We start from the raw sequence: 72,089 nt of genomic DNA, 5'->3' as shown, positions 1-72,089 counted from the left end.
CAAATTGAACAGGACTCTTTCGAGATTGTTGAGCTGTAATATCCCAGCTATTAATATGGAATGAGACCTCAGATAGTTTAAGCCAGTCTCTATGATAATTTGTTATAGACTGAACTAAGACATGACCACATACAACTACTCTGACCTTCATTCCTTTTCTGTAATGTAAGCAGCTTACAGGAAACAATCTAGATCTTTCCACTTAAAACAGAACTCTTTTTTTTTAACACTATGAGGGTTAGCTGATCTCGTAGGAAACAGCTCCCTTCTTTCTTCTATCTATATTTGGATCAGGATGCCCCACTTGGATCAGAACCAAAGAATAGATCAGACAAGTATATGGTGTCAATCAAGGAGAGCTTTCCTTAGAATTTTTGAAACACAGAGTTTTCATCCCCATTTTCTGTTTAAATTTAGTTTTTTATTCTGTAGACTGTTGGTGTCAAATACTTAATGTGTGAGTTGTTTCTGTGCTCCCTGCATTACTGCCTTCACACACACATTGACTTGTTCAGTAATGAGAATTAGCTTAGTAGCCCCAGATGAAAAGTCCCAAGAGTCTGAGTCTTCAAGGTCTAGAAGGGAAGTGCCACTTGCAGTCTCATCTCCTTTATATCCTCTTCTGGGTGAAGTGCCTGACATTTGGTTGGCATAGTCCCAGTACTGAATAGATAGATGTTCACGACTTCCCTTTTTAAGAATGACGGCTCTATCTTTAGATGCTGAACTTTCATTCTATAGGAATAGCTTGGCTATTGCACTTCAGCAATCTTGGAAGGAAGTGGTTCACTTTGTCTTTAGTTTTCTGTTATTATTATTCACCCCTGGCCCCATGCCTACTCTCCACCATGCCCATCCATTTCTTCCTTCTCATTTTGGTATTTGCGCTGATTTTCTTTTCTGCTGTGGATTTGATGATAGGATAACAAAGACCCGAGTGTGGACACACGGGCTCTTTCTTTGATATGGAAAAGCTAATCCTGATATTACCAACTCACCCTGAGTGTGAGCTAAGGAACACTTAAGACTCTGGAGCAAGTCCTTTACCTTTAGCAGGCAGGGAGTCAAAGTCAGCTACAAATAGAATAGTTTATCTAGAAAGGTACTAGATATTTTTTTCTAAGTCGAGTCTCACAACAGTGGCTGGATTTCACTACCCTATGATGGCTTGGCCCCGACCTGCCAGACACTCATGCATTCTGAAGCGTTTACTTCTGCAACCCAACCTTCTCATCTCAGTTCAAACTCCCTCTTTCATCAAAAGAAGACCTATACGAACTCATCATTACCATGACAGCTCTCCACCTTGGTATTGACCAGAGTAGTGTAGGTCATCATTAAAAAAATTCATGACTTGTCCATAGGACAGGCACAGGGAGAATGAGCATCCAGGGAAAAAATTAGAAACTGTCTGACTGGGTTTTCCAGACTCTACTTTAACTTTTCTTCACTATGTGGCAGCCCAAGCTCTCCCTGTGATATTCTGCACTGTGCCAAGCTCCGTTGGGAGCCTTTGGGAGCTCAGTGTGCAGAGGAGATAAACCAGAGACATGGTGCTTGCTTAACGGCTCTCTCTGGAGTGTCCTTTAGCCTCAGTTCTTCTTTTCTGCCTATTTCCTCAACCTTTTATCTTAAATTCTCATTGTTGTATCTGTACCACTCTTGGCAGGATGGCTTACCATATTCCTTAGCTAGATTTTATAACAGAGAGAACAGGGGCAGGGGAGTCTCTGTCTAGTCCCATCTGCTATTAAAATGAATTGTTTTTTTTTTATATTTTTATATAAAATATAAAATTTTAGTTATAAGACTGTGTTGCTTACAAGCAACAAAAATTTATTGTTGGCAGTACTGGAGGATAAGAAATCCAAGTTGAAGGTGCTGGAAACTTTGGTGTCTGGTAAGGATTCACTTTCTGATTACTCAATGACATGTTTTCTTGCATCCTCCCAGGGTGGAAAGAAAAACAACTCCATTGACCTTTAGGACAGTAATCCTGTTGGGGAAGCACTGTCCAATGGTTACTGTTTAGGACTACTGCAGTTGGACTAAGTTTCAACCCATGAACATTCAGACCATAGCATCAGGGTACCAGTTACTAGCTTTGCTAGTGTTCAGACACGAACATTTACAGGACAGCCGTGCTTTAGAGACTTTCTGTGCCACCCTTCCCCAGGAAGCCGTTCCATCCTCCTGGGTTCTCATCCGTCACCTTATAGAAATCTGTGGCTACTCTGGTGTCAACAAAACCAAACTGCCTTTTCTGAACCCCTGTGAGAAATCTGGAAACCCATTACACGGGGGAGGTTCAAGGGAAGGCAATTTGATTCTCTCTAAGGGCATCTTAAGCTAGAATCCTTGGGTTTCAAGACCTCTTTTATCTATTCCACTTGACTTTTTTTCTTATTTCATACAGTAAATTTAATGGGTAGTGTACTTGTAATAAAAACTGTTGAAAGAGTAAATAAAGCAGTTTCCAGGAATCTGGTTCAAGGGAGTTTATCTAGCATGTTCAAGGCTCTAGGTATAAACCCTATCACCACAGAAGGAAGAAAGGGTGTGAAAAGGAAGGAGGGAAGCAAAGAAGAAAGGAAGAATGGAAGGAAAAAAAAGAAGTTGGAACAAAGGGAAACAAGCTGCAGAGAAGCCATGTGTCTTCTGTTATTGCTCACCCGGTCCTCTGGGGCTGGATTTTCAGCAATCTCTTACCCACACCAAGGGTGTCTTGTCTTTGTACTCCACACAGGGCAACAAATTATTGCAGAATGCACACAGGAGGGCACATGCCCTTGGACTCTGACATAGATTCAAGGATAAGTTTGGCTGTACTAGGCATGTGAATATTTACCCCAAGCCCGAGCATCTGATGCCTCACTAAACTTATCCAGGATTATTGCCTTGTGGACAGTACTGGCATCCGTGCTGATTGGTACTAGGGTATTTGCTTGAGCTAGAAGCCAGGGATGAAGGAAATCAGCATGCTAGCGGGTAATCTGAACAGAGGGTGGTGAGGAGAATGTGTAGCAAACTCATCCTATGGTCCCCTTCTCAGAAGGGAAGCTGCTCAATTTTTAATTTTCTGCCTTGGGCATAAAGCATGCTTTGTCTTATCTTTAGCTTCTGCTGGAGGAGGTGGAGGTTTTCTCAACTTACCATTTTCAATCTTGAGGTCTGTTCACTCTTCACGTCTCATATGTGAATTAACCTTTTTATTTTTTGCTTCTGATCATGGTTTTTTGTTTTTGTTTTTGTTTTGTTTTGTTTTTGTTTTTGTTTTTTGTTTTTTGTTTTTTTGTACTTACAACTAATAACTATTATGCAGACACCCTGAGGATTGACCAGGCAGGGAGGAGCCGGAGACTTCTGTTGGAAGCCCATTTCTCATTTCCCAGATTCTCAGAGGAGTTGGAAAAGCAAGGGAGTTCCTAACACATGGGGTGTGAACTGTGTGCCTAAGCAACTGGAAACCCCCGGCAACCTTCCATCCAGTGCTTCCTGGGAATCAGCTGGGTTTTCTGGCATAGCAATGAACAAATGGCATTAATGAGGTAGGCATGGCTAATGCCAAAGGGGCTTGCACATTTGGTGGGAGCAGGGCCTAGCGACAATCAAGGAGGGGGGGTGTCTTTCATCCCCTTTCCTCCCTTTTTTATAGTAGCAACTTTTTGGCTGATTAAAGTACTTTTCTTGGTTCCAGGAGGGAAGTGTCTTTTGTAGTACACACTAGAATGTCAATTCTCATTATCAAACCCTGGCTGTTCAAACGCTATCTGAATCTCCCTGAGGCCTCCTTGGGGAGGCTGTAGGCAGAAATTTCAAGGAGCTTATGCCAATTATTTTTTTTTCTATCTACATATTGATGGCTGACCCACAGTGATCATGTGAGTCAGGAACTCAGAACACAGTTTCTTTATTTCATTCATGGCTTTTGAGACACATAAGATTTTCTTCTTGATGCTCTCTCTCCCCGACCCCCTTGTCTCTGAAAATGTAATTTTGATCTTCTACTCGAGAATCACACCGCAGTCCAGATGCGGAAGTTGTCTAGGTTTCTTTGGGGAGGGGGGGCAATTATTTGGGCATCATTCACACTAATCCCACAGTTCATTAGGGGCGAGCAACATAAACATATTCTGAAGCTTCTGTGACAGGAGCAGGTGTCAAGCTCTGGTCTTCCTTCTCTAAGTAGTCTATAATTTAGGGCCTTTTTATTGTAAGTTACAGATGTGGATGTATGAGTTCATAAGGGGCAAAGGAGAGAGCCAGTGGAAAGATGTGTGGTCATCAGTTATGAAAAGCCAGTGATAAAAGCCACGTGTCGTGGAGGTTGCTGAGAAGCAGTGGGCAGCATCTTACGGAAGTGCCCATACTTCCACTGCTTGCTGCCCCGATGGAACTGCCCACGAGGATTCAGTTGTACCATTCTGTGCCTCATCCCAACCTCTGGTTGGATGGAAAGGAAGAGCCTTGCCTACGGGTTCTGGTGGCTGCACAACATTCAAAGCGATTGGGTTCTAGACAAACCAGCCAGCAGGCATGTTTGGAGCTGGAAGGTGCCCAGTTACCCCAGGAAAGGATGGATGTCCTGTGCCACCAATCTCTTGTTCAGTGTTTCAGTCTTCTGCTGTTTGTTGTCACAATTTAAGAGGGACAAGAGAACCCCTTCTCCTTTGCTCAGTGAGGGGTAGAACTCCTCCTTTGGAAGGATGGTGAACTGTAGTCATCCTGTTGGGCAGCATCATCAGGATGAGCAAGTAGGTTTCAAGGGGTTGCGCAGGAGCTGAAGGAAGAGGTCAGGCCAGAGCAGAGGCTCTTACGCAGGTGTTCAAGACTTCCCTGACTGACTGGGAATGTGGAAAGGGGAGATGCTTTCTCTCCAAATCTTCCTTCTCAGGGCCCACTATCACATTTATTCTCTTCAGGCAGGCTTCTGTCAAGTTCCAGGGGCCCTTGTGTTTACTATTTATTTGATTTTTAAAACTGTGTCACTTACATCTGAGGATGAGCAAAATTAAGCATATGTTAATATGTCTGAAAGACTGAAAGCTACTATAATGATGCATGGAGGCAAGCACAGAAGCTAAGAAACCCTCATAATGTACCATTATAGAAGCATCTCAATTTAAAGAAATTACTGAAAACCAAATGTTGGCTGGCTGTGGTAATGTACACCATTGGATGGACTGGGGTAGAGGCAAGAGATCAGGGGTTCAAAAACAGCCTCAGTTACATATTGAGTGCATTGCCAACTTGGTCTCTATTGTATCCTGTCTAGAAAGAAAGAAAGAAAGAAAAGAAAAAAAGAAAGCGAAACAAAACCAAAGCCAAGCCTCATTGGAGATGTCCCAACTAGGATGTCAGCCGTTGCATACAGAGTGATTCTCACGATTTTGGAAAATAGCTCAGCGGAGGCACATCAGCCAAAATCTGGAGGAGGGAGAGTAGAGGAAGGAAGAGAGATTGGAAAGAAGAGGAGGAGGGGGGAGGGGGAAGGCAGAGCACCCACTTAAACTCACAAACATTAAAGGTGACTTTAAGCCCTGGGCATTCATTCTATAGCTGGAAGTTAAGGCAATCTTCTTCGAAGAGGTATTAAATAAGATACTTATACAGAGTGCTAAGTTGTATGAAGGAAATACATAGCATGAAGGGTAATTACTGGATGGCTACTCAAGGCCGAGCGGTGTAGGGACTTCTTTTGGGCAAGAAGACATTTGAGTCCAGTAAAAATTTGAAAAGGTGAGGAGGAACAGACAGAAGAGGAAAGAATGAGTGCTAAGGCCAGGAAGTGAGGTGCAATCTTAGACAGGTTGTCTTTACTTGGGCAATTTTGGGGAGAGGCACAGGAAATGATCCAGTTGGATGGGAAAGGGCGGGGATGGTGGTAACCAACACTGAGTAAGAAGTTGCCACATAGCCTCCTGCAGGGCTGATCGTAGGTGGGTAACTCCATCCAATAGGTGTTCTGAGCTAAAAGTAACAAAAAGACACGATTAGTTGACAACCGATGATCTAATTAGTGTGTATGTGCACAGATTTGCGTTCCCATGTGTTCAAAGTACCCAGAGAAAGATAACAGATATTCTGTTCTATCGTTCTCTGCCATATCCATTAGAAACAGGGTCATACTCCTGACCTGAGGGAGTGAGGTGACCAAGGAGCCACTGAAATGGCTCAAAAGATCCTTTGTGCTCTGTAAGGCAAATGTACGATCTATAAGCAAGCACCAGATAATCTGAAACTGAACCAGGAGATTACTGGTTTGTTGTTGTTGTTGTTTGTTTGTTTTAATTGTTTGTATCTAGCTAGACTGGCTGTCAGCAAGCCCTAGAAATCACCCTGCCCCTGTTAGCACCCCTTCCGTCAACACCAGTGCTGTGGTTACAGGTGCTAGCAGCCACATCTGGCTTTTTTTATGTGGGTACAGGGGACACAAACTTGGGTCCAGTTTACCCAGAAAGTGCTTTTTTCCCCACCGAGTCATCTTCCCAACACGAAAGTAATTTTTAAATCTGCAAGCTAGTCATTCCAGATGAGGGAACCCCTCCATGACACCCAGTTGCCAGAGCTTTTCTTCCACCTTTGTGTCCTTAGTAGGTCTAAGGTGAGTGTATTCTGTGCTTTTGAGGCACACTCTACAGCTTTAAACTCGATCCTCACTCAGTAGCAGACCTAGTGGGAGAGGGGACACAACCCAGAGGACAGCCTTGCAGAGTCCTCTATTTTACTCTCAGAGCAGAGTCTCTCAAAATCTCTGGGAACATCCTCTTACATTTTCCAAAGCATACATCACCCTGGACTAGAAGGGACTTGGGGTTTAGGGATGCCCTCCACCCTGAGTCCAGCAAGGGCAGCAGCCCATTTTGAAAGCCCCGGTCCTCTTGGAGAGGAAACAGGGAAGATGTCTCAGAAGGGTGGTATGTCGGCAAGTTCAAGTAAGGAGAAAGTACCAGGGTGGATTCAGCTAGGGTTCACAGAGGTGGCAAGAGGAAAGACTGCTGAAGGCCGTGCAGGTCATAATCTACCAAGTCATCCTACCACTTGAGATGAGAAAATATGGGAAAGTATCATTTGAAGGTACTTTAAAGCTAGGCCCAGAGTCCATGCCAGGTACGTGCTCTGGAGAGACTGATAACTCAGATCCCAGCTGACCCCTTAGGAACCAGGCCCTGCCCTGTACCCCAGGATCTATGACATGAGGCCATCGGCAGTATCTGTATCCATAGGTCATAGACAAGAAGGCACATCACAAATTCAAAAGCACATGGGGCAGTCATGGCTATGGCAACTAATCAATAAAGGCTGGTTATGATTTTATTGTTCTTCTGTATTATTTCCCAGGTCAGATTATCTGGTGTTTGCTTATAGATCTTACATTTGCTTCACAGAGCACAAAGAATCTTTTGGGCCATTTCCCTAGCTCCTTGTTCATCCCACTCTCTCAATAATAGCTGTGACCATGGGTATGAAAAAGATTTTATTGGGGTGGCTCACCCAAGAGGGAGGAGCTAGTGATCATGCCTTTAGAACATTTTTTTTTTGAGTCTGATACTTTAGAAGCAGCGGTTTCTTTGATACTGTGGGGTCCAGAGCGTTCCTGACGTTGCATGGGTTATTTCTCACTATTCCTGAGGGATTGGGGGGGTGGGTTGTGAAAGGCAGATTGCTAGAGAAGGACAGACTCAGATTCCAATTCTGCTCTGAGTTGAGAAGCACATTTTGATTTCTCTCTTATTGATGGGCCGGCCTTTGGTTCCTCTGGAGCCTGAGAGTCTATGGGAGAACTGAAAACTATTTTCCCCTTGTTTTTCTTTCTCTCTCCCTTTTTTTTCTTTTCCCATCAACACTTGTCAGGGATTCAAGGGGCATGGGGGAAGGGATGGAGCCTGGCAAAAGCCTGGGCTGCTTCTGTACCACGGCTTGCAAAAAAAAAAAAAAAAAAAAAAAAAAAAAAAAAAAAAAGCGAGTCTAAACAAGGATCAGAGCGAGGCATTGTTCCAACACCACCGAGTGAGGAAAGTAGGTCACTGAAGAAACTGCAGGTTTGACAGAACTGGGGATTGAACTTATCACCCCACAGCCCATTGGTGTAGAAAGCGAGCAGCCACGGAGGGGTCCTGGAGTAGCAGCAGTCTGCTGCATGAGCAGGGTAGACTCACACTGTGAATGGTGGCCTGCATGATGGTCACTGTCCCTGCTGTGTTTTCTCCCTCCCTTGCTCCCATCACACCTGCCCTGGGAGAGAGCAGCTGAGATGCCTTTGGAGAACAGAGCAGGCCAGGTGGTAGCATCCCAGCTGCCAGATGCAAATGCAGAGCTGGCATTGGAAGCACCCACCCCCTCCTAGAAAGGCCGGTCTAATTATAACCAACACCAACCTTGTCCCATGAATGAACGCCTAGCAGCAGGGAAATGCTTTCTCTTCATCAGCCATAGGCAGGGATGCTAGACTGACCCTCCTCGGTAAGCCTGCTCTCTTTTAGGGGCTCTGATGGTTTCAGAGGAAGGCTATTTTTTTGTTTTCTCCCCAGGGGAAGGGGATTTTATTCCTTGGGACAATATATATATATATATATATTTGCCTCATATGGACTTGTTTTGGGTCTCAGTTCCTTCAGTGACAACAACAAAATAAGTGAAGGGACCACTTCAGACCTGAGTGTCACACCGTTAATACCAGCAAGTGCAGCAACATAGGTTGTTCCTTTATCTAATATTTTCAACTCTAACCCAAGAAAATCTGGTAGTCAAAGATCAAGTCAGATGTAACTGTGAACTTGGTAGCCAGTGGCTGATTTTCTCTCTGTGACATTAGCATTAAGAACAATGCTTAATATAAAATTCCAATTCTGCCAGCTATTTGTCTTGTAACTCTTGGCCGTACACTTCAATTTGTCACCTGCAGGTTCCCCAGTTGCACAAGCAGGGCAATACTATTTATAGCGGAGTTAGAGCTTCAATTTCAAATTCAAAAGTGCTTTTCTCAGACCTGGCACCTCTAGGAAGCTCCATCCAGGGTTGGCTTCTTGGCACCTCTAGGAAGCTCCATCCAGGTTTGGCTTCTTCCTTCCTCGTATTTGAGAATGCTGAAGGAATTTCTGAATGAGGTGTTTGGAGATAGACACTCCTAAGGATGCTTCATAAAGTAATGATGTAGAAGATGCTGCCTCTGCCTTGCTGTCTCCTCTGGCGCTGTTCACTACCCAATGCTTCTTTTCAATGTAAGCCTTTTAAAATTGAGAAAGACTAAAATGCCACAAGTCAGCTGTCCAGAGGCCACATATGGCTAGTGGCTATCACTCTGGGCAACACATCTGTAGGACATTCCACCATTGTACAAAATTCTCTTGGACAATAACTGCAACATTCTTCTAGAAGTTAGCTTGTCCATGCTGACGAGAGCATCTTTAATGTCCAACCCAGATTCCCTTTTGCCTCAGCTCCTGTTATCTCCAAGGATGCCATCTGAATGGATACAGTATTTTTTTCTTTTTAGGACTGAGGACTGATCTTGGTAGGTAAGTATCTTAGTCCATTGCTGTGAAGAGACATCGTGACCATGGGGCTGGCTTACAGTTTCAGAGGTTTAGTGCATTACCGTCATAGCAGGAAGCATGGCAGTGTGCAGGCAGATGTGGTGCTAGAGAAGGAGCTGAGAGTTCTACATCCAGATTGGCAAGAAGCAGAAAGTGACAGTGACATACTGGCCAGGTTGAGCTTCTGAGACCTCAAAACCTGCCTCCAGGTGACACACCCCCTCCAACAAAGCCACACTTACTCCAGCAACGCCACACCTCCTAATAGTGCCACTCCCTATGGGCTATGGGGGCCATTTTTATTTAAACTACCACTGAACTGGATCCCCCAGCCCCTTTCATACTTTTTATTTTGAGGCAGACTCTTACTAAGTTGCTTAGGCTGGCCTTGAATCCACTGTGTAATTCAGACAGAACTTAAGCAAGCAATCCTTCTGCATCAGCCGCCAAAGTAGCCCAGAACACAGGCAAGTACCACCATGCCTGGCGGTTCTATTTATCTCAGCATAACCAAGAAAACCACTGCATGTGCATGGGCTTGCTTATTTTTTCCTCTGAGCTGGCCAAGCACATTGGTCTCCCTATTTGTTTCTTCCTTCCCTGTAACGTGGTCAAGGGAAGGGCTTTGAGAACATCTCCTAGACAAACGGGCTTTTATATGTCAGAGGCCTTGTGACTCGCCCCACCCCTACACACAAACCATGTGGCTTTGTGCCTAGCATATGATACTGCCACACTCTACCTGTGAGAGGTGAGCTGACTTTAAGAAGGCAACTCCACCTCCCTTTCAACGTTGTATACCTGACGAGGGCTCTTATTTTCCTGGTGGGGTTGCTGGGTTTTGGCAGAATTATGAGGAAGCTGGGGCGGGAGTTGTGTCAAGAAAAATGGGTGATACAAAAATAGAAACAGAGAGGCTCCCTACATCCTGAATTGCTTTATCTTCTGGCTGTCAGTACTAGCTGAATGATAGTTGGTGGTCATCTTTCATGGGTGTGGGTGGTGCCCCAAGCACCCAGCACTGTAGGCTTTCTCATGACACCCCTTTCGGTAGGGAAACTCGTACATACCAGAATTGCTCTCATGTTCTGTGATCCAAATAGAGCAGAAGACGTTTCCAGATGGGATTAAAATGCATGCTTGGATGATTTCAGCCAACTCCAGTTGGAGAGAGGCAAAGTTGGCGTGATGGGGGCGGGGAAGCATGAAATAAGTCAAGGTTAATTCGGCATGTGAGGGAAGTTGAATTATTCATCTTCTGACTGTGTACCTTGGACTTTTTTACTGCCTTCTCAGCTTTGGAGCGTAGTAGTCAAACAGGCTCCTCAGCCACCTTCAAAACACAGATTGCCCTTTCGTTTTAAACAATGAGATTGTTTACTGGGGGACTAGGGTGCCAGTTGAAGGATGAGATGTGCCTTTTAGAAGTGACCAAATGTAGCACAGCTGAGAGGAGGGAGGGAGAGAGCAGGAGGGGGGAGGGAGGGGAGTTCCCTTTAGCACTTCATTTCCGTTAGGCCTAAGTGATTGGGAGGAGAGAGAGTGGAGGAGAGAGAGTAAGGGAGGCAAGAGGTGAGAAAAGCCTGAGGCTTCAGAGGAGGGAGTTCAGGCTGTGGGATTTAGTCTCCTGGAGTCACTGGCCCTATTGTTTATCTTTCAATGACATTTCTAACTGGAAATTCATTTGAATGAGAACAAAAAACAAGGGGAAAGCTTACTGTCTCAGGGAAGCACATAGAATCAAGGAGGGAGGAATGTGAAGGAGGAATGGCCTGGCTGGCTGTTTCTAGGAGCTGGGGGCTCTGTCTCACATCTCCTCATGCTGCAGTGAAGATGAAACTGTCTGGAAGTGTTGTGTTTAGCTCTGGATAGTCTTGGCCGCTCTTCCTGTGGTGGATATCCACACAGGGCCTAATTGCTGCAATTAAAGCCTGTTTATTCCCAGGGCTGCTTCCTGGTCAGCTGCTGTTTCTAACTGGATTGAAACATCCAAACAGGTATATTCTGGAGCTTCATCAGGGAAGGACACTGACTCAGAGTCAGGGCTGTGTCTACAGGAGGGTTCCTATGCAAGATCCGATGGATGAAAGAAAGCAGGAATTAGGAGAGAGCAGGGATTAGGAAGAATCTATGGAAGAAAACAGGCTTGGAAGTTTCAGAGTTCACCTGATACTTCTGATTGAACCAAACTCAGAAGCTACTTCAGGTAGTAGTCTAAGATGGCATGGTGGTGCGTGCCAAGAATCACAGTATTGAAAGTCTGGGGCAGAAGGATTTTGCGTTTAAGGCCAGCCTGTACTACATATTTAGTTCCAGGCCAACCTGAGCATAACGGCAAGCTCCTGTCCCAGTAAGTAAGGAAGTAAAAGAAATAATTAATTAATGAAGTAGAGATCAGAAACTCAAATGGCATGCGGAGGTCCGAATACATGTAAATGAGCAGAGTTGGGCGGGGGGCCTTTGGTAACAGGAAGAGTGAAACTTGGGACAACATGGAGGACACACAGCTACTCCAGCATCCTGGGGTCAGGCAGGCGTGCCAACCCAGCATTAACACACCGCAGGCTTTGCAAGATGATCTAAAAATCTGTTTTGAATTTTAAAGATATTGCTTCGATTTTGTTTGTTTGTTTGTTTGTTTTCAATACTGGGCCAAAGCAAAGGCTCTGGCCAAACAGAAAGCACCCTTGGAATCAGATTCAACCAGGGGTACCAGTGTGCAAGCTGCAATTTAGAAATATCTGTGACAGGGCTGGCTCAAGTGCAGCAATTTGCAGTGAATCCAGTTTGTGACTCTCACTGTCCTGAAACCCTCTCCTCACTCTCAGAGGCGGCAGCATGAAACCAGGCCAAAGGGCAAGACTCCATGCATGATCCGCTCCTGGGCAGTCATTTTGCTAAGTGTTTCTTACCAACCTACAGCTGTAGAGTTCCCCACCCAGTTCCAGGCATGGCCTGGTCCTTCTTGGGGATTGGAAATTGTACTCTCACTTCTCTCCCGGCTAATTGCGTTAATGCATCCTGAATGTATCTAGGCTACCGCCCCCTAACCACTGGGTCATCATTTATTCACAGGCCTGAAGTCCCTTAAGCAGCCTCCTGCTGGCCCTCACGCTGTAGGGGATTAATGTAGTCTGGTTGGTGAGTCAAAAAGAAAGATGACATCATTTTCATGTCAGGCTCGGGATATGTGCTTGTGTCTGCAGGGGTGACAGAGTGCAAAGAGAGGAAAACCCAAGATCCTTCCCTTCCAAGGTGGCATGAAGGCCCCTCCCCCGTCCTCCTCTTTCAATCCAATCTGGCTTCTCCTGAGGGAGTTATTAATGTGGGACACAGCCTGGCTCCTTCCCTTCTGTCTCCTCATATAAATCCAACTAATTAATTTACTTTAACAAGAAGAACCATTTTCTCTCTTTCGATCTTTGTTGTCGTTGTTAGAGCTTGGTTTTCCCTTACTGCAAAGCCAAACCACGTCTGCTTTCATACTTTCTCTTCCAAGTTCATCTGTGCCAGGCCCGGCACATGAAGATCTCTTATTCTGCAGAGGGAGATCCACCACGCTAAACTGGGAGAAAGGCCCCTTTGTGTTAGGATTAAATGAGAATGAGTCCTAGAAGAAGAGGTGAAGGTGAGATTTTACTTTCTCCTAGGTTTATCTGGCAAAAGGCAAAAGGAAAGGGTACTTCACATGGTGGAAGTCAGGCATTATGAGGAGATTTACATAAGTTTTCAAAATCTCCAGTACACACAAGTTGGCCTGAGACCAAATAACATCGAGATAAGTTTAAAGATCTTAATTGCCTTTTCTTGGTGACTCCATAATCAAAACACCTCTTTCTGTATGACAGAGAGTGTTCTAGCCAAGCAAACAGAAAGGCAGAAGTGGAGAACAAAGTGGGGGGATTGGTCATTTCTTTTTTCTGATTTATTTTAGGAGGTCAGATAAGTAACCTAGTTCTGTCTTGGTTGAGCGACGACATTTGGTTTGGGCTATTGGATGTGGTGCAGTAAGGAACTCAGTAGAAACCAATGGCTTCCTTCTTTGTTTTTGTTTTTGTTTTTGTTTAAAAAAGAAAACAAGTTCACAGAATAGCACACAGCAGTAGCATACTATTGCCTATTTTTTGTTAAATCTTCTATGTCCTTTCGATGTTTGAATAGAAAACCCTGCCAGAAACATGTCATTTATTGCCAAATAACTGTCTCTTTGTCTTCCCCCACACCTGGGGAGAGCAAGACTGTATGGGCTCGGATGGCTGATCCAGACAATGGTGTGAGCATGCAGAAGTTGAAGGTTGCTTTTACAAAGGGAACCAGGAGGAAATGGAACTGGGAGGAAACCAAAGTTCCTTGGATGTCTGTCAGTCCGCTCTCATCCACGGCAGGAAGGTTTGGGAACAAACATTCTGTCTGTCTGTCTGTCTGAAGAAGATCTTGCAGAACTTCCAGATCATTCTTTGGAATAACTTTAATTCTAGTTTAGTGCTGACAGAGATTTTCTTCCTTCCTTCCTTCTTTCCTTCCTCCCTTCCTTCTTTTCTCTCTCTCTCTGTCTTTCTTCCTTCCTTCCTTTCTTTCTTCCTTCCTTCCTTCCTTCCTTCCTTCCTTCCTTCCTTCTTTCTTCCTTCTTTCCTTTCTTCCTTCCTTTCGTCCTTGCTTCTTCTCTTTCTCCTCCTCCTCCTCCTCTTCTTTCCATGGAAGTGTCAATCCTTTAAAAGCCCCCCTCCCCCAACAAGAGTAAAAGGAGGATCTGGAGAAGCAAGTGCCAGCCTGCTGGTTCACACTCATCTGGGGAGAGGGGTTGGGAACTGCTAATGGATGTGCCAGCTGCTATGGAAACTCTGCCAGGCTCCGGCATGGGGCTTTCATGTCGCCACTGAAACCCTCACGCTTGGCCTCAGCTAGAGCATAACTAAAGACACCAGGGAGGTGATCCTGAAACACTGGATAAAAATGAACCCCATTCTTGGGGCAAGGCAGCTCTATGTCAGTTTACTTTTTGACTTAGTCTGAAAAATAATCTCAAAATACAGGCAAAATCTCTCTCCCTCTTAGAACCTGAGACCTTTGAAATTCAGCCTTTGGGGGCAGGGTTAAGGATTAGAAACCTCCTTCTTCCCTGCTCTTTCCTCGATGTGAAAAAAAAAATACCCAACCAAAGCATTGTATGGAGGAAAGGGTTTATCTTGGCTCCCAGCTGTGAGCTCAGTCCAGCATGGCAAGAATGCTCTAGCTGTGGCAGCGGGAGGGTGAAGCAGCTGGCCACAGGGTAACTGTGGACAGGAAGCAGACGGCAATGAACGCTGGCACTCTGCACGCTTCCTCCCTCACTTCCTCCTTTTTATTCAGCTCAGCACTCCAGTCCATAAAATAGTACTGACCAAGTTCAGGCTAGATCATCTCCTCCCCTCTTCAGTTAAAACATCATGGAAACGACGCCCTCATGCACATGCTCAGAGAGGGGGCTCCTAAGTGAATCTAAGTAATTGACAATGAAGATGAACTATCTCCTACCCCTTCCCTTCTCCCTTCTTTCCTCTGTATTGTCACAAACTGCATGTCTACATATTTAAAACTGATATTAAATAAATTTAGAAATGACTACAATCTAGACTATATTTGGTATATTTCTTTCTGGGGTTTTGGTTGCCTGTGGTCAACCATAATTTAAAAAAAATATAAAATAGAAAAAAAATCAGAAATAAAATATTTCCATTTTTAATTATGTGATGTTTTGAGTAACATGGTGGACTGCCACACCATCCTAGAATATGAATCATCTTCCTTGGTCCATCATATCTATGATTTATTGAATATGTAGGGGAAAAATGTATGTTCTACCCAATCTACAGCATCCACTAAGGGCTTAGAAAACACCCGTTGTGGGTAAGGGGATAGGCAATATATGTAAAAATTAGCAAAATGAAATGAGCAATATTCCCTTTCTTGACTTCTTATGCATTGCACATCCCTGATGACACCAGCTACTGTTTATTGAGAACTTAGCATACACCAAGTGGTACATTAAGACCTTCGCATCTAGCATCTCATTTAGCCCAATAACCAAAACAGCACAGAGATGAAATAGCTCCTTTCTTCATCTATTAATAGGTTCTTTCCAGGATGGAATCATGCTACTATATCCAGCCTAAGCCAAAATGGTTACTATTACCGAAGTAATGTTGCTATGAGGTGTAGGTAATTCTCATTTTAGAAGAACAAGGAGAACATCATCCAATGAACTACCCTTTGGGGGAAGTTTGTTCTTGAGCGACATGGATATCTCAAAGTGAAGCAAGTAAGTAGTTCTGGCAGCCTACTCAACCCCCTTTGCTCTGAAATATTTTGAGGACATATATGGGTTCAGAGCAGCACATGGCATAACGTATATCACCAGTGAATGCTAGCAATTTTGGTGCTTGTCATTATTAAATCATAACACTCTAAAGAGTCTATTACTACACCACCTTACAGATGGAGAAACTGAGGCAAAGGGCATCAGAAACTTCTCTGAGGCCACATGGCCAAGCCAAAAAATTGATGATCCAAACAATAGGTCGTTCTTTTATTTAGTTTACAACTAAAATAATTTGTTAACTTTCACTGAAGAAAGTAATATAAGATCATGGATCTCTCTCCCTCTCTTCCTCCTTCCCTCTACACACACACACACACACATACACACACATACACACACACACACACACGCATGCACTCATGCATGCAACACATAGGGAATCCATACTTAAAGCAAACATAACACGTACTGAAAGCCGGACATGTGTCACACTAGAAGCATTTCAATCCCTTTGGTAGTGATGGAGTCCTTAATTACCATGTGCCACTGCTGTTAACCTCTGCAAAAAAGTCTAATTATCACAGATTAATGAACAGAGCTTAGGCACATGTGAGGGAGCTTTGCTGGGGGGGCTTCATTTCTGCATTTCATTATCTCCATCAATACCGCTGTTCCTCATGGACTTGTTACAGAACTATCATCATCATCATCATCATCATTATTATTATTATTATTATTATTATTATTATTATTATTATTATTATTATTACTTTTAGCTATGCTCTGTGAAACATCAAAAAAAGAGCCCTTAAAAGAGTTCAGGACAGGGATTTCTTTCCAGGAAATCTTTAGGAAGCCTGTAAATTGGGTGGCTGCTGCTGGCTGTTCACTGATGAATCATGCCACGTCGGTTCATAGGGAATAAAGCTTAGACGGTTGTCAAGGAAACGGGGTGATATTTTGGAAGTATCTGAAACCACAGAGAAATTTCTAGGAAAAAAAAAATCAATGTCTTAGTCAAGAGTCGGGTCAACCTTATCTTCTTCAGGGTGAGTAACTATGCAAACACAGGCCCAATTCTTCATTCCTGTCTGCAGCAAAACCTAAAACCACACATGTTGGGCTGGGATGCACAGAGAATGTTCAGAAGAAACGACATTTGCTGTGTGGATCCTGAAAACTGGCCAGTAGGCTGGTCCTTGGAGCAAGGCTGTACCTGGCGGCCATCTTTGAATATAGTCATAAGCTCTAACAGATTTGGCGCTCTCCTGAGAATCTCAAAAATTCCAATGTCACATTCTGTCAAGACAACAAGCTTGTAGCTAGCAAACGGCTGTGGCCACATAGAGCCTGGGACCTCAGGAGGATCTTGGGTACAATCCACCAGACAGGTTTCATTAATAAATGATTAGATTTGCAAATCTTGTCAGTAGAGATTGCTATCACAGAATTAATGGAATAAATAAGGAAACATTTCCAGTGTTGCTGGCTGGGTTTCAGAGCAGAGTGGATCTCTGCTTTTGTTGCAATTTATGGCTGCCTCTTTGATCAACTCCTGGGGAGTTCAAGGAATGATTTTTTCTGCTTCTAACACCTGCCTTCAGCTTTTAGATTTGCTTTAAAAAAAAAAAAAAAAAAAGCCCTTGACTTTTCATATCATTTTGTGCTTTCAACACAAAGGTTCCCCAGGATAATTTCAGCTAAAGATAAATACAGATAAAGTGAATAATCTGTACTAAAGAAATCTGAATTGTGTTTTCAGACATGACCCATTTGACTCCAGGTTAGGAAAGGGATGGGGGTTGGGGGATTTGCTCACAATGAACACACAAAAGTGTCCACAGTGTTATTCCGGCATCTACACTATGTAGCCCAAAGTCAAAGACATCTCCTGACTCAAAAGCAAACTGAGATGCCACCCAGTGTGACTCACCCAGCAGGGGGATGAAACCTATGCTCAGGATATTAGTGATGCAGGGGTACTCATTTTCCTTCGTAAAAAAATAACAAAGGAAAAAAAAGTCTGAGAACATTAACCATCTTTATTTCTTTTTAAGTAATGAATGCAGGAAAATATGATTATGAAGATGTAACTACATGTACAACATGCATTGAAGGGAAATTGTCATTTTCCCTTGGCAAAGGTGAAGGATCAAGTTGCATCTGAGCATCCACTCACCCTCTGTGACTTGATGATGATCAGTGGATACTGCTCAGTGAGTAGAGCATTACTCACATCATGGCTACTTACTTTGTTGTGTTCCTGAACTCAGAGGAAGTCACATGCAGCAGAGAAGAAGAATAGATCCACATTAGAAGATTAATATGTAAATCTCAAGAGAGAAGATGAATGACTTGGTCTGGGGAGGAAAATTAAAGTCTACCCAAGGACCAAACAGGAAAACAGTAATAGCTAAAAGACAGGGTTTCTTACTAGGTAATCAGAAGGAAAAATGTCCTTCTGGGTTAATTCAGCTGGGCAGATCAAACACTGTTGTCTTTTGGAGATGCAGAAAAGTTGAGCAGTCTTTGGGTGGATACGAGGTCTTCCCTTGACTATCTGAACTTACTGTAGGGGAGATGAAAATAAATAAAATATTAAGGATAGTCACATGAACTTCTTTTATAGGAATACTATAGGAGAGAAATTTGTACTGCTGCCCAGCTCCAAGGCTAGTGAAGGGTTTGGAATTAATTCCTTTTCTTTCTTTCTTTCTTTCTTTCTTTCTTTTGTTTTTTTTTTTTTTTTTTCGAGACAGGGTTTCTCTGTGTAGCCCTGGCTGTCCTGGAACTCACTCTTTAGACCAGGCTGGCCTTGAACTCAGAAATCCCCCTGCCTCTGCCTCCCAAGGGCTGGGATTAAAGGCATGTGCCACCACTGCCCAGTTTGGAATTATTTTCAAGGTATCTGTTTTGGTGGTAAAGGAAGATTTTGTGAGGGCTAAGGACTAAACCATATTCACTGTCATTCCTCTGAATCATTGCTCTTCTATGATGGATAAGAAAATAAGGTAATGAGAAACATTGTGGCAGACACACCTGATATTTCTCACTATCCACTGAGTGTCATGAAGCTCCCTTTAGTTCCCCCACTAGGGATTTATACATATTAAATGCACAACTTCTTTGCTTTTCCTTTTATTGAAAGTAGATTTTTTTTCTCATATAATGGATCCTGATTATAGTTCCCGTCCCTCTACTCCTCTATTTCCAGCTCCTTTGCCCTCCCATCTGGATCGCCCCCTTTCTGTCTCTCACTAGAAAACAAACAGGTTTTTTGAGGGGTAATAACAGAATAAGACATAATAAGATAAAAACTAAAACTAACACACTGGAATAGTACAAAACAAGCAAGCATAAGTAAAAGAGCCCAAGAGAAGGCACAAGAATCAGAGACCCACTTGTTTTCATGCTCAGGCATCGCACAGAAGCACTAAACTGAAAGCCATAATATATACCCAAAGAACTTGTAGAGTACAAAGAGGAAAAAATACAGATAAAATTTTAAAAAAGTAAAAATAAGATTAAATTAAAAAGCTCTGACAACGTTTTGGGACAAGGAACCCCCAAAGATCCTATGACGTTGACCATCTACTGTGGGCGGGGCATGTAGCCTAACCTTAAGAGTAATTTGGTTCCCCAGTGCAGTTCCCTTGAAGAGAACTAAATTTCCATTTGCAAGTGGTTCTCAATAGCTTCTGGTTAGGGCTGGGGGCATATGTCTGCTTCTTTCAGCTGTAGGACCCCGACTGGTGCAGACCCATGTAAGCCCAGTGCTGCTGGCCTCAGTCTCGATGAGTTCATGTGTGCATCAGTCCTGTTGGTTTAGAGGGCCTTGTTTTCTTGGTGTCCTCCATTCCTCTGGCTCTTACACTCTTTCTGTCTCTTCTTCCACGGGTTCTCTGAGCCCTGAAATGAGGGATATGATGGAGACATCCCATTTCGCGCTGAGTGTTCCAACGTCTCTTACTCTCTATTGTCTGGCTTGTGGGTCTCTGTATTTATTTCCATCTACTGCAGGAGGAAGCTTCTCTGAAGATGGCTGGGCAAGGCACTAATTTACTGGTGTAGCAGAATGTCATTAGGAGCCATTTTATGGGAATGTGCTGTTAGTAGAATTATAGTATTTGATATTCCCCTGGATCACTATCTACTCTCAGGTTCTTCAGGTTCAACCAGTTTTGGCTATGGGTTACATCTCTTGAAACCTTAAGTCAAATCAAATATTGGTTGGCTACTTTCACAAGCCTTATGTTGTCATTGACCCAGTGTATTTTGCAGGCGGGACACTATTGTAGATCAAAGATTTTGTGGCTCAGTTGGTGTTTACGTTTCTCCTTTGGTAATAAGAAGAGAACCTTTCTGTAATGAAGACACTAGCAAGCAGGGCACAGACTCCATGTAGGCACCAGCTCAACTTCTCTATGTTCAGTGAGCTGTAGAGGTGTTGTCTACAGCAACGGGGCCTTGCTGTCAGCTTGTGGAGAGCAGCCTATAGTTTTGGCAACAGTCTGGGTTGTTTGTGGGTTCCCATCAGTCCCCTTTGGCTAATAACCCAATTAGATACAGTTCCATTCCTGGAACTGGAATCTTTGTTTGGTGACAAAAGATGTCCAGTTGGGGCTCTGTCTCCCTCATTATTTGGCCATTTTATTTGCATCACCCTTATGTATAGATTATATTTCAGGAAGCTTCTATTGTCTTAGGTTTTCATACTACCCCTCAAATACCTCTTTATTTGGTTATCTTTCTCTGTATTCCCTCATTCTATCCGCCTCTTCTCATTCCCATTTGATCCATTGCTGCCCCCATCCATTCATAACTATCCATTTTCCTTTCCTAGGGAGATCTATCTGTCCCCCACTAGTCCATTACTCTGTGGTTCTACAGAGACTTGGTTGTCATGGACTTAACAGCTCATATCCACATTTAAGCAAATACATACTACATTTGTATTTCTGGGTCTGGGTTACCTCACTTAGGATTTTTTTCCTAGTTCTGTCCATTTGGCTGAAAATTTCATGATTTCATTTTTTTTAAAATGTCCAAGTAATACTCTATTGTGCAAATGTACCACATTTTCTTTATCCACTCTTCATTGAGAGACATCATATAAGTTGTTTCCAATTTCCAGTTATTATGAATAGAGAGGCAATAAACATGGTTGAGCTAATGTCTCTGTGGTAGAATGAAGTGTCCTTTGAGTATACGCTGAAGAGTCTTATAGCTGGAACTGGAGGTAGATTGATTCCCATCTTCCTAAGGAACAGCCACACTAATTTCCACAGTGGCTATACAAGTTTGCATACCTACCAGGAATAGATGAATGTTCCCCTTACTTCACATCCTCATCAACATGAGCTGAAATTTGTTTTATTGATCTTAGCCACTCCGATAGGTGTAAGATAAAATTTCAAAGTAGTTTTGATTTGCATTTCCTGATGACTAAGGCTGTTGAACATTTCTTCGACAGTTTCTCGGTCACTTGAGTTTTTACCATTGAGGATTCTGTTTACATCTGTACCCCCAAGTTTTAATTGGGTTACTTGTTTTCTGGATGTCTAGCTTTGTTAGTTCTTTATGTATCTTGTGTATTAACCCTCTATCCGATGTGCAGTTGGTAAACATTGTCACAGGGGAGTCAGAATGTGGTTGGAAAATCAAAAGAAAATGTTTTCCGTAGCTGGTTTTGATTTGAGCTGCTGTCAAGTGTAGGAAGGGAGAGAGCCTGTCCCTTCTCACCAGATGGGACTTCAGCTTCTTCCTCTGCATCAGCCCCTGCCTCCAGGTTCCCGCCTGTTTGAGGTTCTGTCCTCGCTGCTTTTCATAATGAACTGTTACATGGAATTGGGAATGAAAAATACTCTTTCCTCCCCCAAGTTGCTTTTGGTCATGGGGTTCCATCCCAGCAATAATGACCTAAGACATATGCTTGAGACATTTCTTGCTTTGTGGTTTGAGTACTTTCTTCTAAGATTCTTTCATCATCAGAAATGATTTGCAAAAGTAGTAGATTTTTAGATTGATGAAATAAATTAACAATAATCATAAAAATCAGAACAAAACAATCACATCTCAAAAACTGAGAGATAAAATTCTGAGCACATCCGCAAGGGAGACTTTATAACAGCATTATAACTGGGATAAGGAGACCCACCCTAAATGTAGTAGCACTATTTTATGGGCTAGTATCTTGAATTGAAAAGAAAAGAAAGCGGAGCATCAAGTTCATCTCTGTCTGCTTCATGACTGAGTACTTATCATCCATCATCAGCTGTCCCAAGCTCCGGCTGCTGCGGCGGTTTTCTTCTTATGACTGGCCATCCCTCAGACTGTAAGCCCAAACAAATAAACAAACAAAACCCCTTCTTCCCATTAGTTGCTTTGCGAGGCATTTTAAGGAATGTAACTAGTGAAATGATCCCATCGGTACCCATGTCCATAATGGTGCAGATCATGCTGTTTGACTGAGAACATGTGAATGGAACATGTGGATGAAAATTAAAGCAGTGATCGCTACTTGCAAAACCATAGTGTAAGATTTACAAAGCAGGTGAACTAGGTGAGCAATGGAATACACAGCCGATTCAACGGAAGGGCTTTTTCACATTGCTCTTTCTCATTACAAAATCAGACCTCCCCCTGCCCAGTTCCAGTAAGCTCTGGTGCAGACCACCTTGTGCCCACTCCACAGCCGAGAGACACGACCCGTCCCCCTCCTTCTTCCCCTCTGGAGAGTGCTGAGACTCTGCCAAGGTGCTGCTTTCTCTTGCTCAGCGAGTTTAATAAATGCAGTTTTGCAGGATCAGCAGTGTTCCTGGTGGTCTTGGAGCTTTGATAACTCAAAGAGGTATTCAGGAGAATTGGGCCCGGCTGCTGAGCAGGTTTATGAATTCATTAAGTGATTTAACTTATACTTCCCTTGTAATATATGCACATGAATGGTATACGATAAAAAATATGGCTGTTAAGTTCAGAAGGACATTTGTAAAAGTGCAAAATGATGAACTCGAAGGAAGCCTTGTGGTATAGACTCTTAGCACCACTTGTTTCTTTCTAGTGATCATCAGTCTCTAGCACCATGAACTCACTAAGTAAGGCATGGCCAGCTATCTTATTCTTGGCACTGATCTGGAGCTGGGCGGCATGCTGAGCACCTCCCTGGAGCTTGCTCTTTCACTTAAGTCCTATATTAAGCATTGGGCTTGTAAATGTTCACCGGAGGTGTAGAGAGGGTCCATGGTTATCTTAAGTTTATACAAGTGGTGTGTGAGTTAGGGTTTCCATACGAGTAGTCTGACGCCAGAAGGAAAGGGTAGGAGGGGAGAAATGAAGCTTGCCTGCCCGCCTTGCAATTTTTTAAATACCGGCAGAGAACATTAATTAGAATGATAGTACTTGTGAACGACATGCACTAAATTTGGGATTCAGGCTTTTAACAGTAATATATTTAACAGGTCTTTGGTGCTCGTAGACAATGAAGCCATTTCTCTCGGGTATTTAAGCAAAAGTACCTTTTGAACATAAAATATATGCCAGCTTATTTCTTCCAAAAAGAAAAGAGAGTCCCCAGGTTTTCATAGGCATACATCAGGGTTAAAAAACAAGCAGCCAAATAAAAAAAAAAAAAAAAAACAAAAAAAAAAACAAAGCCTGCACTTGGGTCATCCATTTAAGTCACTGCTTGACAGCTGTTCTGGGAATGGCGGTTGCCAGGGTTACTGCAGGGCGCTCAGCATTATCCCTACCCATCACATCAAGCCAGGGTTTCGATGTCTCCAGAGAGGTGGCCTTGCCTTCATTTCCCCACCCTACCCCACCTTTGTGGTTAATATTAAAGATGCTTTTCTCCTTTGCAAAAGAAACAAGCAACAATGCGCAGAAAATTCCTTCAATGTTGCTAGAATAGTCTTTGGCTGTGATGTTTTCTTACCCTCCGTTTTCCCCCTTGTAGACAGACCGCAGCATCAGCACCACTTTTTCTATAAACCTCAGCATGGGAGTCCAAGGTGTTGCCTTCCACAGGTGGAGCCACAAGCAGTCATTATTCAAGCACCAACGAACCAGTACAGCCCTCAGATGGCAAAAGACTCCTAATTGGATGTTTCAGGGAGTTAGCCTACTGTGGTCCCTTTCTGGGACTCTCCTTGTTAATTTTGTGTTCCTTTCTCTTTTAAAGCCTCTTCCCTGGTCAGTGAGTTCATATTGTATTCTCGGCCTCTAAGACCAAGAAGCTTGACCAAGACACACTGACTAATTTTTCCCTTTCATCACCAGCTTCCTTCTCTTTACACACCAGGGGTTCAGAAATCCACCAACCCCACCCCCATTTCACCTCAACCTTTGTTTTATTGGAAAAGGGGGGGTGTGATTAAGGCAGAACATCTTAGTGCTTCGGAGTGGGGAGTGTGACTGCTAAAACCGGCATTATGCTAGCTGTATTTTACCTTCTGGTTTCTACTAGCTTCACAGTCGTGGAAGCCAGCTATCATCTGTTTCATTGTACAAAAAGATCATTTATGGCAAGCAGTTTGAGATCCTCGTAAGACATTTAGCACACTGGCATTCCTTCGGTTTAAGGTTTAGCTAGTGTTTCTGAATCATGGTATTCACTGGTGCTGTGAGTCAAACCAAGTCTCATAGAACATGCTGTACAACGCTGCCATTTTATCAGGACTTGTGTTTCTTCTCCCTCTACTTCTTCCTGAACCCTGCTTTCCAACCATTGCTCCCTCATCTGTCCAAGTCCCCCTCCCAAGGTTTGCTTATAGATTATTAAGGGGAAAAAAAAGATGCAAATGTGCAGGGAGGATTAAGGTAGGCACAGCTGGTGTCAACAAAAACAGAGATGAAAGAGCATTGAGCATAACTGAATGGACAGCCCACAGGGCTTCCTTATGACTACCCCTGACCTTTCACCTCCCAAACCATGCCCCAGGCAAGTAAAGGGCTTTTCAAAGCAGACTACCTTCTGGGACTCTTCATACATTTTTATTTTAATCTCTTTGCAAAGTGGTCACAAATAAATATGCTGGAGAAGAGAAGCGCGGGAGACAGAAGTCAAATTTGAAATGACATCGCATCTCCGAGTTACCTAACTTCACGCGGTCCTCGGTGGCTTATCAGTTCATGGCAAAAGAAAAGGCACAGTCTCTAAATGAATGTTTTAACATTCAAAATGGCTACAAGAGCTTTTTAAAAACATAGCCTTGAGGCACTTTAAGTGACTTGATGTCACCCGTGCATTTTGTGGGCTGTCTGCAAGGAGCATCTTTACTTCTATAATTAAAATAGTCTATTTTAAAATAACAGAACGGTGGCATACATTCTTAAGATGTGAAAACACTACCCACTGAGTTATTTTTTTCTTATAAATGAGAGAGAGAAGGCAGCACCCCTCAATGCTCAACTATTTAACAATGGAGATAAACTGCCCTGTCTCTAATAATTTTTTTTAAAAGGCAGGTTAAAGATGGACAGCCCTTCTTCCCCTGCAAAGTCAGTGTTCTGTAGAAAGCCACACACCACCTTCCCTTTGTACTGCAGCCCGGATTTTTAAAGGGCTATGCAGTTAGTGTGCACATGGTGAGCGATTTTTATTATTAGTCCCATTCTGCTGTGTGAGAAAAAAGTAGGAGCCCCTCCCCCTCAAAGTTTTTTTGATCTATAAATTGTAATTTGGGCTCTTGACTACTTGGTAACAAAGGAGGCTGTGGGGAGAGCACACAACGGATCTGTGGACGGGCAGGGATCTGTGATCATCCCCCTCTGCCTGTTTACTGTGGTTTGATACTATCACCATTTAAATGCCAAGTTCCAGGGAGTTCAGTATTGAAAATATGGATACAATTATTAACTAGTTCTCAAGGTGAGTACAGAAACAAACAACCAGGAAAACAGGCTCTTTCCTGGTTGTGGAGAGAATAATTTAAAAATCATTTTACTCAGTATGTACACAATGGGAGGAGAAATCTACTCACACAACTTACATTACTTAAAGCTAGCTGTAGAGAAATCTAACTTAGATTTGTGTTCCTAGTGCTGTTGACAGTCAATCTTAAACATTTTTTACAAACTTGAAAATCAAATTGCTTTCTGGTTTGAAGAGTATTTAATACAGTGTGACCAGTTTAAAGTTAGCATTTTGTATTCGGGATGATTAATGATACCATGTTATATTTCAATTACTACAAGATACTTCTTTGTAATAAACGAGAACAATAATATCCACATTAAGTCAATAAATAGCATCTTCAAAGGGTGATGTGTATGTGCTATTACCGTGGTGTAAGCTGATCACACTGCAGTGAATTATCAATAGTGCAATAGGAAACCACCACACGAAGGCAGATATTTTCATTTCAGCACAGGGGGATTTTGGCAGATCATGCTCCTTGGCATTAACAGCAGTCGAGTGAAAATCCTCATACATATTAGCTAGAACGCTGCTTCTTATTTCTCCAGCCCACGTGCCACATCTTAGCAAGCTCAGTCTAAGAAACCTACTTATTTTTCAGGGAATCTAAGTCAAAACACAGTGACTTGACTAAGTTATAGAAAAGAAACGCTTGGGAAAACCACGTGCCAATAAATCGGTATTTACTTCCCGAAAAGAGTGTCCACTTGAGAGAGGGAGTTGGGCACCACAGAATGTAGAGGGACTCCCTGATGATAAATATCTAGGAAATCACTACTTTTTAAATTGTTCTGAGCTTGGGGCTGGAGCCCAGAGGGAGAATGCTTTTCCAGCCTGTGTAAGGTCTGAGTTCAAGTCCCAGCACTTCATAAAGGAATTATGGCAAATTCACAACAAACAAACAGAAATTGTTTAGTGGGTTGAAAACATTTGCTGTGCAAACCTGAGGACCTGAGTTGGAACTGAGGACTCTACAGTGGAAAGAAAGAACTGATTTCTGACGCTGTAGCATACAAACCTGTTCTCTCTCTCTCTCTCTCTTTCTCTCTCTCTCTCTCCCTCTCTCGCTCTACACACACACACACACACACACACACACACACACATTTAATTAAGCACATGGTTCTGAATGTTACATGGTGCTAGAACCCAGGAAAGTAAGTAAGTAAGATGGTTCCTCTCTCCTTTTTATTTGCCTCCCTGCCTCTCTCCACATAGTTTCAGCTGACTTTGTCATTTTGAGGAACGATCAAGGGAGAGGCCCCTCAGGGTTCTGCTGGAAGTGTGAGCCAAGGCCACTGATCTAATGATTCTGCAGAACCTCTAGTTTGGAACTGCACCTTGCTTAGAGGGGTTGCCTCACGACTCCTGCGGGAGCAGATGAGACACCCAGGCAGCAACCTTCAGAGACAGTGACCTTTGCTAAGGCAACTTCCTGCACGTTAGGTTGGCAAGTATTGCCTAACTTCATCTCCACAGCAACAATGAACAGATAAAACCTGCAGACCAAAGGAAGCATGGGCTCTTCATTTTCATTTATGTCATTTAAAAGTAGTTTTTAAAATAGTATGTTATCTCAGGCAGCTTTTGTTGGTCCAGGAAACTGCTGGTGATATTGCAGAATCAAAATAACTTTTTAAATAATCTTAAATATGTACCTTTAAAAGGAGAGGTCGCTAGTGCAAATGGTCGACTTTAGAATATGAGGCTCTATTTGCCTAAATATAACTTAAAGTCATTGTGATAGTTAAGTGTTGGTACATTGGTTGGATGTGGGATGGACTAAGTGACCTCTCTCTCTCTCTCTCTCTCTCTCTCTCTCTCTCTCTCTCTCTCTCTCTCTCTCTCCCCCTGTGTGTGTGTAAGGGCATCTACTGGAAGTATTAATTGAAGGGGAAAAGACATAGAGTGGGCAGTGCTTTCTGTTAGCAGGCCAGTTTTGAGGTGGTCTGCAGGAGAAGCTGTGCTGTTTTTACCTGCTTGCCTTTGCTCCTTGCTGGTGAATACAGTCATCTTGTTGCTACTGCTGCTCCTTCTGCTGCTGCTCCTTCTGCTGCTCCTCCTCTTCCTCCTTCCTCCTCCTCTCCCTCCTCTTCCTCCTCCTCTCCTTCCTCCTCCTCTCCTCCTCTTCCTCCTCCTCTTCCTCCTCTTCCTCCTCCTCTTCCCCCTCCTTTTCCTCCTTCCTCCTCCTCTCCTTCCTCCTCCTTCTCTCCTTCTTCCTCCTCCTCCTTCCTCCTCCTCCTCTCCTTTCTCCTCTTCTTCCTCCTTCCTCCTCTTCCTCCTCTTCCTTCTCCTCCTCCTCTCCTTCCTTTTCCTGTCATTTCTCCTCCTCCTCCTCTCCCTCCTCCTCCTCTCCATCCTCCTTCCTCCTCTTCCTCTTCCTCCTCCCTCTTCCTCATCTTCTTTTGCTGCTGCTGTCAACCTCTGTGACATGGAACCCAGTTTCCAGGTGAACTGAAGACCAGTGGATTGTCTTCAAAACAAGTCTTCAGCACTAGATGGGGCTGCTAAGGCACCTAGCCCTGTGGACTGAACAGATGTGAGGTTCCCAGTCTTTCCAGTAGGCCGACAACCACGTACTACCCATATGTATTATGTCAGCCAATCTAATAAGGCCCCTTTCTCTCCCTCTCCCTCCTACACACCTCTCTTCTATTAGTTTTGTTCCTCTAGAGCACCTGCCTAAGACAGTCATTAAGGAAGAGTTTCAGAATATCAAGAGACAATTGGAAGTCAATGGCAAGGCCAATAAGGCAGAAATAGGAGAAAATAGGAACTTCAGAGTGTAGCAAAATTGGATCTGTGTCAAATCAGAGTTTTCTTGGAAATTATGGCTTACTGAATAGCTTTGCCATGTTACTGTCAACTTGGTTAAGAGTAATGGGACCCTCATGTCCAAATTCTTCACTAAAAATTAATACCATGTGTTTTCTGTCCTAATGAGAACTCATATTTGTGTGTGTGTGTGTGTGTGTGTGTGTGTGTGTGTGTGTGATATGAAACAGAAGAGAAGAGGATATCTTAAGGTGGAGGGAAGAGAAGGCAATTGAATAAATACATGGAACATAGAACATGAAAGGAGGAGAGTTCTTGGGGTGAAAAGAAGCAAGTGGAAAAAGGTCAGTGGAGAAAAGGAACGGCAAGTACAAAGTATGTATGAAGCTGCCACTGGGAATCATACTGCTTTAAAGGTTAACCTAAGAGTTAAACTAATCAAACAAACTAGCCACTCAGGGTTGTGGTACACAGGTTGCAGTTGAAGTATCAGAAGTGAGTGAGACATCTGTTAGCATCTGCCCTAATTCCCTTGGTCTGTAGTAGATATGATGACTGTCACCCAAGAGTCAATCCAACTGGTGTCTGGAGGCTGTCACACAGTGTCCACAACTTTATAAGCTGTCCTTAGTCCATGTACTGTTATTGGTAAATCTGAAGTGCTTCAAAATTTAAAAGAAAAAAATTTGTTTGCACATTGATATTGCAATGTTCTAAGCAGCAACACGTGACCTAAATGACAAAGGTTGTTGACTGTCTCTAATTTCATCTAGTGACATTTGCTCCAGAAATATTGCACTAAAATCAATTTAATTAATGTATTCAAACTCTAAAAACCCTGACTTCAAAATACATCTATGGCCAAAGGGTTCAAAAAGGACACTGTTCATCTTGAAAGATAATAATGATGAAGGCAATAATAGCCACACTTTCTCTTCTTTTAATTGAAATACATGATTCTTGATTTGGGCATTTTCACCTCACACTCTCTTCTTTGCAATGCCCTTTTGCTGCCACTATGGCACAGTTTCTTAGTATCTGTATTCTTCCTCCAATTCCTAATGCTGACCAACTGGGGTATTACAGATCTTCCCACTCTCTGGCACTTGGGCTCTGGTTTCTGGGCATAAGAAACCTGACCTTGCTCTTCTTCTGACACATATTCTTCTGTTTATAGGTTGGAGAAAGAAGATGGCTTATTTAATAAGGATGGAAGAAAGAAAAAAAGATTAATCTCCTGTGAAACAGAATCCATCTACACTCTGGTACCATCTTCATTTGTTATTGCTCACAATCCATTCTATCTAAACAACTCTTTTGAGACAATTGTCTTGTGGTCTGAATACTGTGATGGGAAACTGTGATCCGGTTGAGGGTATGGGATTGTCATCTGAAATGGGCTTAATTCCCCAGTGATGGGATAGATAACACTTCATTGATATCCTTATTGTGAGATTAGGATTTTGTCTGCTTATTGACATGCCCACAGACCAGGAAACACTGTCCTCATTTCTAAGAACATCTAGAAAAGGTTTGCCCATTCAGCCAGAGCCATTCCTGAGACTCATGCCCTGCCAGTGTCTCCTTTGGTGTCTACCAAGCCAGGATATTGATTTTCTCTCATTCCTTTCTTAGCCTGTGCTGGTTTGAATGATGTGTCTCTCCAAAGGTTCAGGTGTTTGAATATTTGATCTCCAGTTGGTGGCATGATTTGGGTACTTAGGAGATGTGGCTTTGCTGAGGGAAGTATGTCACTGGAGGTGGACACTGAGGCTCCAAAGCCATGCACCATTCCTAGTTCACCATCTCTTGGCATCTTACTTGGAATTCAATATGTGATGCCTCTAGCCTGATGCTTGCTGCCACTCTTCCTTGCCACAGTGGATGTTTATCCCTTTGGAACCATAAGATAGATAAACCCATGCTTCTATTAGTTACTCTAGTCATGGTGTTTTATCACAGCAACAGAAAAGCTACTAAAGCAGAGTCCAAATTTACATTTCAACAATGTACCATCTACAAAAACTTATTATTATAGATGTCACATAAGATGCATGCATTTTGGGGCTATATTCAAAGGCTGAAAATCCAAAGGCTTTTATTCTAGGGTCATTTCACCTGTAAGGTAGCCCTTTGGCTTGCATCCAAAGGATATCCTCATTTAATTGCAGCAGTAGGAGGCAAATCCATAGAAGAAGAAGTGGAAGGTTGACAGTAGGTGATGTGCAGCATAAACACCACAGTGATCAGCTGCAAGGTCCTGTGGAGAAGGGAGGCTAGCCTGGGTTAAAATCGAAGATAATGGATTTGAGGTAAACCTTAGAAAGTGTGTATGTCCAGATGATGGCAATCAGTCGGTGATAAAATAAAAAGGAATGACATGACTTATGAACTATGAACTGTACTGACAGAGAAAGACATGTATTCAGGAAGTACAGGAAGAACTATAAAGCTATTGTAGAAGAGTCATGTTGGAGAAAGCAATTTACAGACTCGTCACAAAAAGCCTTGCTCAAGAGTCTAAATGTCTTGGTGTTTGTCTGATAATTAGCATAGGGTTTGAAACAGAAGATAGTTTCACTGTAGCTTTATTTTAGTAAGAGAAAATTGAAGGTGTGTAAAGCAAAGAAGAAGAAGATAATGGTCAATACAACGAGCAGACTCAATGCTCACTTTACTGATCATTGTAACCGATACTCTGAGAAGTAGAAGCTGTCAGCTCCATTTTGTAAAATGAGGTGTGGCTGTGCTAAATCCCTTGTCTATGGCCACACCGTTAGCAAGTGGTCAGTGCAGAATTTAACCCAGATCTGTTTGCAACCAGAGCTGCCAACCTGTAATCGTACAACAGGGAGGATTCAGTTTCCAGATGAGATGGTGTTGGGGATAATACCCAGAGACTTGGGGGTACCAGGCAATTGCTCTGCTAGTTTTCAGATCAGAAAGATCCTATTAGGGTGATGTAGCAGTGGTGGAGATAAAGACCGGAGCGGACAAGTATTCTAAAGGAAGGAAGTGTCCACAGATGTGGTGACCAAGGACAAGTCAGGCATCCAGTTTCCTTGGATCAAGGCTGGCTATTTAGGAGACTCATAGAAACATCAGCTTAGAAAGAAAGTTACAAGGAAGCCTTGGTTTGGAGAGACAGATGATGAATTATTGATGAAGCCACAGCCAACACTGGCCTCCTGTTCTTTCTCCTCTATCTGATCCCCACTATCTCTGCCTTTTATTACCAGTGTCTGTGGAAGGCGGTAAGATGCATGTTTTAGTCCTATTGTAAGTCATGTAAGATAAGATTTATAAAATGTTCGAGAAGGTGAAGCGAGTGCAGGGGGGAAGGAAGAATTCGTGTTTAATGAGAACCCTCTGCTGAATCTATCCTCAGTCATCGGGATTTACTACAATCAAATTTTCCTGTAAAAACACCATTCTACTGACTTTGCACCCTTCTCTCCACAGTGGCATTGGGCCCATGGTGCAGTTACAGGACCAGGTCTCAGTAGGCAATTAAAATTCATGATCTTGCTACTGCATGGCAGAACAATATAAATTGAAAAGCACAGCCTGGATACCATCTTGTGGTTTTTATTAGGGGAAAATTAGTGGCACTTTGATTCACGAAGGGCTTATGGCAGGCCTGGGCCCTGTGGTGGCCCTAATATAGCCATCACTGGAATGCCAAGAGGTAGCCTGCTGTGTTAACAGATGTCATTTTGTGCCAAACTCACATAACTGAAAGGTTATGGGCCAATAAAAAAAAATCTGTGGCTCTCCTTCTTTGGTTATGAGATGCAAGAGCAAGCATTTTGGAAAGCAAGCTGCCTTATTTCCTGTTAAAATATGCCTGTCAGAATGGCCAGTTTCTATGGTGTGAAACATTTTGTAAACACACCACATCAGCATCCCTTTGTCGGGTGGATGAGCCTTACTCGGATATACACTTATTGCTGAATATCATGGCTGAACACCAGACCAGTGCGAGAAACTGACACAGGGTGGGGTGACCTCAACAACTTTTGTCAGGTTGGTGGTTTGCAATGGGGCAAAGATGCCTCAGAGTCAGAATGGAGAACTAGATAATAACACAGTCTGATGAAAAATATCTGGTCTAGCTACCTAGTGGTTATTTGATTTGGTGTGAGCCACCCAGCTGGTGAGAGCCTGCACCGTGCTATCTGTGAGTAGGGTTTATTTTATTTTGTTTGTTTTGTTTTTGTTTTTCAAGGCAAGGTTTCTCTGTATAGCCCTGGCTGTCCTAGAACTTACTCTGTAGACCAGGCTGGCCTTGAACTCAGAAATCCACCTACCTCTGCCTCCCAAGTGCTGGGATTAAAGGCGTACGGCACCACTGCCCGGCTAGGATTTATTTTAAAAAAGGTTTCAAAGACCAGAAAGTATCTATACAGAGCACCTTGAATTTATAGTCAGAAGACTCTGAATTCTTGTTGGCCTATTGCCTAATAAGCAGTTTGTGCGATGTCACTTGCTTTTCATAATTGTCCAACAGGGTAAGGAATATTCTTATTCCCCATGCTACAGGTCTGGGTCTAGAAGTAAGCTAGTGAAGTAAGGAGGTGGAGAACTAAGATTCCAGATCCTAATCTGTTGGCTCTGTGTCATCCATTACGGAAAACTAAGTTGTGGAGCTGTCCATGGGCCTCAGAAACTGGGAAAGAAGGCCATGGGCTCAAATCCAGCTTCATAGCTCCAGGCAGGCTGCTTGGAAGGCAGCTCAGCAGTCCTGAGCTGCTCAGTGCATGAAACACACAACAGGAGCACCACATCTCTGCTTTTGGAGAAAAACCCATCCCCCGTACGTATGTTCCTCTCTTAAGGTAATTCCTTAAAGTCCCGTGCGTGTGTCCACTTCTGGGCCTGATAGCCTGATACCCATATATCTAGGCTGAATGCCACCTCTTGTCCTGGACCCTCACAGAGGAAGCAGCTGGGGCTAAACTCTGGCATTACTTAGCTCCCCCAAGGGTGGGGAGTAGCAGGGTTATTAAGTAAGCATGGTGAAGGGCTTCCTTCTCCCAGAGCCATAAGTCAGTAAAGACCACTGTGTGAGGTAACATGAAGGTTCCATGGATATTCTAGAAGGCTCTAGACATCAGCCTTCTGAAAACACAGGCTGCTTGCAGAGAAAGAAAGCAAGGAGTGGTTAGGAGTGGAAGGTTAGGACCTTCCTTTCCTTCCAGTGGAGGCCTAAGTACAGGAGGAGAGTCATACAGAAGGCAAGCAGCCTTGGGCAGTTGCATGCCAGGACTGATGTCCTTAGGCTGGACCTTGGGTGGCTCCAAAGGGCCCTTGTGGCTTTTGTAGAGAGGGTTGGAATAGCTTTATGGAACACAGGATCTGAACCAAGGCCATGAGTGGTTTGATGGGTAAGGGCTTGGCATTCCTTCCATATCAGATTTCAGTCAGGACTTCTCCCCTTCAGTGTCTTATTAAGGTGGCTTTGTCCCCTTCCTATTAAAGAACAAACCAAGAAATCCAAGTTCATTCTGACTCTGATTCAACTTCTGCTTTAAATGTGCCATTCTAGTATGATAAATCCTGACTGTAAGTCTCCTGTAACCTTTCCCATGTAAGTTTGGTTGACTTTCTGCCTTACTCTGAAAGTACAGGCCCATGAATCCCAATGCTTATTAACTATATACGCTTAGTTATTTAGGTTAAGCATTTATAGTAATAGGGACGAGTATTGTGGCTCTCCTTTCTTTTTACTTCCCACTGGCACAAACTCATTGTGTGTCTTATGTGAACTAGTAGAATCTCAACATTTGGATTAGCATCAGGAAAATGCAAATAATGGTGTTATCTAGGAAGTGTATCAAGGAATCAATTAAAGCACAAAATCATCCTGCTAATCTCCCCTGTGGGATTGTTCTGCTGCCAGCTCGATGATACTGAAGATCATTATACATCCAATGAGTGGCACACAAAACTCTAGGCATACCCCTATCAACAAGGATGCTTATCTTCCCTTCCATGGGAGCATTCTAGAATGCTCTATGGGTTTGCACAGTAATTCTCCACTCCTTCTCTCGTGGTGGCTTCTGGGGAAAAGAGGGAACAGAACACCTCAGAACCCAGTCTTCCATGAAAATGGACTGCAATGTTCAAATGCCTATAGTTAAGAATTTGCATACCTTCCACTCTGGAGGTTTCTTCCAAGTAGAAATCAGATGGTTGACATCAAATGGGCTTTGTATCTATAAATACCTTCCAGTATCCAAAGTGCTAGAGCATTTTCTGCAAAGTAATTTGAGTACTTCTTCTGGGTCCTTTTTGTGATGCTCAAAAGTACCGTTACAAGTCACAACTCCATATAGTAGACACTGTTACATACCTACCTTATAAAAAAAAGGAAAGTTTCATGGAAATGGAAGTCACTCAGTATATGATAAAAGTAGATATTAAACAAAGTCTTGGAACTCCAAAGCACAAAACACAGAATTGCACAGCTTCTGTTAAAGTTTTTCATTTCTGCCCCTAACAAGTACCGCCTGCACACAAGTAATGGGATTTTTTCTGAGAGTTGGGTATGATAATTATTGAGCAAAGTCGTGGGGTTGAGCTGGGGTGGTAGGTTATCTAGCCTCAAATTCTGATTCTGCCAAACAGCTGTCCAGTCCTAAACAGATGAATCCCAATGTGCCCCATTTGGGGGAAGAAATACTTCATGAGGTTGTAGAAAATAAATGTGTTAACACTTAAATCAATCATACATAGTGACACAGGATACACTTGGTATAGCCTTATACAATGGTTCCTGAAGATTAAAGGAGATGGTGTGGAGTCCTTAGAAGAAGTCTTGGCACAGAGTTGGTCTCTATGTAAGTGGTAACTATGAGCTACATCGATACATTTTATGGAGTATTTCACTTAATTACGACTTTTGATTTGTGGTCTTGCCTACTTTACATGGCATCCAGTTTTGCAAAAGTTATCCCAAATTGTACATCATCCTGATTTCCTATTTCTATGCCGCATGTGGACTTTCCTATCTGTTTTTCAAAGCTTTCTTCTTAAGGTTTTAAAGAGTCTCCTCCTACTCACTCTCCAAGTCCCATCCCACTCATCTCTGTTCTGTCCATGGTCCTGACTCTACATTCTTGACTCCTTCGGTTACACCAGTCCTCATGTTTCAAGTTGTAGTTAAAGTTCCAGGTCTTTCAGAAAAGTCTTTCTGATCACTTTAACTTCACTCCTCACAGATTACTAGTATGAGTGTTGGAAGTGCTTCAAAGCCTATGTGGATAATGCTTGATTTTTCCCTCCCATGGAGATCATCAACTGTGACTGAGAGTAAACTGCACAAGTATCAAGGTTACACCATATTTAGCGGTTATACATAATCAAAACCTGCACTGAATACATTCTTAACCATCACATGTAATATTGGTACAATAATACATCAGTAAATCACATATAGAAAGAATAAATAAAATTATTAATTTCTATAAAATAGGTACAGTTAGGTGCCTATAATTAACTTGATAAAATGAGAACATAGTACTTCTAGAGAATTTTTCTTATTCCCTATCAAAACATTCACAAACATGTATAAAAATGTGCAAAGGTGTTTAGAGCAACATCAGACATCAAAACACTGAAAACACTATATATATCAATGATACTTGAAGTTGCCAAGCAATCATGCACAGAATACCACAGCTCCTAAAAAGATCAAAATGGATCTATATGTATTGACAAGAAAAGACATCCATGCCACAATATATGTTAAAAGTTGCAACAGCTTCTATTACTTCATTTTGTAAAGCAGGAATATGCTTTTGAATATATTTTATGTTCATTTATAAGTAGAGAAAAGCAAATGTCCACTAATTTGTTAAAATGTCTCTGAAGAGTTAGATATTGTGGGGTGAAGGCATGGTGAGTACAATCACTCATGTTTTAAGTACATGTACAACAAATACAACAGTAATTTCTTGCTGTCAGTCATTTCACCAACCCAAGACAGTCATATGTACTTACAATGAAAACCTTGAGTGTGTTTTCTTATAGTCTTAAGATTTTTTTAAATAGAGTGTGCCCGATTTTAAGAATTGAATTTTTGGGGGTCTGGAAAGATGGCTCAGTGGTGAAGAGCAGTGATTGCTCTTCCAGAGGTCCTGAGTTCAATTCCCAGCAACCACATGGTGGCTCACAACCATCTGTAGTGGAATCTGATGCCTTCTTCTGGTGTGTCTAAAGACAGCTACAGTGTACTCATATAATAATAAATAAATAAAACTTTAAAAAAATTGAATTTTTCTTAGGGTGAATTTCTTCCCAGACATAAGTGCTATTTCAGATGTGACATGATTCTTCTAAAAAAAAAAAAAACAGTACATGTACTCAAATTTCACCATCCTAATAAGTACAATGTGAGTGATGATATTTTAAAAATATATTAGATCCTAAGTGGCTTTCTACTGACCAGTCAGGATGGATACTGGAGGGTATCTCACAGCATCCTAGCAGAAACCAGGCTTGTCTTTAGCTGTGTGAATTAGTTGAAAGTATCACTTGAGACTGTCCTTTCTCTTGTGTCCTCTTGCTTTCCACTTTCCCTGCCTATCCTTGAGTCAGGGGATACTATTGAAGGACACTGCTCATCCATCAGGGTGGCAGGTACAGTTGTTCTGCATGTGCTTTGGTCGAGATGAAGCAAAGTGAGCTGGTATGATGGAGGAGAAAGCATGTGAGCTTTGGAGCTGACAGATCTGGTCTTGGGACCTGACTCCGTCATTGTCTACTTGTGTGGCCTTATGCAAACCAAGTAATCTCTGGGAGCCACCGATCATGTGTAAAATGATAATAGCAATCACTACTTCTTAGATGTGTGATCAGGTAAAATGAGGCAATCTGTCAAGTGTCTGGTGCATGATTGATACTAATACATGTTAATAATCTTCACCCCCTCCCCCCAATCCTCCTTCTCATATGTCCTTGACTTACCTTAAGAATGTGAGTCAGGGCTTTTCAGTATCTATTGCTAGCTGACTTTCTCTGCCAGGGACTGCCCACTTTTCTCTTGTCCAGTGCTGTGTCATGTGGCTATTGTTTCTCTCAAAGGGATAATGTTTCAAACACCAATGTTTTTTTTTTTCTTTCAGCGTCAAATAAATGCACAATTGAGCACAACTTAAAGTCCATCAAATGCAGCAACTCAGCTATTCAGTCCCTAGTGGTAAGCTAGGTTAATTTTACCTTTTTGCCCTCAACTGAAAGTTCTTTGAGCTCAGACACCAATGTTGACCTACTCTATACACATTGCACAATTATTAGTAGGTGCATCAAATACCCACTGACTGAATGACTGACAGGCCCGGGTATTGCATAACCTCTTTAGGTATGGACAAAGCAGTCTTCAAACTGGCCAGCAGGACTTGATATAAAGCTCAACCCTGATTGTTGGGGCTTAATTACACTTCCTAAGCAAACACAGCTACACCTATGTTATTTCAGATTAGATAAGATCTTCCATCTGTAGCTATCCTTCATTTTCTCATTGGCTTTACTGGGACTCATTAGTGTAATAGAAATAACTTGAGGCAAGTTTCGATGGTCTGAGAGTACAGGCAGATGTCCCCGAGCTCAGGGAAAGTACCTGGACAGGCCCTGGGAGAATGAGCAAAAGCTCTGGAGAAGGCAATTGAGAAAGCTCCCAGTGAGACATTGTCTGCGGATCACTGGCCCGATATCACATAAAGGCCCCATCTGAGCCATTACAGCCTATTGTGTCAATGTGTTTTCTGGGAGGCTGTCATCCATAGATCACCACTGGCAGTGAAGGTAATGCTTCCATAGGAACTGTTGCCATTTCCCATTGGTGAATTCTATTAGAGGTCCACGGGTTACTGCCAGTGAAGTTCATATTAACTCTGTCAAGGGGATGGTGATCAATTCCACGGAGTTTTGTGAACACACACAGAATACATTTCATACTGTCATTTGGGTTTTGTATTGCACTTCCATGATCCCTACTCCACGGTAAATCTAATATCATCTACTAAAATTGCTACAGAGGAAAAAAAAATTCCCATGCCATTTCAAGGCTGAAATACATGTTCACTTCTTTTCCTCTCCAGTCACAAAAGATTTAGACATAACTGCAAGCCATTGGCTTCTCCTCTGACTTAAAATTTAGGTCTGATGGAAGGGGTGTTTATTGAATGCCTACTGTATACCTGAAAACAAAGACAGCCATCAGACGATACCCAAAATGTAATGCATTAGTGTTCTCAGAGAAGTTATGAAGTTAAAGACACATGATTAAGGAATGTCATTATGAAACAAGTAACAAGATATGACAAACTAACTCCTAAGTAGGTCCACCACTTGGTACAATGGCTGTGTCCTTCAAAAGATGGGTGAATACAAATCCTGTGGGGCACTGAAAAGACTGAGATGTTTACATAGAGCTTAATAGAGTAAATAAACAGGTCTTCCTAGACTGATGTATGGGTATTAAAAGTTGTGCACTTTAGGAATTATTCTTTCCCGAGGTAGCAGTAGATCCTTCTTAGTTCCCTGGGATACCCTCCAAATCACATACAGATGCCTGGGGCCATGAGTAGAGTCAAACTTTAAATGTACTATGCTTTTGTACCATACACACCTATAATGATGTTTAATTACATTAGTCACAGTAAGATTATAAACTACAACCAATAATAAAAATAGAACAACTGGGACAAAATGCCATATGATATTATGTGAATATCTATCAAAAGAATCAAGACAGATATTAATATTTTTAGAACATGGTTGACCACAGGTGATGGAAAGTTGAGAACCACTGACATAGACTCTGAGGTGTCTACATATAAAAAATACATATGCATGTTAGTTGGTATGTTTAACATTTAGATATTCAGAGATTTAAATATAAAAATTGAAACTTTCTGTTTGGTATTTCTTTCTTTCTTTCTTTCTTCCTTCCTTCCTTCCTTTCTTTCTTTCTTTCTTTCTTTTTTTATTTGGTTTTTCTAGACAGGGTTTCTCTGTATAGCTCTGATTGTCCTGGAACTCACTCTGTAGACCAAGCTGGTCTCGAACTCAGAAATCTGCCTGCCTCTGTCTCTCAAGGTCTGGGATTAAAGGCACATGCCACCACTGCCCAGCTTCTGTTTGCTATTTCTTCTGAACAATAAGTTTGCAAACCAGTGGTAGGAGCCTCCCATTCAAACATTGGTTCCATTCATTAATGGAACCTACACAAAAAGCATTGACTGGTTCAATCTCACACTCTTCGGGGCTCTGCTCACATACACCTGTGTTCATAAGTAAGGTGTTTGTGACTTAAGGAATGCCTACAGTTTATTTATATCTACAGGTGTTTTTATTTATTTATTTATTTTTAAACGTATGGACTTCTCATTACCTCAGATGCTTTTTTTTTTCTCATTTAAAACTGACCTAGATCCATACTAAACAGGTCACAGATAAGTGAGATAAATGAATCCCACGAATAGAAAAATAAATAGTGGGTTTTGTGGTCAAATCAAACATTACTCTCCTAATTCCACCATTGGCTGCTTAAAGATCTGTTGGTCACCTTCAGGTAGTAAGTATTGTAGTGCATTCTTTTAAATTTAATGTGATTTGATTGCTGTGGTTCTTGTGGAAAGACAAGTATATATAATGTCAACTTATTTTTATTAGCTGCCTCGTACATAATTACTTTAACATAAGATAATTCCTTATTGCTAAACCTTGGCATTCCATAACTAGCAGAAACAGAACTTTAAACCTTTACATCACAACTCTCTAGTTATTATTTATAATGTTGATCAGGTTATGGAAATGAAATCAATATGCATTTACATATTTGATTTTTTAATGAAGATGTTGAGTAGCTGTCTATATTTTCCTAGAATATAAATTGGATACTCAGTTAATACCCTGTATAACTCCTGTATTTAAAAGGATTGGTTTGGAACTTGACATTTCTTCACATCTGACTCCTATGGTATATGTTACAAACCCACCCCTGTTCCCCAGAGTGAGTAATTAGAAACCCTGAGTCTTAGTTAAGGTTTTACTGCTGTGAACAGACACCATGACCAAGGCAAGTCTTATAAAGGACAAATTTAATTGGGGCTGGCTTACAGGTTCAGAGGTTCAGTCCATCATCATCAAGGTGGGAATATGGCAGTGTCTAGGCAGGCATAGTGCAGACGGAACTGAGAGTTCTACAGCTTTGTCTGAAGGCCGCTAGTGGAAGACTGACTTCCAGGCAGGTAGGATGAGAGTCTTAAAGCCCACATCCACAGTGACACACCTACTCCAATGAGGCCACACTTCCTAATAGTGCCACTCCCCGGGCAGAGCATAACAAACCATCATACCCTGTTTCCTTCTTTGACCATGGAAGAGGTTATAAGAGGTTTAGGCCCTATCCCAGGGAGCTCATATCTCTGAACTTGCTTTTTTTTTTTTTTTTTTTGGATCTGTGTTCACTGCACCAAGATCACCCTGTCTTATTCCAACGATTGACAGTTCTGACCTAAGTCCATTACAATAAAGGAAGATTTTTCTAAGGATAGCCACTATTTCCACCCAGAAGGAGAATGTTATATGGAAGGTACAAAATCTATAATCTTAGTTATTTTTCTTATGGACAAAGAATGAAAATGGAGAATCCATTAAAATATAAATACATGAAAAATTAATGTAATGGGTTCTTTTGTCCTGATTACTTGGTTAATAGATAATTGACAAAAGCCATAAGCAGTCATCTAGCATGAGGTAATCTAGTAAGTTATAACTCAATATTTTTAGGTCATACATATATATTAGCCCATTATACATCAAAACTCAGTTTACTGTTCCTTTTGATGCTATTGATATATAGTTGTGTTTTGATAATCAGATTCTGTACATTTCCTTTGTACCACCCCCACAATCAACATGTAAATGTTTTCTTCAAAATTACTGTAGTAGGGGCTAAAGAGATGAAACAATACTTGAGAGCACTTCTGCAGTTTCAGAGGACCCAGGTTTGGTTCCCAGCACCTATGTTACGTGAGAGTTCATGACTGTAGCTCCAGTCTCAGTGGATACTACATCCTCTTCTGAGCTCTGTGGGTATCAGACAAGCACATGGTACACGGACATACATGTGTCAGAAATTTTCATATGCATACAACATTTTAAATTATTATATTTTAACTGGTTCCTTCCAGTCTGTCTGGGCCGGTGCCCTGAGCAGTCCTTGGGTGCAAACTCCGCAGCCAGTCCCACAACACCCAGAGGAAACTCCACTCCCAGGTGCTCTAACACACACAGGATAAGAGGTGAGGAGGACACAACATCTGTCTCAACACTGGGAGTAACTGGGACCAGCAGGACTCAGACACGCAGGAACTCTGCCAGCCTAGTGGCACTGGTTCTTTCCCGTCTGTTTGGGCCAGTGCCCTAAGCAGACCTTGGGCCCAAATTTTGCAACCAGTCCTACAACATCCAGAGGTGGCTCCCCTCCCAGGCACTCTGAGATGCCCAGAATCAGAGGATCAGAGATAAGGAGGACACATCTGTCCCAACACAAGGAGCAACTGGGATCTGCCGGGACCCAGGCACACAGGAACTCCGCCAGCCCAGTGGCTTCTGGTCTGTCTGGGCCAGTGCCATGAGCAGACTTTGGACACGAACTCCGCAGCCAGTCCCACAACACCCAGAGGAAGCTCCACTCCCAGGTGCTCTAACAAGTCTAGGATCCCAGGATCCCAGAATCACAGGATCCCAGAGACAGCTTGACTCTGAGGAATTCTGACACAACCAGGATCACAGGAACGACAGGCTCCAGTCAGATTTAGCAAGGGCAGGTAGCACTAGAGATAGCCAGATGGTGTGTGTGTGTGTGGTGGGGGGAGCTTAAGAAAATAGACAATACAAACCAAGGTAACTTGGCATCATCAGAACCCAATTCTCCCACAATAGCAAGTCCTGGACACACCATCACACCGGAAAAGCAAGATTCAGATCTAAAATCACTTCTCATGATGATGATACAGGACTTTAAGAAAGACATACAATAATTCCCTCAAAGAAATACCGGAGAAAACAGGTAAACAGCTAGAAGCCCTTAAAGAAGAAACACAAAAATCTCTTAGAAGAACTACAGGAAAACACAATCAAACAGGTGAAAGAAATGAACAAAACCATCCAGAATCTAAAAATGGAAATAGAAACAATAAAGAAATCAGAAAGAGAGACAACCCTGGTGATAGAAAACCTAGGAAAGAAATCAGGAGTCATAGATGCAAGCATCACCAACAGATACAAGAGATAGAAGAGAGAATCTCAAGGGCAGAAGATAACATAGAAAACACTGACACAACAGTCAAAGAAAATGCAAAAAGCAAAAAGCTCCTAACCCAAAACATCCAAGAAATCCAGGATGCAATGAGAAGACCAAACTTAAGCATAATAGATATAGAGAGTGAAGACTCCCAGTGTAATGGGCCAGAAAATATCTTCAACAAAATTATAGAAGAAAATTTCCCTAACTTAAAGAAAGAGATACCCATGAACATTCAAGAAGCCTAAAACTCCAAATAGACTAGACCAGAAAAGAAATTCCTCTCGTCACATAATAATCAAAACACCAAATGCACTAAACAAAGAAAGAATTTTAGAAGCAGTAAAGGAAAAAGGTCAAGTAACATATAAAGGCAGGTCTATCAGAATTACACCAGACTTCTCACCAGAGACTATGAAAGCTAGAAGATCCTGGGCAGATGTCATACAGACCCTAAGGGGATACAAATGCCAGCCCAGGCTACTATACCCAGCAAAACTCTCAATTACCATAGATCGAGAAAACAAGATATTTCATGACAAAACAAAATTTACACAATATCTTTCCACAAATCCAGCCCTACAAAGGATAGTAGATGGAAAACAGCAGCATAATGAGCAAAACTACACCCTAGAAGAAGCAAGAAGGTAATCTTTCAACAAACCCACACAAACCTAATTCCGCCTTTAACAACAAAAATAACAGAAAGTAACCATTACTTTTTCTTAATATCTTAATATGAAAATTAATATTACCAACATATCCTAATCAATTGAAATCCAAAAGTAGGAGGAATTACAAATTTTTTGACTATCATCCAATGGTCTCTCTAATTTAGTAGTTGGAGAAATAGGTTCAATATTGTACAATCCACTTTCAGCTTGTTTGTTCATGATGGTGTCTTACTGTGTACAACATAATGATCTTGAAATCTTGCTTCTCCTATCTCAGCTTCTCTAATAGAAATATTGTTTATTTCATGTTTTTGCACTCTATTATAGTTTCAGAACAGCTTACATATTTCAAAAGTATTTATATATCCAAAAGAAAGGTAGATAATTAGCTTGGGAGGTGGCTTGTAAGAGAACAACAAAGAATGAGACTGAATGCTTTGCTTGACATTTCTAACTCTTGTATCAAGTTTGAAGAAGAGGACTTTATAAGTTACTCTTTCTCTGAGATGAATGCTTTTCCAAATTATCACAGCCAATGGACCAGATTCTTACCCTCACCTAATGTCTGTGCCACCCTCCAAGCAGAACCATTGTTCATTGAAACAGTTGGTGAATGACTTTATTGATAGACCATCTTAAAACACACACCATTTCTTAAATGAATGTAACCTGTTCTCTGTGGGCTGAGAATAAAGTCACTCACTCAAGTCAATTAGCTTTGACCATAGCAGGAAGTCTGTATCCAAAAATTGTGCCTACAATTCATTCCTTGGCACAGCAGAACTGTCAACTCTCAACTTAGCTGCGATGGAGGTAAAATCCTTTGGTGATGTGAGGGGTTATTGAAGTACAGTCTTATTACAATGAACTCCAATGTCTAAAAATTGTTCTTATTTTGGGTTTGTACCACAGTAAGAGCTAAGATTTTAAACTCTACTAATACAAAACAAACAAATAGACTTTATATATTTATGTTCATTTAAAAAAATACTAGTAGTGATGTATTATTTTAAAATAAACAGTTAATATGTTTGGAGTTATTTAAAATTTATATTGAGAAAAACATGTATTTTCAGTATTGCTGTAGACAAGCATCTACATAAGACTGTTTAATTGATTGTTGTTTTATATCAAACAACTTTTATAATATACATTTTTATTGTTATAATATTTTATAAATTTTAAAGAATATGACAAAAAAGGTATTGTAGGTATTGAAGGGGGGCCTCTGGAAGGAGTTGGGGTACAAAAGGGAAACAAGAATGTGATTTAATTTTATTTACTTAAAATATATTTTTAAATGTTAACAAATTCAGATAAATTGAAATCATGTATCTTTTATCATCATAATGCAATAAAACTTAAATCAATAAAAAATTATTATATTTCTTAAATTTTTAGTCAAAGAGTTCATGATTTTTCACATGAGCAACTTTCCATTGTAACATATTTCCATAAAAGTACAGTATGATAAAAGTTTGAGCAGGCTTACCCTTCCCTAAAAGGCTACCTCTTACTGGCTGAGCATCTTCTGGTGTCACATTTACCAAAGCAGCTGTCTCAAATCGCTCTTTACAAGTGTTTTTATTTTAGATTTTTACATCTAGTTAAATGTACATCAAACTTCAGAAGTATCTCTCCTCTTCAAATAAGTATCTCTTTCCTTTTTTTTTTTCAAATTTTGTGCTCTATTGGTTTCTCAAACAAATTATATTCTCACTTATTCATTGTTATTTAAAAAGCTATTGGATAGATGCATATATTTTTCTCTATCTTATTTGTAAAAATGTTTTTTAAAAAAATCATTCTTTGATTGTTCTGCTTAGGAAGTGAGCCTGTGAGTAGGTGTAGTGTCCTGTTTGCAGTGCACATCTTTGTGATTTCTCAGACACAGCTGGACCCAGGGAGTTAGGAGAACTGGTCATTCCTTGTGATGTTATTCTTCTTCTGGACCTATTGTTATGCCTTGAAACTATGGAACAACACAACAACAACGATAAAGCCAAAGCCTGGACAAAGGAAATGAGAGCCAGGGATGTTTCAAGCTTAGGGTCAACAGTGAGCTGAAATCCAAAGGGTACAGTTGTAATTCAGTAGGCTTTGTCCTTAGCATGGTGATGACCTTGGGGTGAGAGGGCACTTTATCTCTCTGGGTTTCCTCAACTAGAAAGAGCAAGACCTGAACTAGAACATGATTTCTGAGGTCTCACCCTGCATTTGTATGCCAGGATTTTGTAACTTGTGTTCTCTAGAAACCATTATGCTAGATATAAAGAAAATATTGGTTTTTATGACTGAGGCATACCTTGCACATAGAGCCAGTTATCTTGTAATGTGGGTACTGTGGATCATGGCATAGAGACTGCAAGAAAGTATGAGATGTTTGGCCTGTCTCCAATGGATTGAGTGAGCCTTAAAGTTGACTACGATGCACATTCATCAGGACAGAATATGCAGTTTGACCCAAAGTATAATCATTTTTGTCTTGGTCTGAACTGCAAAGTCCCCTTTTACCAATGAGAGAAAAAAATGTCCTTAGACATGTTTATTAATTTACTTAGGTGCGGATGTCCAATTGTTTTGAAGAAAAATAACTTTATAGGTCTTACATCACAATATGTTTACATGACAAAGCTACTTTAAGCACTCTGGCAGTGTCCAAGGGGAAAGCAGAAACAAGACAAAGAGACAAAGGCATGCAATCCCACAACCCATAATTCATACTCCCCGATACTCAGGTAAAAAGCTATTTTAGGAGAGATCAGGTAGCTAAAAGGCTTCATTTCAGCAGATCATCTCAAACTTATCATTTTAAGCAGTAAGAATTGATCTTAATTTGACTTAAATTTAACACAAAGAAGGATAAATTGAAGGGAAATGGAAGACTTTGCTGAACCAACAGGCTTCCTATGGATGCTCAGAGGGGGAGACCTCTGCTCTCATTGGTCCCCTGTACTTACGGTTATACATAAGGAGGAGCAGAAGTCAAAACACTGAATCCTACAGTTCCCCACATACACTACTTTTTCTTTTGCTATGATACAAAGTGTTACATCTGATGTACCTTTGAGAATAACTCTAATCAAGCATGGGGACAGAAACTTCTGAGGCCAAAACTAAAGAAAGGAGCTCATATGCTACTGTTGTACACGTGAGCCTTGGGGAGTTCCTGGAAAGTTCACACTGTGGCTCTAGGTTACAAGCAGTGCATACCATGTACTCCTTTGCACACACAAAATCAATGATGTTTAAAACCCATAGGGTGGCACAATGGACACATCTACGTTCAATGCAGTAGAGACCTGCCCAGCTCCCATGCCCAACTCAGCAAGATCGTGCGCATGGAGAATGCAAGTTGATTCATAAGAAGAAAGTGAATTCTTACAAAATTCTTACAAAAAAAGTCTTACAAAAGCTCTTTGGAGAGAATGCTTTACAATGCACACACTGTATTGACAAGTGGAGCAAGTACATCACTTTCAGAAGGATGCAGGTATGCTTCGAAGATGCGTGCTCCAAGCTGCCTCAAGAGGAGCACCTCATCAAGAGTTCTACTCTAGGTGGTAGATGCAGGACCAGCCTGGGAATCATCTGGGTCACTATCAGTCAGTTGGCTCCTCCCCACACTTTCTAACCCCTCCTTCCCAGAGAGGCTGGGAAGTCCATATGGAACATTGTTATCCCAGAGAAGCCAAATCCCACAGATATGGTGGGGTAATATAACACGCTGAGAAGTCACCTTGTCCCACTTATTTCAATTCCTAAGTTAACACTCTCCATTTCCTGTGTTTAATACATTTTGTGGAAATTTTCTTAAATATACACTCTGAATTAAAGGAAAAAGTGTCTCCATCAACTCATTCAGGACAGGCATTCACTATTCCTGATGGATTTCTATGAATCCTCATGCCTCATCAGTACATGACTTAAAGGGAAAAGCATAAATAGGTTCTGAAATCCTCCCACGCAACGTATTTACACGATGTCTTTGCCTTGCTAAGAATTTGCCTCTTGTTGACCTTTCAAACACTTATTAGAACAGTTATTAATGCATGTGTGCATGTGTGCATTCACAGAAAGTAGCTAGCTCTCTAGTTACTTCCTGCTGGGACTAATTTAGGAGATAATATCTTGTATGTGGATTCGAAAATAAAAATAACCAAGTCCAAGAAAACAACCAATAACCAAGGAAGGGAGACTCCATCCACTCAGGAAGAGAAGCCTGATTCTCCCGGAGGTGCCCGCCGATGTGGATTTTGCTGCCTGCTACATTTGAGTTTCCGGATTCAAAGAGTCAGCCTCTTAGTAGTCCAGACATAGAACTGCTGTTACCCATCACTGAATGAACGGGTGTGCAAGTGCCACCACAACAAAATGCCACAGACTGGTTGGCTTCAATGAAGAAATAATTTTTCCCATAGTTCAAGAAGCTGAAATCCAAGTTTAAAGTTCAAGGCATTGCTAAGATCAGCTTCTTTTGAGCTCATTCTCTCTCTCTCTCTCTCTCTCTCTCTCTCTCTCTCTCTCTCTCTCTTTCTCTCTCTCTCATTTATAGGTATCATTTTTTTCCCGTGTGTCTTATTCTAGTCTTCCCTCTGTGTCTGAGGGAACTACTAGTCACAGTAGTTTAGGGTCTACACTAATGAACTCATTTTAATTCAGTTATCTCCTGTCCCCAAATACAGTCACATCTGAAGCACTTCAAGTTAGGTTTTCAACATCTGAATGTGGGCGAGGCATAATTTCAATCCGTAAACTGTAGCATTCCTTAAGGGGGGTGGCTCCCTGGCCACCCTGACTGCAACCGCTAAGTCAGAGCTGAAATGGAGCTGGAGAGTAGCTTTCTTTCACCAGCACTGTCTATACATGGCTTTGTGAGGCTTTGTGAAATGCTTTATTGTGTCACTATTAAAGAGTTTGTTGCTCTCTGTGCCAGAAATGGCTGTATTCCAGCAAGGATTGGAGGGTTTCCTGTACCAATTCTGTAATGAAGGAAAGAGAGGGCAGAAAATCCGGTATATTAGGACTTCCAAACATAGCTATAAGATAGTCAGGAGTGCAGGTTTTAGTCCCATTTTGGAGGTGTCATTTGCATGGGAAGAATGTTATTTATGGGTGAATATAAAGTTTGAATATTTTCCTCCTCATTCAATCCAACCTGAAGGGACTTGAATTTGAATGCTCTGAAATACAATGAAGAGGGTCAGAACAGAATTGGTTTGCTAAGTTATCAGGCAAGATTCCCTTGCTGGCACTTGCAGTATTTTCTTTGGCTGACCAAGTACTTTTCTCCCTGGAAAGTAAACAGAAAACAGCTGTCTAAGAAATGGGTCAGAGCAAACGTATTTGGCCAGGTGCAGGATAAATAGATCATAGATTGGCTAAAATTGCCCTAAATAAAACAAAAACAAATCTCTTGAGTCATACAGACCCAACCTAAAGGCGTTTAAAGACAAAATAATAAATAAATAAATAAATAACAATTAAATGTATTAATGGGTAGTTCACACTCATACGTCATAGAATTCCATGTCCTAAAACTTGACTCTTGGAATTATAAGTGATCAAAATATCAAAAAAAATCAACCCAAAACACAATTTGAGCAAACTTGTTACAAACTATGATGCTCTATGATGTCATATATCACAGAGGTATGGAAATCTGGAACCCTCTAAACCATAGACATCACCACACAGTGAGTACTTCTCCACAAGGTAGGAGAAGAATACACTAAGTTGATAATCAGGTCTGATATTTTGGATGACAACATAGTCTTTTTGGGACCAGGAAAAAATGGAAGAAATATAGGGACAAAACAAACAGAGAGAAGGCGAGGGGATGGCTCAGTGGATAACGTGCATGCTCTACAAGCATGAAGAGCTGAGTTCAAATCTCCAGCACCCATGTATGAACTGGGTGCAGCAGAGTGCCCTTGTAACCCTAGTTGGGGTAGTGGAGACAGGAGGAACCCTAGAACTTGCAGCCAGCCAGTGGAGCTTAAGTGGGAAGCTCAGGTTCAGAGAGGGAACTTGGCTCCAGAAGTCAGATGGGAAACTGTGGGGGAAGGCAGTTGAGGTTGATTTCCAGCTTCCACAGGTACATACATGGGCATACATCGTGTGCCTACAGACACCTGCACAGCATCTCTCCCTCCCTCCATCCCTCCCTTCTTCCCTCCCACCCTCCATCCCTCCATCCCTCCATCCCTCCCCTCCCTTCCTCCCTCTCTCTCTCTCTCTCTCTCTCTCTCTCTCTCTCTCTCTCACTGTCTCTCTCTAACACACACAGAGGAACATATAGGGGTAAAAATTTAATTTGAAGAAGATAGAAAAATCCTATCAATCTTATCAAAAGTGAAATAAAAACAATTGTTTTGAGTTTGTTTGCAAAGAGAATGAGAAATTTAATGAATTCATTTGACAGAAAAATCCCTGTGACCCTTTTGGTTTTTTTCCCCTATTCTGTTTCAATTGTCTCCATCCCTTAGAAAAATTAATATTGTTACAGTTATAACTGACATGGGAAAATTCTAGAGTTCAGAGGAAAGTTAGGGATTTTGCCCTGGAACTCCTTCGGTTTAGATGGTATCGCTCGGCCTTCCACTTCTTTCGTTGAATGTTTTTGTCTTCTGTATGCAGGTCTCCTTACTTTGTTCATCTTTAAATCTCAATGGTTCTGTCCTTCACAGTCCTCTCTATGCCTGGGAGATTGTTGCCTTTAGCAGTGCCCCCTGTGCAGATGACTCCCACTGTATATCTGTACCATAGCTCATAAATCCAGCTTGTTACTGGATTTAGGTTTCCAGCATCTTCACTTGTGGCCAGCTTCCAGGATGACCCAGTGATCACAACTCTTCGTGTTTATGCCACTGCATACTACTGTTCATACCAGAGAGCACTGATCAATGTACCTCAAGTGACACTGTGAAAGTGATGGCATTTGTCTTCCAAAGTTGGGTCTTAGAGGAAGCTGTGGCTTCTACAAGTTCTCTTGTACCCCACTCACTGTAGGAGAAGGTGGCTGCTATGTCATGAAAATGAGTCCTATAGAGAGACACCTTGTCACAAGTGGTGCCTCCTGCTAGCAACCAGCATGAACTCGACACTCACCTTGCTTCTTCTAGTCAGCCAAACTGGAAGGAGACAAGCTTCAGCTGAGCCCCTGATGCCTGCAACCTTGGCTAACACCTTCATTAACTACGAGAGACTTTAAATGAATCATCGCTGAATAAGCCACTCTCAAACACAACCTCACAGAAACTACAGAATAACTCATTTCTATTTTGGTTTTGGGTCTCTGTGTTTGGCAATATTTTGTCGTGTTGCAAATACATAACCAGTGCTCTAACAAGAACCTACACCACCTGTGTTTCTTTCTTCATTGGTCCATACCAGAATCCAAGTTCATCAGTTCATGCAACAACTAATGCCAACCTTGGTTAAGGTAATGACAAGAAGTGAATGGACTAAAGAGACATTTCAACATGTCTGTTGGAATTTGGTAACAGGAGATAGTGTAGAAGGTGTTAGAGAAAGGTAGGACTTTGGGGTGTTGTAGGTTTTCTTGATATTAAGTTTAAACAGAAGGTGTGACAAATTCATTTATGACAGGATGAAAAAAATCAATGGGATGTCACCATTATGGAAGAATGCTGACAATCTTTTGCATTTTTGTTTGCACTCTTGAAATTTCCTGTATGTAAATTGTCATATTTTCAACTTACAATAATACTGTGTGTTATTGGACTATTTTACAATATATGTAGCAAGAAGAGATATTTGTCTTAGCATTACTATTGCTGTGTTGAAACACCATGATCAAAGCAATCAAGGAGGAAAGAGCTTCTTCAGTTTACACTTCTACATCACAGTTCATTAGCAAAGGAAGTCGGGACAAAAACTGAAGCGGGGCAGGATCCTGGCAGCAGGAGCTGGTGCAAAGGCCACTGACTTGCTCTTCATGAATTGCTCAGTCTGCTTTCTTACAAAAGACAGTCCCACCAGCCCAGGGATGGCACCATCCACAATTGCCTGGGTCCTCCCCCATCAATCAATAATTAAGAAAATGCCATATAGGCTTGCTTATAGCCCATCTAATGGAGGTATTTTCTCAATTGAGGCTCCATGCTCTCTGGTGACTCTAGCTTGTATCAAGTCGACATAAAACCATCCTGTACAATATTGTATGTCTGTTAGGAGGAGACCATTTTATTGAAATTGTGACAGGGGACTCAATGAAAAGTGACTCAAGCTAAAGACTGAGTTTATAACTAAAATGGTAGGAACAAGCCCGGCTTTAGATGAGTGTGATCCAGTCTTCAGCGAGGTGGATGGGTCTATCTCTCAGCTTTGCTTCACCATTTCCCGGTGCTACATCACTCTGTGACTTCCCTCCCAACATTAGATCTATGCAGCTAGAGCCAATCTCTTCAGCTACATTGTAGGAATTAGAATAAATTGGCTGAATACTAAAAAGTGTCATTTGTACCCTAACATGGGAAGTGAACAGTCATGTAGGTTTCAAAGAGAGAATGGCTTCTATGGTCCCTCAACTCCAACTAGTATTTCATTTCATGCTGGGTCAAAGCACCCTCTCTTCTCTACACGTTGCAAGTGGAGCCTTGCCTATCTCAACGCGCTGTTGATTTTGAGATTCGGATGCCGCAAAGTTCCTTGGGACAGAAAGAGAATGAAAAAGGGGAGGCACCATAGCTGTGGGCACTGGACCAGGATGGCTGAATAGGGACCCACTGACATCTTTCCTGTGTGCTAAGACCCGGTTTTCAGCCTGGAATCTGGGAGGGAAACTTCACTCCTACTGCAGGCAGGACTGTAGAGCAGGATGGAAAGCAGCCTTCTTGCTACATTGTCAGTAAGGCACGTTTCCCTGGAGCAGCCAGCATAGAGTTTTTGTCCTTAAGGAGAGCACTGGGAGAAAGCGACTCAGCTGGGAGAAGCAATCTGGGAATGTCTGCTCTGTGGAAGCTTCCCAAGCTCCCCACTCAGACTCCTTAGAAGGCTGTCCAGTAAACGCTCTGGCTCACCCAAGTGGGTTAGTTTGAGACCATGCAATATACTATAAGGTTTAAAGATGTTTAGAGAGCAAAAGCCCAGTTTGAAAGCAGGTTCTACAGCCGGGTCACACTTTCAATTGTGTGTTCCTTCTCACGTATGATCAGACTCTATGTTTCTCTTCCACAAGAGCTAATTAATTCTAGCATCGGGAAGCTAAAGGATATTTCTTCGTGACTTCTGACCTCAGTTTCTTTTCAATTCAATGATTTTTACATATTATATACTTCAGATACTTCAGGGTAAATAGTGAGCTGCAGTAAATATCCAGAAAGACAAAAAGCAGTATTTAAACCAGTATGGCATTATAATCCTCATTAATACTAGCAATAAAAATTGGAGTAATGAGCCTACATTCAGAAAGAAAAAAATGGGCAAAAAATGTACCCTTAAATGGATTTTTTTAAAGGATGGACAGCAATACTTAGCAGTTGGTTTTACATAGGATACAAAGGAGAAATTGAGAATGTCTGCCTTTTAGAATGTGTGTATATAGAGTACAAAGAAGAAGCAGTACTTTGCATTTGAGACATCAAATGAAAATGAAAGTGTCTTCAAGTTTTATTCATTAGTTTTCATACATTTCTAACAATAACTTTCAGATATGTTTAAACTCACCTTGTACTAATTTTGGGACATTTTCTGGTACAGATAATCATAAACCTTGAGAGGAATATTCCTCTTTTTTTTAAAAAAAAAAAAAAAAAGAGCAGTTTTAAAATTTTAAAATGGTGAGTCCTTGGTGGGGGAGGGGCCACTGTCACACCCCTGACATACCTTCTCTTGCCAGCAGAGGTGCTCCACACAGGCCTGGCATTCCATGGTTGCCAGCAGTTTATGGTGACTGTCTCACACAGAAAGGGCACAACATCAGATCTTCCTGCTGATCCCATCTTGTCTTCTTGGAATTTGTAATATTTTTCTCATATGGATAGGGAATATTTTTTTGAGAGTGCACAGTCATGTTAAAGTAAATACCCTGGAGAAATACTTTCAATTAAAATTCACAGAGTTTAGAAATCCAGGCTAGAGAGGATTTCCCTGACCTATAAAGCCTAATAAGATTTTTTTCCTTTCCATTTTATTCCTTCTCATGCCTCCTAAGTGTGTGAGGCTGCCCTGCTTTCTTACCTGGTGGCCCCATTTAGATACGCCCTCTAGACATCTCAGTCAGAAAATGGCTTTCAAGAATATTTCGAGAAAACTTGACATACTGATCTACTCTCAAACGCAATGATTTTTTTTTTCTGGTGGAAAAGAGAAAGAAACCGCACACACATATGTATGTTTATTTTAAGTACATGCACATGTACTGTCACACCCCCACATGTACGACAGTACACGCACAAATGTGTACGCATGTGACCATAGTTGTGTATACGCGTATGGAGGCCAGGAATTGGTGTTGGCTGCCTTCTTTGATTGCTTGCCATCTTAATATTTTTATTTACTTAGTGTGGATGTGTACACATGTGGAGGTCACAGGACAACTTCCACCATGTGGGTTCGTTCCAGAGATCAGACTTGTGTCTTTAGGCTGGGTAGTCAACACCCTTAGCTCCTGAGCCATCTCGCTGGGTCCTTCTGTCCGTCTTGTATTTGAGACACATCTCTCATTAAAGCAGAGCTCATGGAGTTTTTGGCTGCCCTGCCTGGCCAAGGAGGTTAGTGATCTAAATCTCTGTCTGTGTCTTCCATGGTACGATTACAGATGTATGCCACTGCACTCAGCTTTTATGCAGATGTTAGGGTTCTGAACTCAAGTACTATACTCATGATGGGAACTCTACTGACTGAATCATCCCCATAGCCCACCTCCTCCTCCACCACCACCACCACCACCACCACCACCACCAACAACAACAACAATCTTTTAGTAAGGAAATCTCTGACTAGAATATAATTAGTGGTACCCTTGGGAGCCTGAGACAGGAGGCTCATCCAGATCCAGGGCAGCTTGGGCTACATAGCAGCCACACTGGCTGAAAAACAACCACACAAACCAAATCAAATAGATCGACAAAACTTCCCTCCAGCCACAACAATACAAAAGGAGCAGAAGGTAAACTTTGTGGTAACTGACTAAAGGAGTTAGCATAAGAAAGCAAGGGCAGGACTGGAGAGATGGCACGGTTGCTAAGTGTGGCTGCTCTTAGAGAGGGTCTAAATTCAGTTCCTAGCATCAATAGCAAGTAGCAGACAATTGCCTATAACTCTAGCTCCAGGGGATCCTAAACCCTCCTCTGGCCTATACTCGGGTGCACATACCCACATGCAGACAGACAGACAGACAGACACGCACACATATGCAATTAAGAAGAATTAAATATTAAGGAAGCAGGGACTGGAGCCTTGAAAGGCAAGCAGAGGAAGGATGAGATAGATTTGTTTCAGCGTCTGGTTAGGCAGTTAGAAAGTGTCCTCTCTCCTGCAGGGCTGCAGCCTGGCATTTCATCTATCACATGGGCTAAGAATGCATGGACTGAGAATTTCTTGGTGAGTTTCACACGTTGTCTATGTGACATATGTGTCCCGTCTAAGTGCAGTGCCTAAAACCTAGCTACTTGCTATAAAACACTAAATACCCAGGCTCTTATAAGGGAAAGAAAACTCTATCTGTAAATGTATTCTCATTAGGATTCTGGTTAAAAGTAAAGATAATCAACCCAAATTTGTTCAAACACAAGAAGCAGGAGATAGGTGAGCTAAATACAGAGTACAAGGCTTCATTAGAGTCGATTCTTGCTGGAGGTAGTGCTGTAAATAGAGAGTTCCAAGAGAAGCACTGGGCCAGACACTTAGGAGGTCTTCTGCCTAGGGGACTATAGGCCATAGCCCGCACAGAGCACCAAGAGAGTCCCTCTGTCAAATGAATGCCCTGTGTGACCCAGCAACCACTATTGCTGAAGAACTCAGAGATAGTCTTGCAGGACCCAGCACGTGAGAGGGAACAGAGCTTTGTGGAAGACTATAAAGTTGAATTGCAGAGATGCTCCCATGTTCAGTCATCACAATCCATGGAGGGACTTGCTGAACTTTCCATTGCTGAGGGTAACCTTGAGTCATGAACTCATTCTCTCTCGGGCCAGTGTTAGTGAAGATGCTGAGAATAGCAAGTAGGGTCCTTTTATTAGATTTCTAGGGAGCCCACTCGGGGCTGAGAAACAATTGTCACCTTCAAAAGCTGGGCCCCACGTGGAAGAAGACAAGCCAAGTGTCTAATGAACCTTAAGAATTAGGGCAAAAGAACTCAGAGAATACTATACAATTTCTCTGGAGAGGGAGCACAGGTGGGACTTCTAGGGGCGATGATGCGGAATTGTCCTTAGAAAGGACAGAAGACTGAGGATGGAGTGTCAGCAAAGGGCTTACTTAGAATGCTCGAAGCCTTAGCTTCAACCCTAAAGACCGAATATCCCAAGGGTGGTGGCCCAAGACTGTAATCGCACAGCTCAGGGAAGTGGAAACAATGGCAATAAATTACTCTGTCCTACACTGTAAACTTGAAGCCAGCCTGAGCTATGTGAATCTCAGGAAAGTATTAAGAAAAGTGGAGACAAAGGGTCAGGGTTAGGGTCAGGGTCAGGGTCAGGGTCGAGTTGGGTTGGGTTAGGGTTAGGGTAAAGGCAAAGATGGCTTCACTGGTAGTGTTAGAACTTCTGATTACTCCACCCCCCCTAAAGTCATGTCATACTCAAGCAGTCCCTTGACCAGCTACCCAACTTCTATGGTGACCTGGCCACTCTGAGGAAGAGTCTGCTTCTCTCTACTCCCCTGCAAGTCCAGCCCCTGATGCCTCGATAACCTCTAGTTATAACTTAACTTTCGACCTAGTGCCTTCCTGTCTTGTGACTATCTACAACGGCTTAGGTAACATGGCCTAGGTTACATTTTGTGGAACCTATTCTCCCCTACTGCTCCCCCCATAATCTATGTTGCAAGACTGCCCTGCCCCATTCCCCTTGTTCTCTGGACCTGAGGCCTCTGTCTCTTTCCCCTCAAGGATCCCATCATGCTCCACAAGACTGCTATCTATTCTTATGCTCCCATAGGAAGCTCCTACTTCAGGGCTTCGTTGTGACTGCCTATAGCCATGACTCTGTCCTAGCAGAGGTCTTTGGAAGGGAAAAACAAAGAAAATAAAGAAAAGGAAAGAGAAGAAAGAGAATTACCTTCAAAGACGATAGAGGGCAATTTGCACGCAGATTTTAGCCCACATGTTTCTTTTAGACAACATATTTAAAGGGTTTGCAAGGGTGTGGTATACTTTGGGCTGGCTCTACACCCATGCTCCTCCTGACTCATCCCTTCCAGCATTTGCCCTCCAGCATGTGCCACCGAAGCAGGTAAGAGGTCCTACTTTCAGTCCTCAATTCATTCAACTGCCCTCTCAATGGAAACCATCTGTAGACATAACCTGGTAGCAACCGTTTTATAGAAAAGCAATTTGTACTATCTTAGGGAAATGTTTGGCTAGAGTAACAGGAAACCTAAATGTAGTATCTTTCAGTACACAGCCTTGATCTTCTGGTGTAAGAAGATATCCAGGCAGTGGTTCTTTTCCCTTGCTTGACCTTGAGTCTTCTTCGTTATCCCTTCATAACCAAAATGTGGCTGAACAGCTCTAGCTCACTGAGGTAGACAGGAAAAGCCCAGGGAAGATATGGAGTGGCAGTCCCGTCTGTAAGGAAAACAGTCGCTTCCCCAAACCAGCGACTATGCCAGTGTGATGTTTGAACTGTACCTCCTCCTAAATGGACATGTTGCACTCTTTGCCCCTTGTACCTCGGGAGAATGGATCTCTTTGGCGTCAAGATCTTGGTTGCACTCAGATTAAAAGGGGGATCATCTGCGTGCACCTGACTCAATATGTCTGGTTTCCTCACAAGAAGAAGAGATGTGAGTGCAGTGACATGCATTCTGGGAAAATGCCCAGTAAGCATGAAGCAGACCCCCATAAGCCACTTTTTAGAAGCCTGTAACTGGGCCTTCCATTGGCCAGAGGGAAGCTATCTGATTAACACCTCAATTTCAGCCTTCGGCTTTCAGAGCAATGCAAGGACATGGTACTGCTCTTTAAGCCTCCACCTCTCCCCACCCCCATTTTGATACTTTTCACAGCAGCTTTGGGAAACCAGTACATGCCAGAAGATTTCCATTTCCATCTTATTGGCCAGAAGTATACCCTGGACCACTTCTAGCTAGAGAAGCTGGGGGAGTACAGGTTTGCATTGTGAAGTGGATGCAGGCTGGTCGGAGTGCCCTCCAGCGTGGAGTGGAAATTTGAAATAACACCTTGGAGCTCAAGTTGCTCAGTGGAAAGCACAGAAGGCTCCAGACAGAAGGGCTTTGCCATGCCCACTATATAGATTTCTGCATAACTTCTGTTATTTGACCAAGGGAATATGACTATATGCTCTTAGGATTTTAAGGCTAGCAATATTGGGAACTATCCTGAGGACCAAGCATAGTGGCAGAGAGGAGTGTTGCTTTGGAAGCATGGGTGTTTATTCAGCTGAAGAGATATTATGAAGATTCCCAGATCCAATATCTAAGCTGGAACAAATAAGACTTCTGGAAGTTACAGGAATGGGACAGGAACAGTAGCCCCCAAAACGTAATTACTCCTCCAGAAAAGGCATCACTGGTGAAACTGAAAGGATGCCGCGGAAAACAAATCCCTACCCCAAGAGTCAAGAGAAGTAAGTAGGTGATAGAGATTAATGAGACTGCTTACATACAAGTTCAGAAAGCGCATCAAAGAGCCCCAACTTGAAATGGTGCTTCTCTTTTTATCTTGTGTGTGTGTGGGTGTGTATGTGTGTGTGATATGTGTTCATATGAGTGTATGGAAGCCAGAACTTGCTATCTGGTGTCTTTCTTGATGGTGATAGTTCTCCATTTTGGGGCAGAGTGTCTTATCAAAACCAGATCTTTGCACTTTTAGCAAGCTTAGCTACTCAGCTTCCCCAGGCAGTCCCTTGTCTCCTCCTAGAGAACCCTAGGACTACAGGAGTGTGTCACACTGTCCTAACTAGGGCTACCATAGCTGTGATGAGACACCAGGACCAACAACAACTTGGGGAGGGAAGGGCTTTACACTCATAGCTCCGTGTAAGAGATCACCACCATCAAAAGCAGTGAGGGCAGGAACCTGGCAGTGGAAGCTGGTGCAGAGGCCACGGCACAGAGCTGCTTACTGGCTTGCTCGGCCTACTTCCTTGTAAAAACCCAGGACCATCAGACCAGGCATGGCATTACACACAGTGGGCTGGGTCTTCCATAGCCCAATCTTAAATGAGGCATTTTCTCACTTGAGGTTTCCTCTTTCAGATGACTCTGACTTAGATCAAGTTGACCTAAAACTGGGCAGCACACATGCCTCACCCCTAAGCTTTTATATGGGTGGAGATGATCCAAACTGTGGTCTTCACATTTGCACATCAAGTACTTATCCACTGAGTGTTTCCTGTCTCCTACACTTTAACGTGTAGAAATTGCTGGGGACTTTTACTCGAAAGCACTTTGCAGCTCTTTATGTCTAGATGGGGTTGCTGTTCTACATTGCCAACTTTTCTGGTGGCGCAGGTCTAAAGGCCACACTTGGAAGAGCAAGGTCTGCCAAGATCCTTGCCTGAGTACCCTGCAGGTTTCTTCAACAAATGCAGCTTACAAAAGAATGTGGATAAGTTGGTCAGAGAAATACACACCAGAGAGCAATTATAAGCAAATGGTATAGATTAGTCTGGAACTTTAAAACACAGTGAGTCACGTCATTTAAAAGTCATTAAAGGATAATATGAAGGAGATTCAGGAGACGGACCTAAAGTAGAGATTCCATTCCCTGAACACTGTGGGAATTCTTATAGCAGCCTGCTGGAAGCCCACCAAAATTTCCTAAGTCACAATTATATTTTTATTTTGACATAACATCTTAACAAAATTCCAGGAGTTACAACTAAACTCATAGAGGGTATGGACTCCAAAAGTCAAGCAATATGCTCTGGGCATCAACACCTCTGCTTTAAGTAGGAGTCGGGCCAAGCAGCATAATGGCTCTGACTGAGTAATGACCTAGGTATAGGTAGGAGGACTGTGGACACAGTATTTCTAAGCAATGCAGCCAGTGAAACTTATCATGGTGCTGCTGCTCTGCTGCTGCTGGAGCTGGAGCTGGTCCTGGTCCTGTTGCTGGTACTGGTGGTAGTGCTAGTGCTGGTGGTAGTCCTGGTGCTGGTGCTGGTCCTTGCTGCTGGTACTGGTGCTGGTGCTGGTCCTGGTCCTGGTCCTGGTGCTGGTGCTGGTGCTGGTGCTGGTCCTGGTGCTGGTGCTGGTCCTGGTGCTGGTGCTGGTCCTGGTGCTGGTGCTGGTGCTGGTGATGGTCCTGGTGCTGGTGCTGGTCCTTGGTACTGGTGCTGGTGCTGGTCCTTGGTGCTGGTGCTGGTGCTGATCCTGGTCCTGGTGCTGGTGCTGGTGCTGGTGCTGGTGCTGGTGCTTGAATGTGAATGTGTTTGAATACTTAGTCCTGAGGTTGTGAAAATTTTAGAAGACAGTCTTTCTCTGGAAGAAGTAGCTCACGGTGGCCGGTCCCACTTCTTGTCCATACTCTGCTTCTTGTTCTATCAGGATGCAAGGTGAGGAGGCAAAGCTGCAGGCTCCTGCCACCAAGGTACTGCCCACCACATAGCCACCCCTCCACATTGGACCCTATCTCCTTAAACGATGAGGTAGAAGAGACTGGGTTCCCCGCTTCTGCTGTTTGTCAGTAAATTCCTTCAAAGTGACAATAAATGTAACTGGTACACTTGGTATCCTTATAGGATTACAGTGCATGATCAGCCATCTCAGTGCTTAGATAGGAAGTCAGACTGAGCTCAGTGTAGAAAGGGTTTAGGGAGGTTCTAGTGTCATCCAGACATGTCACCCTTAGACTCCTGATCAGGGGAGCACAGGCAAGCACAGGCGAGCACAGGCAAGCAAGCACAGGCAAGCACAGTAGTGTGGCAAGCAAGGCGCTCAGGCTTTGAGGTTTGCTGTGCATCCCTATCTCTCCGGAACCGTGCAGCCTAGAGATGTTCATTTCACCTTTTTGTGTCTCCCTGTTTTAAATAGATGGACAATGGATATACAGGTTGTGGTGTGCTGATCCTATTCTGTGCTCACACCAGGCTAGGCACAGAATAATACATGTAAAACCATTACATAGGGCCAGGTACAGCAAGCCTGTGTACATTGGCATAATTGTCAACCCTATCCATTGTGTAGGCCTAAGTGGCATGGAGTTAGGAAGGAGAGAAAATGTGTTAGACTATAAAATCAAGAACCTAAAAAGACTTTTGACAGGCAGGAAACATAAACAAAATATGAAGTGACATTTAATAAGAACATAAAGTCCTAGCGACAGCAAACTAACAAAGAATGAGATTGTCTTGATATCAGCACATGTAAAAAATGACCTACAGGTTTTTAGCTGATTACATTTAATGTAAGTTAACTTAAGATATACTTGTGAAAAATTAGATTGAAATCACCTTAATAGAAATATAGTGTCCAACAACCTACTCTAAATTGGTAGAAATATAGTTGGAATTCTACTTCGTAGTCGGCATTGAAATGTGAGTAGATACCTCTAATGGAACCAAAATCCAATGAATTAGATGCATGTTTTTTGCCTGAATACACACACACACACACACACACACACACACTATATAGAGATAGATAGATAGATAGATAGATAGGTATTACATATGAATATGTACACACACTATATATATAATACACATGAATATGTACACACACTATATATATGTATATATATATACACACACACACACACATATATATATATATATATATATATATATATATATATATTACACATGGATATGTACACACACACACACATATACACACAATGTGTCCCACATGTGCAGTGCCTGGCCAGGCCAGAAAAGGGCATCATAATTCCTGGAACTGGAGTTTGTAAGCTATCATGTGGGTGCTAGGTCCTCTGCATCAAGTGTACATAACTGCTGAGCCATCTCTCCAGTGCCTACACATATATCTCAAAATGAAATGTTGGTACAAGGAAGACTTAGGGAAGATTTGGTAATAGTCAATATGGTCTTTAGGGGTTGGTACAGGAATGGAAAAGGACATATTGGGATCACAGGAACTACAGAAGACAGATCCATGCCCAATGTGACCATGTGAGAGGTCAGATAGACATCTAAGCCTTAGAAATGGCGAAGAAGCTTACTCCAATCATAAATTGTGGGACTAAAAGTCCTTTCCTTGTAAAGAGCCATCTATTGTTGTTGTCTACTGCTCTCTGACTCTAGCCACTTACCTTGCCATATTGATGCTCTCAGCCTCCCCACACCCTCCACCCCACAAAGCTAGAGAAAAACAAAACAAAACAAACAAACTAGGGTTTTGCATATGCTAAACAAGTGTTCCAACACTGATCTCTGTCTGGAGCTTGCTATCACCTGTCTCAACATTCAGTGTGTTAGAATTATAGGTGTGTTAGAAGTATAGGTGTGTATAGGTATGCCTGGTAAAAAAACTAGCTCTTTGAAGTTGTTGCTACTTAGCTTCCAGCCTCAGTCTTCCTAGAGTTATTTCAGTGGCATACAACTCTGTTGGTAGCTAAATTTTGCTCTGATCTTCCTTTCTCTGCAGGAACTAGGCTTGGTGAGTTTATCTTGTTCTATTGATGTTTGCATCATTTATCTATATTTTCTGTTTATTTTCAGTGGGAGCGTCCATCCCACAGGCATCTGGTCTACCTTTGCTGGAGTCACATTGAGCCTGACTGTTGTGTAGAAATGCTATCTAAAAGTCAAGGCTGGAACCATGGAGTTCTAGGATACTCACTGTAAATGCCACATGAAATCTGACCAGCATCCTGATTTCCACCCAGGAATTTCTTATGATCTTGGCAGCTCAGTTATGATTTCGTCCACATCTGTTTCTCCTAGTATTTTGGTTGTTTTACACAGAAAGGTATCTGCCTTAATAATCAACCACCTCAGCTGTGTTACTCTCCTTAGTTTTCATTTAGATCTGTCTTCAACTAACATGTCAGTTCCGAAAAAGAAAGAAAAACATTCATCCTTGTAGGCCTAATCCTCAACCTCGTAGTGTTTGACAAGACAGGTTCTCCGTAGTTTCTGAGTAATTGAAATTATACAGCTCTGAATAAGAATCTGGGTAGTTGACTCACCAGAAGTGAAAAACCTGTAGCTCAGTTTTCTTCCACCAGTTTAAAGGCCAAATGACTAAATTCACAGAGGTGAGGGGTTTTGTGTGTGTGTTCTAGGGATATTGACTCACAAAGCAAATTTACAAGGAACTAATTTATAAAAAAATCACAGTATGATTGGCATTTAATGGGAGACTTAGCTAGAATGATAATGGGCATCTATTATATTTCTTTTTCTATTCTTCTTTTATATATGAGTTTTGACTTTTATTTAAATATGAATAGGTTTTTGTATTAAAGATCTTATTTTTTATTGCACTATTCATATGATTCTCTGGGAATAGAAATAATAGGCAAGAATAAAATCAAATAAAAATTGATACCATGTGTTTATCCACATGTTACCAAGGGTAATCTTGTATGAGTCTGTCCATTCTGAAAATGAAATCATAGACCAGGGTTTGCCACAGTAAGGACAGATCAGAAAGGGGAAATTCAAGGTTGCCAAATACTCACTATAAAACTTCTGAAGGAGTTCTTCTTCAAGGCTAAGTGATCATTAAAGGTCATTTAGTTCCAGGATGTCTTAACCCCTGGCGATGAGGGAGAAGCTTGTAGTTAACAAATTCTTCCTCACCAGAATTGCTGCTAGTTCATAAAAATGATCCATTATCGTTGGTGTTGTGTAGTGTGATGATATTAAGGTCATATAGTGTCTCTTTAAAAATGTAACAAATATGAGCATGAGTATTTGCTGATAGCCTTGTATTATGACTTAGCTTTAAATCCTACAAAGGTTCACTAGCTAAAGACTTGGTTCTCAGTCTGTGGAGCTGTTAAGATATGGTGGGACTCTTAGGAAGTAGGGCCCAGTTAAAAAGACTATGTCACAGACAAAGGTGTGCCCTAGACTATACATTGGTACTGGAGACCCTTGTTGTCTCTTTCCTGTTACATCCCAATTGCCAAGAGGTGACCAGCTCTCCTCCGCCTCACATTCCCATCATGATATACTGTGACACCACAACCCAAAGAGATGAGGTCAAACAACCATTGACCAAAAGTCTCTAGAACCACGAGCCACGGTAAACCATTCTTCCATTTAATTAAATTTTCCCAGTTCTTTGTCACAATGAAGGGAAGCTGGCACAATTGGGGAACACCTTATAGAAAAATAGAGAGAAGTTGGGTATGCTCGCACATGACCGTAGTCCCAGCAATCAGGAGACTGAGACAAGAGAATCACAAGTTTGAGGTTAGCCTGAGCTACATAGTGAGATTCAGACCAGCCTGAACCATAAAATGAGAGCTTGCCTTTAAAAAAAAAAAAACAATAGCATACATATTGAATACTATATATTAAACATAGTATTAATATATACAGATAGATTCAGTTACTGAATACTAATATTCCCCAGTGCTCAAGACCATTATATAAAGTGGTAGAGTATTTGCATATAACCTCCACACATCCTCCTGTGTATTTTAAATTATCTCTTGCTTATTCATAATACTTAATATGATGTAAATGCTGTGTAAATACTTGTCGCACTGTATTGCTTAAAGAATCACTAAAGAAAAATGTTGATGCCTACTGAAGACATTCTTTGGGTGTGTGAGGGCATTTCTGCCTCATGGTTAGCTGAATCTGGGAGCTGTAGAATCCATACAAAAACCCCAAAGCACAGAGATTTTCTTAGAAATCTTTGAATTTTCATTTTCTTGAAGTCTATTTGACATCATCTGATGTAACATTTTCCCTAGTTTAGCCAATTAGACAGAAGTTGGTGTGATGTCCAAACACTACTGGAGAAAGAGAAATAGTATTTAAAACTTTTATTTTAAATGTAAATAAAATATAGATATTTTAAATAAGTATTTAAAACAAAACATACTTTATTAGAAAAGTTAAATGAATTATTTTTATTCTTTGTATGTATAGCTGTGTAATGTACAAATGTGTATATATGTATAGTCACATGCATGTGCAGGTCCCTAGGCAGGCACATATGTGTTTACAGGCAGAGATCAGTTTGACATTGTATGTCTTCCTTGATTACTCTCCTTATATAATAAGATAGGGTCTTTCACTTGAACCCAAAGCTCACTGACTCAGTCAGTGGAGTTAGCCAGCTTTCCACAGTGATTCCCCTGTCTCTGACTCCTGAACCCTGGGATTACAGGCAGGCTGCAGTGCTTGCTTGGCGCTTAAGTGGGTGATGTGAATCTACAATCTCATCCTCAAGCTAGTGGACCAAACGTTTTACCCACTGAGCCATCTGTCCAGCCCTAAATGGAATACATCATTTAAAAACTGATATGTTTCTACAGATGGTATGAAAATCTCTGTAGGACGATCAGACAATTCTCAGAGAAAGTTGTCTCCTCAAAACAGTTGTGATGCAAGGAGTGCGCAGAAAGGACAATTGGACCAAGGAACTGAGCTAAAGCATTCCTCAAAATGTGAGACCTGGTACTCACAGGCAAAGGGAAATTGATCTGTAACACAGAGAGATAGAGTGGAAGCTCCTTTGGAAGGTTGGGTGTAGAGAGGAGTCTTCTCTGGATTGCCCTGCTTTGGGTCTGTGCGAAATGGGACAGTTTTATCTTCCCAAGTGGAGGCATCTCCACTTGGATGCAACAATATGGGCAGACGGCATTTGCCACGAAGCCAAAATGAAATGACTCCCAGGGTAAAACATGACCACATTTACTTAAAGCCATCTTTGACCAATATGAACAGCAAGGAGACGAGAGTTGGTGGAGAGCTGTGAACAGTCTCTGTTGGGGACTGAACAGTTAGGTCTCCATTAATGCTGTGGGGTAGAGTCTCCCAGTGTCTGCTTGGCTTCTCCCAAGAGAGCAATCACCACTAAGAACTGCAATTCACTGGACTTTTCTACCCACTCAAAGAAGCATTCTTGGTAAAGAAAATTCAGTAGAATTCAAAGGAGCCACCCGTCAGAAAAAAAAAAAAAAACCTGCTGCTGACATTATTAATCTTCCAAATTACTCAGATCCATCATATACATAAAAACTCATCATCGGGCACTTGTGGAATAGGTATCCTTCACTTAAGAAATGGCCATTGTCAGCAAAGTTTGCAGCACAGAGACTTTCTATCAAATCAATCTTATTTCCCCATTGATTTCCATTACAAAGTCTGAGGTGCATTCTGCTGTTAACTACCATTAACGGCCTACGGAACCCTTTGGAAATGGCACATTTAAGAGAAAAATGATAATATTCCAATAAAAGTGACATTGATAGTAATATATTAATAATAACATTGTGTTGCATTCAATGTGTCACAACAACAACAACAAAAAAAAGTTCAGGGTAAAATAGAAAACTGCCTCATTTTCACAATGGGAAACAATCCCTAAAACATGGGAGCTTAATTTATCACTACCTTTATAACTGGCTCGCCATTTCTGTCCTTTTATCAAAAGTCACTTTTTATCATTTAGAAAAATCTTTTCTCATTTCCTGCTGGTTTCTTTAAACCTTTACTCGGAAACCCCTTAATGGCTCCTGATACTGTCCCTTGATGAGGAAGATCAGCCTACCATGTTGATCATCATGGCTCAACCCTGTGTGCCTGCAGAGATTCCCCACTGTTTAGGGAACTGAGCACCACCTGGAAGGAATGCTATAGAAGCAAGCACTGAATCTCATGAAGCAGAGAACAATCAGTTGTTCTCAACCTGTGCGTCATGACCCCCTTGGGGTGGGGGATAGGGTCACATATCAGATATTTATATCAAAATCACAGTTACGAATTAGCAATGAGATAATTTTATGGCTGAGGCTCACCACAACATGAGGAACTGTATTAAAGGGTTACAGCATTAGGAAGGTTGGGAACCACTGTGCTAGATGTTTCTAACCCCCTGTCTAGTTCCTAGGACAGAACACTACTGTGTGACTCTGCAGTATGTCTGTGTTTACCATATTATTTTCAATCTATGCCATTCACACAATGTGCTATTAGACTGAATATATGTTGAAGGACCGATTGAATTCCAGTGACTGTATATTCTTCATTAGTGCTTCTTAGGGCTAGTACTTACAACTAAAGTTGACTACTGATATTGGATTCCATAGGAATCATGTCATAATAATGGCCTTAGATATCTAAACAACATAAAGCCTGAGCTAGACATTTTTAACAATGGGCTTTTGCTACCTTCTTGAGTTCCTTACTTTTTCATCATGGTAGATAACTTTCTGTTAAGCAATAGATCACTCAAGTTAGGGGAGAAGCAGATTGTTCCCCTTGCCCACACTTACTACCAGCAATGTACCTAAGTCATCCTTTGACCCAGGACAATGCAAGCTTCAGTGTTCTGGGTTGGCTTTTCCATTTTATGTTAAAATAAATGTTCTATTAAACTATTAACCACAGAATTCTGAAAGGTTAAAAACAGAAAGACTGGTACCACTTGAAGCACCATTATTAGAAGGGAATTTTCAAAGAGTTCTTGGTTAAGTCAACCAAGACCAACATTTTTTGGCCAATCATCTTCAGAGTTCTCAGCATGTCAGTGTCTCAGAACTGAACCCATGCAGTGTGAGGTCCATGCTAACAAAACTCATAAGGAATGCTGTGGGGGTTTTGAATAAGCTTGTCTCATAGGAAATGGCACTAGTGGCCGGGCAGTGGTGGTGCATGCCTTTAATCCCAGCACTTGGGAGGCAGAGACAGGAGGATTTCTGAGTTTGAGGCCAGACTGGTCTACAGAGTGAGTTCCAGGAGAGCCAGGGCTATACAAAGTAACTCTGTCTCAAAAAACAAAAACAAAAACAAAAACAAAAAGGAAAATGGCACTATTAGGTGTGACCTTGTTGGAATAGGTGCGGCTTTGTTGGAGGAAGTGTGTCACTGTGGGGTGGGCAAACAGACTCTCCTAGCTGCCTGAAAGACAGCAGTCTCCCCCTGACTGCCTTTGGATTAAGATGAAGAACTCTCAGCTCCTCCAGGACCACGTCTGCCTAGATGCTGCCACGTTTCCTCCCATGATGATAATGGACTAAACCTCTGAAATTGTGAACCAGCCCCAATTAAACATTTTCCTTTATAAGACTTGCCTTGGTCATGGTGTCTCTTCACAACAATGGAAACCCTAACTAAGACAAACTCACACAGAATTAAATTGGTTTTGTATTGACAGTCACCATCACTATGGTCACAGTGGCCATGTTTCTTAAGGAGCCATATCTTTTTCCTACAGACAGAATAAGTGAGATGAGTAGAAGATGAGAACAGAGCGAAGACTAAGAGAGATGTTCAATCTTTAGAAATAGTATTATATCCATGGGTGGTGGTGAAAGATCCCTCAAGAGAGGAGACCCTCACTCTAGTCTCGGGATTACACAACCCCCACGAAACTCACAAGAGACCGATCTTGCTGCAAACACACGAGGTTTATTCGGGGGAAACCAGTGCACTGAGGCTGAGCTCGTAACCCACGTAGGGGCAGAGGAGTTCGACCCCTAGCTCAACAAGTGTAGGGTATTTAAAGGAAAAAAACACAAACCAGGGGGAGTGAGGGGGAATTCCAACCAAAGTTATTCAGTCAGTTAGGGAGGGGAACATATTCCTTTTAGAAATGTAATCTAGGAATGTAACCTTACTGAATCATCTACTGGTCAGCAGGGTGGAGAGCCCTGTGAACCAGTTGACCTTCATTCCTAGTTCTGCTCTCATTGTGGTTCAGCCAGGAGGGGCAGGTCTCAGGAACCGGAGCCCAGAGGCTCTGAGTTAGCCAAGTTCCTGGAACCCAGAGCTCTGAACCGGCTGACCTGCATTCTTAGTTCTGCTCAGTCTGCTGGGGGTCATAAAAAACTTTTTTTATACCTTTCATACTTTTCAATGGTTTGAATGAGAAATGCCTGGGCCCATGCTGGAGGAGGTATGCTACTGTGGTTGGGTTCTGAGAGCTCAAGGCTTCACCCTACTTCCAGTTCACTCTCTTTGCATCATGCTTACAGTTCAAGATGTAAACTCCCAGCATTCTTCACCAGCCAGCACGGCTTGCCACCTGCTGGCACATAGTCCTTGCCATCACAGACTCCAAATCTTTGGAACTGTAAGCCAAAAATAAACTCTGTGGAGAGCTTTCGGGGCCACTTGGCAGGAAACTGACATTAGGCCATGACAAGGAAGTAAGCTCAGGCAGGAATCTAATTTTAGGCTAGAACAAGGAAGTAGGCTTCAAGCAAGAATATGACTTTGGGCTAGGACAGGGGAATTAGGCTCAGATATCTTGGTCCTCCTGATAAGCCCTTAGAAACAGTGATCACAGGAGTGATCACGGGGCTCTGTTTATTGCCTTGCTTGTTCCTTGACTATTTGTGTTTATTGTCTTGCTTGTTCCTTCACCCAGAACTGACCTTATTACTCGCATGTAATTAAGATGATATGAAAGCAGTTTGGGAGAAAATAAATCTGCCTCAGCCTCAGAACTGGCTGGGGTCATGCTACAGTGTTGTCTCATTGTCTTTTTTCTTTTTAATCCTCACTCCTGTGCTGGAGAACCTGTTGACTGACTGAGCTGGCTTGATCAAAACTCATCTGTCTATATGTCTTCTTGGTCATGGTGTTTTGTCACAGCAACAGAAAAATAACTAATACAAGACAAGAGTTCACATAAAACTGATTTCTTTTTTCTTGACTTTGAATCACAGGGGCAACTCTTCTCTCTTTCCCCTCTTCCAATCTTCCACATTTAAACCTTGTCTTCTGTTTTTAAATCCACTTCTCCCTCTTGCTAGATACTCTTGTTTACATGATACAACCATAAAATGTTCCCTAATTTCACATTTTATTTTAATAAGATTGTGAAGGAAGGGAATCATGAATAACTGAAAGTATTTTAGAATTATTATTGTGTATTAATTAGACATTAATGAGTTTCATTGTGATATATCTATACATGTAAAGTATTTATTGATGGTAAGACTATTAGTAAGTTGGTCTCTTGTTCAAAGGCTCCTTCTTAATACTCCCCTTCCCCATGAAGACAAAGGCAATATAATGCAAATACATTCAACTCTGTTGAAAGATTAAACTGCAGATCTTGCAAGAAGTAGAAGGGTTCATAATGCCAGTAAGAGCGAGGTCAGAAAAGCCACTGTTAAATGAGGACTGCAGAGTAGAACTCAAAATGAAGGTAAAATCAACAGGCAAGGTGACTATACTGTTGCATCAGAAAAGATGACTTTGATTATGAAAGAATGGAGATCTTTGAAGAAATGCACAGTCTCTCACTTTCACAAAGTGACACTCTTTTTAATTTTGCTGTGAATTAGACAAAGTGACTTAGGAGTTGACTAGTTCTCACCTCCCATTGTAAGGTTTATGCCTTATATACTAATAGGAAAAGATTGGCTTAGAAGAGAAAGGACATCAGGTTTCTTGAATTAAGCAAAGTTACACGAGGGATGAGGCCCTTCAGAAATGAGAACCCACGGAAAACTGTACTTTTGTGCTTAGGTATGACAAACAATGGGCTGTTGTGTGCAAGTCAGACTGGACAAAGAGCATATGACTTAAACTGGGAAAATACTCAAGGCCTGCTGCTCAAACGCTTCTGCCAGTGTAGGGTAGAATGTGTGCTACCTGAGGCTTTTAGGAAAGACAGTGGGAAGTCCCAGGGTGACATTCTCACTAGCTATGGCTCACTTTGGAGGAAAAGAATCCAAATTCTGCCACAACTTCAGGAGAGTTTAGGAGGGGCCAGGGTAGCCCAGAAAGATCTCCCTTCATCTTCGACTCAAATTTCTCAGCACAACACAATATGCGTACTGGTGAATACTGTTTCCAGACCCCAGACAAGTGCATCTGGGTGATGGGTTCGTAGGCAAAAGCAAGTCAATAAAATTGTGATCTTATTCCCTCCACAATTAGCAGAGTGCTCTACAAAGACACCTTTTCTCCCCTCCCCTAGTACCACACACACTAGGCATCCTGAGAGTTTTCAAATTTTCTTTTTTTTCTTTTCTTTTTTCTTTTTTTTTTTTTTTTTTTTTTTTTTTTTTTTGAGAATTTCACATTTAAGTACAAGGTCACATTTAAGTACAATTTCTCTCTCTCTCTTACTACCATTCCTTCCCTGTTTCATCTACTCTTGCTTTTAAAACCCACTGGGTCCACTTGCTGCTACATGCATTTAAGCTTTACTTTCAAATAAAATACCAAACAAACCTTTAATTAAACAAACAGACAAACAATGCTCTAAAATTCAGTCCCTGTTTTAAGTAGATTTTCCTTGAGGAGGCTCCACCAGGCCTAAGCACAGTAGGAAAAGGCACTCATGCATAAATGAAGCTGAACTTATCTGATATAATGAAGACCTTAGTTACATCTGTGAGTGACATTTCTCTCTTACATCACTACTTTCATGTCGTCAAGTTTCATTGCTCAGGAACAACAACTTAAAGACAAGAAAGGCTTTTTTGGGGCTTATGGTTTTAGATCGACTGCAATCCATCTCTGCAGGGAAGGCATGGGGACAGCTTTGCCTGTGGCTGTAGGATCATGAATAGAGTGGTCCCATCTAGTGAGCCATGAAGCAAGAGAAGGACCAGACCCAGGCAGATAGATCTTTAGAGACTCCTCCACTTGCTATCTAATGTGGACAGTCAGTTCCCACCTTCTAAAGGCTCTGGCACCTCTCAAACAGTACCACCAGCTGGGTGGTGGGTTCAGAAATTCAAACCATGACCCCATGGGGGATATTCAGATTGAAACCATGACCTATTTACATAGTCAATTAAAATGTTTTAAAGATGTATGTGTACGGACATTTTGCCTGTATGTGAAGGAAACCGGCCCGCAGTTTCACTTCATTTCGTGGGTGATTCACGAACAGGGGAACTTGAGATTCTGTAAGATAAGCGGGTAGGGAGAAAGGAGAGACAACACCAGGAAAGTGTTCTTATCGAGGTGTGTACTTTACTTAAAGAAACGGAAAATATATATCCTTGAGGCAACAGAGTCAAGCCTTTCGGCAGATAGGTGAGAGCGGGGAAACGGGCATATCAAAGCAAGAACTCCAGGCAGGAGGGCGGATCAAAGTTTTAGTCCCTATGAATACTGGGCTCTCGGTTCTGGCTTTAATCTCTCGAGCTGGCTCCAGACCCCTGGTGAGTCGAGTCGAGGTGCTGTCTCTGGTGTCGGTTGAGACCTCTCCGAGAAATCAGCAGGGCTGCCACATGTATGTATGTCGGTATACCACTTGTGTGATGGGTGACTTCAGAGGTCAGATGACATCAGCACTTCTGGAA

This window comes from Mastomys coucha, unplaced genomic scaffold (assembly GCF_008632895.1).
Source record: "Mastomys coucha isolate ucsf_1 unplaced genomic scaffold, UCSF_Mcou_1 pScaffold14, whole genome shotgun sequence".
Lineage (NCBI taxonomy): Eukaryota > Metazoa > Chordata > Mammalia > Rodentia > Muridae > Mastomys > Mastomys coucha.
The sequence above is the reverse complement of the archived record's forward strand: the minus strand, read 5'-3'. Positions refer to the sequence as shown.